The sequence below is a fragment of the Anabrus simplex genome, chromosome 1 (assembly GCF_040414725.1).
Source record: "Anabrus simplex isolate iqAnaSimp1 chromosome 1, ASM4041472v1, whole genome shotgun sequence".
NCBI classification, from domain to species: domain Eukaryota; kingdom Metazoa; phylum Arthropoda; class Insecta; order Orthoptera; family Tettigoniidae; genus Anabrus; species Anabrus simplex.
In genome coordinates, this window is record NC_090265.1 from 189832342 (window position 1) to 189904430 (window position 72089).

The following is a 72089-nucleotide window of genomic DNA, read 5'->3' on the forward strand; positions in this document are numbered from 1 at the left end:
TGTGGTCCGTCCTAATGACTACTGGATACCCATACACTATTTTCCTCCACTGTTGTAATACGTAAACAATGGCCAACATCTCAAGTTCAGTAGTCGTGTACTTAAGCTCATGGTTCCTCAATTTTCTATTAACGAAGGCCAAATAGTTTATATCATTTTCCCCATTATTCTCTTGATACAGAACAGCTCCAACTCCAACTGCTGAGGCATCGGATTGAATAATAAACTCACGATCAAAGTCCGGATATCCAAGTTTTATACTGTTAGCTAGTAATTCCTTCGCATTAACAAAAGCCTGATCATGACTCTCATTCCACCGCCAGCGATTATTGGTCTTCAGTAAATCTTGCAGGGGAGCTGGTATCTCTGTATATCTTGGACAGTGGCTAGCGAAAAATCTCGTCATTCCCAAGAACTGTCGGATATGCTTAATCCTTCTGGGCTTCGGAAAGTTACATATGGCCTGGATCTTAACTGGGTTTGGTCTTATACCAGTTCCGTCAATTACATGTCCAACAAACAAGATTTCGGATTGGCAGAATTTCGACTTGGACAGATTGATTTTGAATCCGGCCTCATCCAAATTACTTAGCAACTGCTCCAACTTGACTACATGCTCCTCGAAAGTTGCTGTCGCCAGTACGATGTCATCAACATAAATGGTTATAAATTCTTTTACTTCCGGCTTCAAGTTCCTGTCTAGAGCTCGTATAAGCGCGGCCGCAGAGTTAGAAATGCCAAATGGGAGTCTTTCAAAGATATACGTTTGATTATCAAACATGAAACCAGTAAATAATCTGGATTTACTCTCCAAGATTATGTGGAAGTATGAGGAAGTCAAATCTAATATCGTGAAAAATCTCTTGTTCCGAAATCTCCTTATTATCTCCTTTATTACTGGAGCTTTGTCATACTCAGGAATTAACTTCGCGTTGACCTGTCTCGCATCAATACACACACGGATCGACCCGTTGCCTTTTCTTACCACTACCAGAGGGCTAACGAATGGTGAATGTGCTTTAGATATTATGCCATTATCAATCATTTCCTGTATTACCTTCCTAGCCTCGGGCATAAATTTATCTGGTATCGGGTACGGTTTGATCTTAAACGGCCTCCAATCCTTCACCAATAACTTGTACTCAAAGTTCTATATTGCTCCAGGCTGGTTCATCAAAGCATTGCTATACCTTTTCAACAGATTCTCAATTAGCCCTTGCAGTTCAGGACTTCCTCCTATTCCACTGTCGACTGTGTGTCCACATATAGCATCTTCTGTGTCATATCTTTCCATTATCCTCTCGGCAACATGTGTAGCTTCATTTATTGAAATGTTCATGGTTTTCTGTACCTCACTCGTCTCCTTGTTCTCTATTCTTGCTGTAATATCCTGTCCTCCTTCACCGTCACATCTAATCCTTATTTCTTCTCTATTTAAATCAATTATTATATTGTTTTCCCTGATGAAGTCGGATCCGATAATTAAGTTGTATTGGATTTTATCCATGACTACAAATGGGTGTTCCATTAAATTTCCTCCAATCTCTATTGGCAAATATGTTTGTATCTTGCATTTCGTAACCTTGTCTGGAATTATCCCCTTGATTTTCATATTGGCTATCGGAATTACAGGTAAGTGTGTTTTATCTTGTAGCTCTGAGAATAACAGCTTGGGGATGATACTAATACTTGCTCCAGTGTCTAATAATGACAACACTCGAATACCCAATATTGTGACATAAATAACGGGTATTTCTCTCTTCAATTTCGTTCCTTCAGGTTGACCATCTGCGTGCAGCAATTCCTCAGGTTCGAATTCCCACGATTCGATTCCAGCTATAACCCATTCGTGTTGCTTATAATTTAGATTTAATTTACTAATTCTATCATCTATTGCTGATTCCAGAATGAAGTTTTTTCACCCCGTCATTGCCTTGATTATTCTTGTCAAATGGTGCGGCTGCAGGATTTAACGTTTTATCGGCGCTTTCTTTTCCTTGCTCCTGCTGATACAACAGACTAGTCGCGCCCACGCAATCAGCATTCATATCTTGATTTAATATTGATCGCTCCCATTGTTTGCCTTCCTGCTGTTTTCTTAATTCGCTAAGGTACCTTTCCCTTTCTTTGTTTATCTCCTCGTCCTGTCGAATATCTGACTGTCTCGAATTTTCTCGATACCTGTTTCTGCGATACGGCCATTTGTCTCTGTTCCGATTCCACTTTGTATTTCTGTAGTACCTAGGATATCTTCGTTCTTCGTTTCGAAACGGTGTCCATTTCTGGCGCGTCTTATCACTCTTCTCATCCCTATGTTCCATTCTTCTGTAGCCTTCATTCGCCACAGGTCTATCTCCTTGACTATGACTGTTGTATCTCTCGTTCCTTTCTACACCTTCGTCTCCTGCTGGTGTTACAACATTTACCGTCGGATCGACGTGTCTTACTATGCGGCTACTAGTATGCGTTGTCGTACTGTCAATTTGTCGAAGTATTGACTCCGCTTGCACGGCCGATTGAATGTTCGCCGCCGTCAGTAATCTCTGTATATCCGAGGGGAATTGTTTGACTATTGCCCGTACCATTTCTGTCTCTGTAGGTGGGGAATCAAGTTCTTTCAACCGATGAAATTGCATCGTGAAGTACTCTGCAAATCTACTCGGTCCCGATAAAGAATATTTCTTTGAGTACAGTTCGAGTCTGATTCCTTGTTGAACGTCGACCCCCCAGAATTTGTCCAAAAAAGCTTGTTTGAAGCCTGCATAGTCTTCAAAAACATATCGGAAAGCCTTAAACCAAATAAGTGGTGCTCCTTCTAGGTGTTTCTCCACTGTCTTTAACTGTCGCTCCGTGGATATTTTCGCTTCCCTAAAGTACTCTTCTATCTCTCTGAGGAAACCACGAGGAGTCATACTGGATCCTACGTTCCCGTTAAATTTCTTAGGCCTATCCTCATAAGTACGTATAATGTTAACAATCTGGGTTCCGCTTCCTGTATGAACTGTCCCATTGTCGTTAATATCTACGCTAAGCTGCGGTATCTCAAATTGACTGTTTACTTCGGTCTTCCTTCCATCCTCAATTATTGTCTGCCGGTCGGTCAAAGATGATACCAAATTTCTGTTTGTTTCATTTTCAATCCTCAAGTTCTGTACGTCCTTTTGGATAGCGTTCAAATCGTCCTTTAATCCTTTTATTTGCTGATTCATCGAAGCTTTATTCTCGTCCGATTCTTCCGCTATCAAATTGAATCTGTCATTGATTTGTTCTCTTGCTTGGGCTATCTCCTTCCGTATATTCTCATTGGTGATATTAACTTCATCCGTTACTTTCTTGAATTTTCCGTCCCAATTATTATCAGACTCTCTCACCTTCTCTTGCATCACGTCTACTTCTTCTTTGAGCTCCTTAAGATCATGGTCAACTTGGACTCGCAACTCTTGAATGCTCGACTTAAAATCAACCTTCAATTCTTCGAATTTTTCTTGAAAATTTCTCTTATTCTCATTCATTGCCGCATTCACTTCCTCTTTTAAATTTAATACTTCTCCTTCTACTTCAGCGACTTTCGATCCCAACGATACAATTTCCTCTTGCATTACCTTCATGTTTTCTTGTACCATGTCAGTGATTCTATCAAAAGTTCCTTGCATTTTCTCTTGTGATTCGTGGATTTCTGCTCTAGTAGTATCCTGTGACTCCTGGATTTTCTTCTCCGTACTTTCCTGTGCTTCCTGAATCGTTTTCTCAGTATTTTCTTGTGACTCGCGTACTTCTTGAATTCTCTTTTCTGTACTTTCTTGCGATTCTCGTACTTCTTGAATTCTCTTTTCTGTACTTTCTTGCGATTCTTGCATTTTATTCATTTTCCCAGCGAGCTCCTCCAATAATAACTTTACTTGTGCAAGAGACGCCATCCTAACTTCCTACATTATTCCTTATTAAGAATATATAACTCTCAATCTCTCTATACAGTCCTTATCCAGTGTTCCCACAACACTTATACTTGCCTAACACCTCACGAAATTAAATTCAATAAATTGAACGTATGGGTCTCTCCGGATCTGACCCGTAATATGACGGACATCCAACAATAAGTGACACGGAACAACATATCGTGCTATCCAAGTTAAATGACTCACTATCCCGATTAACAAGAGCTGAAGTTTTACCTCACATGCGCTATCTTGGAGGGCTTAACCGAACTTTTTATGCATAAGAGAGCTAACCTATCCTCACGGAAGTGCCTAACCTCAGTTTTACGGCCAGATGCCCTGCCTGACGCCTAAGAGAGTGAGCTTAATATTACATATGTTATCTTGGAGGGGCTTAACCTAACTTTCGACGCACAAGACAGCAAACCTAACCTCATAGAAGGGCCTAAACTCAGTTTTACGGCTGGATGCCCTTTCCGACGCCAATTGTACAAAATAGCGGGTATACATGGCTCCTTATGAGACACCGCCTAACTTCACATCCGCTATCTTAGAGGGGCTTAACCTAACTTTTAACGCATAAGACAGCAAGCCTAACATCATGGAAGGGCCTAACCTCCGTTTTACGGCCGTATGCCCTTCCCGATGCCAATTGCACAAGATGACTGCTATACATGACTCCTTATGAGACGCCTTAAGTGTGCTTGCTCAAGAACTTTTGACACGCAAGACACCAAGGCTAACCTTAGAGAAGGACCTAACCTCAGTTTTACGACCGGATGTCCTTCTCGACGCCAATTGCACAAGATGGCGGCTATGCATGACTCATTATGAGACGATTAAGGGTGCTTGCGCAAGAACTTTTGACACGCAAGACACCAAGCCTAACCTCATAGAAGGACCTAACCTCAGTTTTACGACCGGATGCCCTTCTCGACGTCAATTGCACAAGATGGCGGCTATACATGACTCCTTATGAGACGATTAAGGGTGCTTACGCAAGATGATGGCAACAAGATGGCTGCTATACATAGGCTCTTATGAGACACCATTGGGATTCTTGCGCAAGATGGCGGCTATACATGGCTCCTTATGAGACGCCTTAAGGGTGCTTGCGCTAGACGGTGGCTACTCTTATGAGACGGCTTAAGGGTGCTTGTACAAGATGGCTGCTGCTCTCATGAGACTCCCTAAGGATGCTTGCGCAAGATGGCGGATACAAGATGGCGGCTAAACACGGCTCCTTCTGAGACACTTTAAGGGTGCTTGCGCAAGATGGCTGCTGCTCTTATCAAGAAAGCTAGCTTAGAAGTTAACGTGTCGTGCTGGTTCGATTCATTAAATTTGGGGCTTAAATGCAAAATGTTAAATATCTCGAAAACGGTGCGCCGTAGAGCAAAACGGACAAAAATTTCCTGCCCAATATCCTGGTTCGCAGTATTAGGAACATGAAAGCATGAGAAGAAATTGTCTAACTATGAGATCAACGGTACGGTTCCTACTTAGGTCCTTTGGCATTTGGTCTGTTTTAGCTTGTATCGAAGCTAGTTTTCGTAACTTGATTAGGTCTTGCTATGGTAGAGATTAAAACATGCTGTGCTGGTTCGATTTATTAAATTTGGGGCTTAAATGCAAAATGAGATGCCTAGGGGTGCTCACACATGATGGCGGCGGCTCTTATGAAGAAAGCTAATTAAGAGGCTACTGCGCAAGATGGTGGCTGCTGTTATGCATGCGGTGGAGGGAAATTTGAAATTCTACGTGCTCTTCAAAGCTACGTCCTTTTTGACAGCGGCCATCTTTAATCAACAGAGCATCGTGCAGCCATCTTTAGCTACTACCATTGAAATGTGGTGGCGGCAATGTCCACGTGACAGCTGTCATCCACCATCTTTAATTAACAGAGCACCATGCTGCCACCTTTAGCTACTGCATTTGAAATGTGGTAGCGGCAATTTGAATAATTCTACGTGGTTTTGATAGCTGTCAGCCGCCATCGTTAAACAACAATGCATCGTGCAGCTATCTTTACGGCACTAAACCTCATCCTTATACATGTTGTAGAGGGCAATTTGAAATTCCACGTGCTCTTGTTTGTAAACAAAGCTACTTTATTCTTGACAGCTCCCCTCTTTAATCAACAGAGCATCGTACTGCTATCTTTACAGCACATATCCTCATATCTTTGAAATGTGGTGGCGGGTAATTTAAATAATACTACGTGCTTTTTGACAGCTGTCATCTTTAAACAATGGTGGAAATACATAGGCTGTTAAGGCCTCATACTTCTCCTCCTCCTCCGCCTCCTATGTTAAGGCATGGCTTTATATCTCTATCGAACAAGTTGAAATTTGCATCGCGAAGGCAAGAGTGGGCAGCGATAACATCATTGCGCATGTTTAGACTTGCAGATCACAAAAGAAACATAATAAGACTCGATACAACATACGTTCAGAACATTGTTTGACGTGTTTAGATCACTAAATAAGTGATTAAGACTAGAATCGAACACTGTACTCGATACAATATGTGTTCAAGTCTAGAATCGAACACTGCACTCGATGCCGTTAACTTCAACATGTGATTAGAACATTGATTGATGTGTTCAGAACACTAAATAAGTGATTAAGACTAGAATAGAACACTGTACTCGATACAACATGTGTTCAGAACATGTCAGCGGATACCTTTGTTCTAAGAAGATGCATTCGAACAGAGAAAAATAATAAGAATTCTGTAAAGCTTGTGCAAGATAGCGGCTGTTATAACGTCCTCCTCCTCTTCACGCTCGTTTAAGGCATAGCTTAATCGAACATACAACGCGATCTTATACATAAGGCAGTGCACATACTGCGTAGCCAACTCGCTCGGTAAACGATAATATGAATAAAACAAAAGTACAACTTCAAATGAATTCCTTTCTTGTGCGAAACTCAAAAACTACAGAAAAATCTATACTGCGTAGCCAACTCGCTCGGTAAACGATAATCTGACTTAGTTACAATAGAAAAAACATAGATTCAAACACTGTTCTATATTTTCAAACACGGAAAGTGAAATTAAACAGGACGATTGGTGCTATAAGAAATACATTGGTGACATTTAAGCCCCTAGCAGTCGAACAAGTTATCGCATAAACATGTAACATGAAATATCAGTCAATCTGTTGGCATGGGTTACAAGCATGTAGGTTATGTGGCAAGTAAAATTAAACAGAGCGCTAATGCTATAAGAAATACTCTGCTTACATTTAAGTCCCTAGCTGTTGAACAAGTTATCACATAGACATGTAACATGAAATATCGGTTCGGAAACATATTGTTTCAATCTTTTGGGATGAAATGAAATGTCGTATGGCTTTTAGTGCCGGGATATCCCAGGACGGGTTCGGCTCGCCAGGTGCAGGTCTTTCTATTTGACACCCGTAGGTGACCTGCGCGTCGTGATGAGGATGAAATGATGATGAAAACAACACATACACCCAGCCCTCGTGCCATTGGAATTAACCAATTAAGGTTAAAATCCCCGACCCGGCCGGGAATCGAACCCGGGACCCTCTGAACCGAAGGCCAGTACTCTGACCGTTCAGCCAACGAGTCGGACATCTTTTGGGATGGGTTACAAGCATGTAACTTATACGGAAAGTAAAAATTAAACAGAACGCCTAGTGCTATAAGAAATACGCTGCTTACATTTAACAAGTTATCGCATAAATATGTGACATGAAATATCGGTTCGGAAACATATTATTTCAATCTGTTGGCATGGATTACAAGCATGTAGCTTGTGCAGGAGAGGACTACTATGTAAAATGCTAACCGAAAATATAATCGTGCTACACACGTGATAGGGAATGGAACCCAGGGGTTACGTCTTATCATAAGGGCAAAAGGATGAAAGGACTCTTCCTCCACCTCTTCCTCGTGACTCCGTCCTCCTCCTCCTTGACTATCGTACTAAGCTTATTCCACTAGAGCGTGCGACCTTCGCTTGTGCGTGCTGCTATCTTAACGTAACGTATGTGCACGCACTTAAAGCTTAAAGAATAACTATGTGTAAGAATCTTGTAAACATAGCAAAGTTCTAACCACTTAGGCGAGGATTTCGAACTTCGCGTGCTGATGTACCATATCAGGTGACCGTAACGTCACGACCACGTGCAATTGTTGGTAAACAAAGCCACGTGCTTTTTTGACAGCTGGCATCTTGACGGAACCTAACCTCACTTTAAAGGACAATAGAGCATCGCTAACTTCACTGCTGCCATCTTTACGGCGCTAAACCTCAAAGCTGCCACCTTATTCATGTTGTAGCGCGGAATTTCAAAGCTAACACAGAACATCGCTAAATTCACTACTGCCATCTTCAATAGTTCAGTGTTCCAAACACTTAAAACAATCAAGCAGATACTGATTTCTGTTAGGAAAACGCAACTCATCGCACCACTAATAGGTCGGGGATTTTATTCTTTATTAGGTAATTCTGATAAGACGTGACCCTTAGGTTCCATTCCCTGTTATGCGTGGTATGAATGTCTTCGGTTCTGAACACAAAACCATTTACCAATAGAGATTAATTTGCTGCACTTAACAAAGTAGAAGCGTTCTTGCTGATAACAATCGATGAGGGTGTTACTGCTGTTAAAAATGTACCAACTTCAGCTAACTCCTTCCGGTAGGAGGAGTGCGTGGTGAGGAGGTGGTGGAGCCCTTTGGCCCTTTACCCCTTTAGCCCTAGGAGGAGGAGGAGGAGGAGGTGGAGGAAAAGTGCTTTCATCCTTTTGCCCTTATGATAAGACGTAACCTCTGGGTTCCATTCCCTATCATGTGTGTTGTACGATTATATTTTCGGTTCAGCATTTTACATAGTAGTCCTCTCCTGCACAAGCTAAATGCTTGTAACCCATGCCAGCAGATTGAAACAACATGTTTCCGAACCGATATTTTAAGTCTCATATTTATGCGATAACTTGTTAAATGTAAGCAGGGTATTTCTTATAGCACTAGGCGTTCTGTTTAATTTTTACTTTCCGTATAAGTTACATGCTTGTAACCCATCCCAACAGATTGAAACAATCTGTTTCCGAACCGATATTTCATGTTACATGTTTATGTGATAACTTGTTCAACAGCTAGGAACTTAAATGTAAGCAGTGTACTTCTTATAGCACTAGCGCTCTGTTTAATTTTACTTGCCGCATAAGCTACATGCTTGTAACCCATGCCAACAGATTGACTGATATTTCATGTTACATGTTTATGCGATAACTTGTTCGACTGCTAGGGGCTTAAATGTCACCAATGTATTTCTTATAGCACCAATCGTCCTGTTTAATTTCACTTTCCGTGTTTGAAAAAATAGAACAGGGTTTGGATCTATTTGTTTCTATTGTAACTAAATCAGTTTATCATTTACCGAGCGAGTTGGCTACGCAGTAAATTTTTTTCTGTAGTTTTTGATTTTCGCACAAAAAGGGAATTCATTTGAAGTTGTACTTTTGTTGTATTCATATTATCGTTTACCGAGCGAGTTGGCTACGCAGTATGTGCACTGCCTTATGTATAAGATCGCGTTGTATGTTCGATTAAGCTATGCCTTAAACGAGCGGGAATAGGAGGAGGACGTTATAACAGCCGCTATCTTGCACAAGCTTTACAAAATTCTTATTATTTTTTCTCTGTTCGAATGCATCTTCTTACAACAAAGGTATCCCCTGACATGTTCTGAACACATGTTGTATCGAGTACAATGTTCTATTCTAGTCTTAATCACTTATTTAATGTTCTGAACACATCAATCAATGTTCTAATCACATGTTGAAGTTAACGGCATCGAGTACAGTGTTCGATTCTAGCCTTGAACACATATTGTATCGAGTACAGTGTTCGATTCTAGTCTTAATCACTTATTTAGTGATTTGAACACGTCAAACAATGTCCTGAACGCATGTTGTATCGAGTACAGTGTTTGATTCTAGTCTTATTATGTTTCTTTTGTGATCTGCAAGTCTAAACATGCGCAATGATGCTATCGCTGCACACTCTTGCCTTCTCGATGCAGGTTTAAACTTGTTCGATAGAGATATAAAGCTATGCCTTAACATAGGAGGCAGAAGAGGAGGAGGAGGATGAGGCTTTAACAGCCCATGTACAATATATCCGCCATTGTTTAAAGATGACAGCTGTCAAAAAAGCACGTAGAATTTTTTAAATTACCCGCCACCACATTTCAAAGGTATCGCGTACTTTCGAAGAGGTATAGCACGATAGTATTTGCACGACAATGGGCAGTATGAACAAGGAAATTCCCAATAGTTGGTCGTAGCAACCCGTGGAAAATACTAGGACCCACCAAGGTCAGGTGGATAAAGAATAAATAAATTACTACTAAGATACTACTGACTAAAATAAAAACAACGATTTTAAGGAAATTAGGAATTTAATTGGAAATGAATTTTTTTAAAGTCCTTCACTAGTATAATACTTTTGGAATAATAAAAGGTAAAATATGCAAGATCTCAGTTTAAAAAGTAAAGAAAACCCTTATTCAGACCTTGGAATCCCAGAACTACACCTAGCAAATTACAGTAAGTTAATGAATCAGAAAGTAAACTTGACTGTAGCACAAGAGGAGAAAACGGTTTCTTACGAGACTATCTCTGGTTACTTAAAGAGATAACTCCAAACAATAATAAGTTCCATAAATGGTAATACTCAGAAATTAAATTCATTCAGAAATTAAGAATCAGCAAGAACGAAACATTTAAGGGAATAAACATTAAACCCTTAACACATATCTTTCGGTTGACTCAACAGTTTTCCTATTCGCATAACAAGTCCGCATCATATCCTTGACAGCCCCAAATAATACTCACAACACAGAGAACGCCCGTCAGCTGTTAGCTTATAACAGAGAGCTCCCATCACAGCAATATTTACAAGTGCAGTCATAGTAACGGGGTCACATGGCCGAGAAAGAAAATGGCTGCGCATCAACAACCGAGGTAGTCAAAGAAACCGCTTTCTACTCACTCACTAACTAACTTTTCCCCAGGAAGAACCATAGACACACTCAAAAAATCAAAAGACATTAAGAATAAACCCACCCATACTATAATGATTAAAAATTGCCGTTTAGATGCCACAGTCAATGAATGACATCATTTTTTGCAGTTACATCTAATTTTAACTTTAAGATGAAAAGCACAACGTAACATGTTTGGAATTAATTAATAGGCATAAACATTGCCGAAAACTTACATTTAAGAAACCCCAATAACTTAAATCTTATCGTTATTACGAAGTGATAATCTGCAACAATATGTCGAAACATATTCAAATGTAAATCTTTTGATTAGAGAAAGATCATTAACAATATAATTTAGAATGTTTCCGCTTCGAAGGATCAAAAACAGTTCCACTTTCAGTTAGCATGCATTTCTTCATGTTAATCCAGCCCCAAATCAAAATTTTGGGTTATCAGTACTTACAGACTCGCTGAACGTACAATAAGGAAAACAAAAAAGAATACCAAGACATTTTGGCTCTCACCGGTTGGCGAGTAATTCATCCAGTGTCGAAGACCATGACTCCTGCTTCTTCTTTACTTAATTTTCAGTATATTTTTCAACAGTAGCGATGAGGACGAATCTTTTCACGCCGACGACCTTCGACAATCACAATAATCAAAACAAAAACGGTCGGCGTATATACATATGCACGGAGATCATGAGAACAGGTTGAGTACTGGGAATGCCTCTAGATGGCAGTCCAATGCCGATAGCGAATTTCACACAAGGCTAGGGCTTGCGTGAATCATGCAAACAACTAGGAGTTTGTGGGTAAACGCTAAATCTTAAGTGGTAATACAATCAACAGCTTTTGTTGTTGGAAAGTAGACTTTGATTAGCTGAGACAATCTCCAGGTACTCAGATACCTTTAAACTCTTCAAATATTATCAGAAAGGTGTGAGGTTTAGTGCTGTAAAGATAGCAGTACGATGCTCTGTTGATTAAAGGTGGGAGCTGTCAAAAAGGAAGTAGCTCTGTTTACAAACAAGAGCATGTGGAATTTCAAATTGCCCTCTACAACATGTATAAGGATGAGGTTTAGTGCCGTAAAGATAGCTGCACGATGCGTTGTTGTTTAACGATGGTGGCTGACAGCTATCAAAAACCACGTGGAATTTTTCAAATTGCCGCCAGCACATTTCAAATGTAGTAGCTAAAGGTGGCAGCATGGTGCTCTGTTAATTAAAGATGGTGGATGACAGCTGTCACGTGGATATTGTCGCCACCACATTTCAAAAGTAGTGGCCAAAGATGTCAGCACGATGCTCTGTTGATTAAAGATGGCCGCTGTCAAAAAGAACGTAGCTTTGAAGAGCACGTGAAATTTCAAATTTCCCTCCACCGCATGCATAACAGCAACCAACATCTTGCGCAGTAGCCTCTAAGCTAGCTTTCTTCATAAGAGCCGCCGTCATCTTGTGTGAGCACCCCTCATAAGGAGCTGTGCATAACAGCCATTTTGTCGCTGCCATCTTGCGCAAGCATCCCAAGGGAGTCTCATAAGAGCAGCAGTCATCTTGTGCAAGCACCCTTAAGCAGTCTCATAAGAAGCTATGTATAGCCCCCATCTTGCGGAAACACCCCCAGGGCGTCTCATAAAAGCAGCAGTCATCTTGTGCAAGCACCCTTAAGCAGTCTCATAAGAAGCTATGTATAGCCGCCATATTGTAGAATTAGATAGCTGTCAATGCCAAAGGGCCTAAGTAGGAACCGAACCGTTGATCATCATTAGACTATTTTTCTTATGCCATCATGTTCCTGATACTGCGAACCTGGGTGTATGGCAGAAAAAATTTGTCCGTTTTGCACTACGACGCACCGTTTTCGAGTTATTTAACATTTTGCATTTAAGCCCCAAATTTAATAAATCGAACCAGCACAGCATGTTATAATCTCTACCATAGCAAGACCTAATCAAGTTACGAAAACTTGCTTCAATACAAGGTAAAACAAACCTAATGCCAAAGGGCCTAATTAGGAACCGAACCGTTGATCTCATCGTTAGACTATTTTTTCTTATGCTATCATGTTCCTTATACTGCGAACTTCGGTAGTGGGCAGAAACATTTTGTCCGTTTTGCTCTACGGCGCACCGTTTTCGAGATATTTAACATTTTGCAATTCAGCCCCAAATTTAATGAATCGAACCAGCACAACATGTTAGCTTCTAAGCTAGCTTTCTTGACAAGAGCAGCAGCCATCTTGCGCAAACACCCTTAAGGCGTCTCATAAGGAGCCGTGTATAGCCGCCATCTTGTAGCCGCCATCTTGCGCAAGCATGGCAATGGAGTCTCATAAGAGCCTATGTATAGCAGCCATCTTGCAGCCACCATCTTGCGTAAGCACCCTTAATCGTCTCATAAGGAGTCATGTATAGCCACCATCTTGTGCAATTGACGTCGAGAAGGGCATACGGTCGTAAAACTGAGGTTATGTCCTTCTATAAGGTTAGGCTTGGTGTCTTGCGTGTCAAAAGTTCTTGCGCAAGCACCCTTAATCGTCTCATAAGGAGTCATGTATAGCCGCCATCTTGTGCAATTGGCGTCGAGAAGGACATCCGGTCGTAAAACTGAGGTTAGGCCCCCGACCTCTCCGCTTATACTACTGAGGCTGACATATTTGAATACCTTCAAATACCACCGGACTGGCCCAGTATCGTACCTGCCATGTTGGTGCCAGAAGGCCAACGCCACTCAGCCCAGGAGTTTGCAAGTATCTCACTTTATATAATTGAATAACGTCTTTACCACAAATCCTGAGATGTATGTATGTTCAATCTTCTGCCCTAAGGCTGGTTGGATTCTCAACAGCTCTGCCACCAGCTGTCATACATGGCCTAGGCATCACTGAAGAGGCATATTAGGGCAATGAGGTATGAGGTAGTTTCCCGTTGCTTTCCTCACCGAGCCGGAAGTTGCTATTACATGTCAGTCTGCCAAGCCCATTGAAATGCATGCACCAACCGACCCTATGAGCAACATTTTCACACCATTCATAGCAGGGACTCGCTGCAGAGGGAATGGCATTACTAGCATCGCTCATACCTCAGTCATTTTCATAGTGCCAAAGCCAAGGATAAGACAGAGGCAGATCAAAGAAAGTAACCTATACCAGAAGACATAGTGCACTGTAAACACTAGGTCCTGGCAATAATATTCTGTGATAATATACGTAACACCTATTCCCATTGATAAAAGCTTACCAATCCTTCCACTCTAATTTTAACAGTAATTTTGACATCCTTACAATATATCTTCAAAGAATAGAAGGGATCAAGACCACTATTATTCAATTGCTAACACCACTGAAACAAAAACTTGACTTATAACCAAATGTTGTATTGTTATTAGTCCCTAGCCACACTCCATCCCAAGGAGGTTAACGCCGACAAATGTACACCGGAAGGAAGTGAATTAGGCAACTTTAATAGTAAATTTAATTGCATCAATAAGTAGGCAAAAGGTGTGCATGAGCACATGTACGCCTCTTACCGGTGTATTGAAACTCCTATTCTTTCCTTATATTTTCTTCGTAAATAGGAAAAACCACGCCCAACACTACGCAGATATTCGCTATTCTGCCACACAGTAGTTTGCCGAAACTTTAATGTGAAAACTGCATAAAAACATAAAACAAAACTGCACGTAAGGCAGTAACATGCATGTTTATAGTGGCCATCTAGTGACGTAAGATGGCGGCCGAAAGTTTCCGGCTTCACTAGCACCAATGCTACAAGATAGGGCGCTGCCAGTCTATTTACTATATATCTGTGATTTAAGCTTATCTGCATATGTATGTCACATGATTATCTGTAGCATGGTATTGGTTAGAAATGAACGAGAGTCGATATGACGAGGTAGTCCTTTCTCTCTGTGTTGGCTCTCTCTAATGAGTCATTCAAAAGAGTCAGTTCGTTCATGAACGACCCATCACTACGTCCGAACGATTTTGACTTCAGCTGTGTAATGGCGGTAAGGGGCGTGTTTTTGAACAACTGTTTTCTGTAGTGATGGGTCGCGACTGGAATCGAGAAGAGTCAATTCCATATGCTGGGGAATCGGGTACCCGATTCCGGAATCGATTCCGAGGAACTAGTAGCGTCATCTATGATGCAGATACTTAAACACGTGCAGCACGAATGTATGAGATTTGTTCCAACAAGCTGTTTGCGTAGGGAGGCCTAAGATTCACCGCCATCTAGCACTCCGCTCCGACCACAAACAGTATCTTACTCCAGCACCCGATAAAAGCCAGCGGTTGCGCGCGCAATGGGACTCGCATTAATGTCATAATTTAAGAAAATACTGAAATATACACTTTCACTGTAGTACGCATGATGACATGAGACCATCCCCAGTAGTAATAATCATTGAAAACTGTTGAAAATAAATTGAAGTATATTTTAAAATTCGAAGTTCTATTTCTTTACAAAGTGCACAATAAATTAAATATCACTTTGTCAGAAACATAATTCTGAACTTCAGCGGGATAGAAATATACCATAAAATAATTTTATTCAGAACTGTTCTGTTAGATTTGTGTCTTCAGACAGAATCCTTGGAAAACTCTCTGTAAATAAAGAATATTTATTCACTGTTACAAAAATATTTTCATGAGAGCAAACGATATATTTGAAATGCGGTGTAACTTTATTATTGAAGAAAAACGCCTAGGCACATGCTGGGGCTGTACCTTAATTAAGGCCACGGCTGCTTCCTTCCCAGTCCTAACCATTTCCTGTCCCATCGTCGCCATAAGACATATCTGTGTCGGTGCGACGTAAAGCCAATAGCAAAAAAAAAAAAAGAAAAGAAAAACGAAGATTCGGTTAGTTACCCGTTCTCAATAAATAATAAAATTGTACAAAGAAAATATACACACTTTTTATTCGTGAATAGCTAGTTATCTCCCTAGAAATTATGTCTTTAGTTAATCTCCGTTTCAAACCAAACCTCGTAATTATCTCTAAATCTGTTTTTATCTCCATGACAGGGAGAAGGTGGTAGTAAGTATTGCCTTAGGAGAAAATACAACTGGGCAACCATCAATGCATAACACTGATCACAGGAAGAGGTCCGACACTTCGACAAATGAAGGTATGAGCCAAAGAAAGACAAGGGTCACAAAGGGTCTGGAAATGAAAGACTCCGTACCATTCGCAGATCTAATACCGCCGGGGTCGGAAATGAACAACAGTTGACCAAAAGAGACTGGACAGGACTGATGAAAGTGTGGAGCCTGGCACTACTAAGTGGAAGCAATGCTAGGGCTCAGCTAAGGGCCTCGTGGTCGCCAATTCAAGCTTCCAAGCTGAAAGCCCCTGGGACCCATTCTAGCCGATTATTACGGCAAGCAGGGGATACCGTGGATATTATATTCTCCAGACTCCGCAACCACAGAGGGCCCCATGAAAGCCGTTATATATTACAAACAATAAGCCTATATAGTATTTCAGTGAAACTTTAATATTAAAGATTTCTAAATTGGATACTAATTCTGAATATGGCCGATGACCTAGCTGTTAGGCCCCTTTAAACAACAAACAAACAATTCTGAATTTTTAAAAATAATGTGCACAGCTATAACACATGCATAGGAAAGCAACAGTGCCATGGAATTTTCGTATTCTCCTTCCGTTTTTCCCAGATCCTTGTGAAATCGGGTGCCAACTGTGCAGCACATGTGGACTGGAGCCTGCTTTACGGCCGGATGCCCTTCTTAACGCCAAATATAGTGGAGGGATGTATTCAATATTACAAGTACAGACTTAGTTGGCCATGTGGTTAGGGTCGCCCAGCTGTTAGCTTGCATGCGGCAGATTATGGGTTTGAATCCCACCGTCGGCAGCCCTGAAAATGCGTTAATGCGACGTTCAACCACTAGCGAGAAAAGAAAAGACCCAGTCCCCGAGTTAAATTAACTAGACGCAGTTAAAAAGCGACCCGGCCGGGAATCGAACCTATGACGCTCTGAAATGGAGGTCTTCGCGCTGGCCATAATCTGCGGAGCTAATAGCAGCGTAGAGTAATATGTGATTTAAATAAACATTTGTATTTGTTATAGCTATGCACATTATTTTTAAAAATTCAGAATTAGTATTGTGCCCTTTTAAGCCACCCGATGTGGTATTCTTCTTACTTGTTTGGTGCGCCGACTGCTCCTGTAAAGAATGACATAAAAAATAATACCTACCGCTCGCGTATACGCTTCTCTCCTCAGGCGTGGTAACGTCCTTCAGCTCTCCTCGGGGTTGACAGGCCACACAACATCGGGGGTGAGGAAATGAAAGATGGGGTCAGCTAACTAGTAAATGACGGTACCCATAGACTGAATTTAAGTGTAAATTATAAAATGATTTATTAACAAAAATTGGCAAAATGTGAAAAATGAAATTTAAACTGAGTGAAATCCATTAAAATAAAATAGAATTATTGAAAATAAAACAATTTTAAAAAATGTTCTTTACGCCAATTTATTATCCGCCTTAATGATTTCGACTGAAGGTCGATAAAATTTAATAATGGTGATCACCATCGAACTAAAGCCTCTCGTGTACATGACACAACCACAACAGACTGCTGGTCTAACAAATATACAGCCTTATTTGAATAGCCACTTCTGAATACACACTTGAATCATCTTTACAGTCAACTGTATTTGTATAAATTATTAATTGATTAACCAATTAATCACACTGATCTTTTAATTTAAGGACTTCCTAAGTTTGTTAAATCAAGTTCATATCAAACTGGCAACCACCTAACTGTCAAGTAATACTGGTGTACAGTAACCATGTAAATAAAGGCAATACCATGAACACGGTATCCCTTACCGTTTTATATAACTTTGCCACACATTAAATACTTCGTGGCTGAACCAAGAAAATTATCCCACCAAACACTGAGTACTAACAATCACTTATTTAGTTGATTTATATATTATTAGCTGTGACAGTCTGGACACTTTAAATAAATAAAATTAATTAGGCTAAGTGCCAAAAATTTATCTTATTAAATGAGTTCGACCCTTTTACAAATTAGTCTTTTATTTTTATCTAGTCTGCCGCCACCTGTTTTTCCATTAGGAATGAATAAATTATGATCTCTACTTTGATGGAGGCGGATTCCATCTTGTTTAATTAATTAATTTGCGGCACTCCTGACAGAACTCATCATTAAAGGTCGATTAATTTACCTAACTAACTTTGTAGTGGATTTCAAAAGCTTGTTAGTTACAATTGTCTTACTGCTTGAGCATACCTACTACATTGATTTTTGACTATGAACCATCAGTGATCTATTAACCTAACACATGAAATATTTATTTACAAAATAACATGACAAATGAAGAAACAAAAGCTCCAGAAGAAAATAAATAAATTCAAAAATAACCTGACTATCCTACCTATTTACATCATTTAACCATCACAATATTCACGTACCATCAGACGCTATAAAAATACGGTGACAAAATATCCACCAAGGAAAAGAAAAACATCACAACAAATAAAAAAGTCTCAAAATACACGTGATCACTGCCTATCAAATTTAAAATACAACACGCAAAATCGTGATGTGGAGATAACTCCCAACTGATTCAAATAACAACTAAGTGAATTTGACGGCAACCTCTTAATATCAGACGTAACTAGGCATGACATTACTCAACCTTTTACGGATAATAACTCTGAATATTATGTCATCAATGACCACCAATGACCATCAAAACTACCCATTGTTCGGTCGCTCTGTTCATGACTTTACTCGGACTCCAATTCGTCTGTTTCCGAGTAACATGTTGTCCCTGGAAAATATCTGAAATACGCAGGCTTTCCGCCTACAACTATCACACATGTCGTCGAAACTTAACTTTGGCAGTTAAATTGTTTATCTCTCAATTCTATTTATTCATCACATTATTCTTATCGTAGCGCTTCTCAACATAGCCTCGCTCATATCACGCGGGCGAAATAACTTCAATAACACATTGTGTCGTTCACATACTCGTTATTACGACACTATTATACGACATGGTCTTCCAATCCCACATTTTTCATTTCACAACTATCGTCATCAGGGACATTACTATCTCTTTATTCATGTTCTTGATCTTATTTCACTCACATGTCATGCGTTATCAGAGCTGACTGTCCATGGTTTCCCTGTCTTTATCTATCGACTGTAATAACAAGATTGCCTGCCAAATACTGTGCCCTACTGGACTCTAAAGTTCCGGCCAGGCGAAAGTCGGTCTCGAACCCAGAGTACAGTAGTGAAAGAACTCTCACAGACGTGAGCTGGTGCACATAGTCTTACCTGAACACAGTCCTCTTCACTCAGCCGGATAAGCGCTCTTCTCAGGGATAACATGGGGATAACGGGGCAACATAAAGATAAAACACTAGGACATGTGCCTACTCAGGTAAGAATTCGCTAAATCTAACAGAAAACATCGCTGCATTCAAAGTTTAACAAATAGGGATTTATTACATAAAATTGAATTATTTACAAATGATAGAGCTTTTCATTATGACAGGGTAAAATAACGCTGAGCCGATGACAACCAGTTCACTGCCTTCACGAAAACAGTTGAGCTGCAACAAGCATGTTACAATAGTGTAAGTAACGAAGTTTAGAAAGATGGATATCCGCTTAACTACTCATAAACAGTAATTCCCATAAAAATTTTACAATGCCTCGCGCCGTCGAACCCCGGTGCAAACAAAAATCACCACAAAATGTACAATGACCTGACTCGGTCACGAACCCTAGTCCCATGACGAGTAAGGCGTCAAAGATACCTATGCAAACAAAATAAAAAGGACACACCCAACATATACACGGGTGTCAATATCAAACGGGCCAGTGTTAAAATAAGCGTAGAACAAATAGGACATAAAAAGATCTCTCCCTGTTTCAAAACATGAAGGTCGTTTCTTCCCCCCTGGCACACTTGACAAACTGCAGACGACAATAACCAATTCTCAAGACTGTGACGTCCGGCGCAGCACCCTCACCCCTGTAACCACTTCACCAGCGACAGTCCACATAATTGATGGGCTCAGCTGACTGCCAGAAAAACATCTCGCCTCTCAAAATACCTCACGTAACCTGGCTGCTAAAAAGTACTTTTTTAAATACACCTGGGCGATCTGCCCTCATCTCAATATCCCCAGCGATATAACTCATCTTATTTCCGCCTCCCATGGGCTCAACCTTGATACGACAAAGACACAAATCAATATGCGATAAACACATGGCCATACTAGGCCTCTCCAATACATACTCTCAACTGCGCTGGGCTCTCTCATATCACTCGCAAATCTTATTTCTGCCTCTCATGGGCTCATATCTCTCAAATATTCGGACTCGCTCGCTCTATTAGTGAATCTGGGTGAATTACTGGTTACGTCTTGGTCACAACTATACACATCTACGTCTGCAGAAACAAATGCCTAAATGCGATATAAAAAACCTATCTGTAAGACTAACCTCCTATGACCACAGGAGTTCGATCAGACCCATAAAATCACACATACATTAAAATAACACAAGCAAAGTGAAATATGAACACGCTAACAAGGACTCTACAAATAACATCTACCTTAATGTACGGGGTTCGAGCTTGAGGCCTAGCTCTAAATTACAAGGAAAAATTGTCCTACCATAACTAATCTGACTGACGGCCCCCATATTCCTATCTAAATTTAAATTACATGCTTGAAACAGAATTGGAAAGCTCTGACCTTATGTTATCGATGACATGACGGAGCGGCCATCCCTGTGGACCACTGAATCTACCACCTCATGATAGACTGCGGGGCTGGCATCAGATACTGTTGACCACTTGGAGACATTTTTTCTTGTGTTGCGTCTTCGTACAGCTCCCTCTGTAGTTGGAAGGTGTCCCCTTCGACGTTGTGCTGATCAGGTGCTCCCAACGTTCCTGGATCGATGCCCGTTGTCGTGTTGGCTTCAGCTCCTGGTTGTGGCTTCCTTGCAATGGTGATGTCAAACACTCGTTCTGACTTGATGCTGGGGTAACTGAAAATAAATTCATATATTACAGACTGTCCAAACTCGATGCCGGTCTCCACTACTATCGTGTCTCACACGTCACATTAACCAAGTCTCGTTCAGAGTTTTAACCTGGTACACAATAGTTTCTTCACTCCTCTCAGTCACTGTTCTTTCACCCTATCACACGGACAACATATAGTTTCAGAATTCCTAACCTGAGCCAATCTTAATTCTAGCCTTTCGTCCGTAATAACTTGACCTCATAGAAATATGAAGCTACTAGTTCATTAGTCTTTTATAAGCAGTCCCTCATCTCCCCATAACATATTCTCACAGGTAAAATCTTAAATTCAGCTGAATATTCAAGTTGATTACTTACTTCCTCGCAGAAATAGCAGTACGGGTAGTAGGTGTAGCTCGAAGACAAAGCGTTGTTCTCAGTACCAACACGCAGTATGACGACTCGTTCAAGCAGCCTTTTGGTCCAAGAATGACTCTGATATGCCCGGCGGCCTTATTTTATAATCCCGGATAGCGTCATCAAGCCGCTGGACTGCGTGCAATCTTAGCGCGCCCGGGAAGTTTTCCCGCATTAATTATATCATGAGCTCTAATTAGCGAATGCATTAATGAATGCAGCCCTAATGCATATCAAAATAAAGCAGAAATTATACAGGTTGCAATTCTTGTCTCAAATCCAATGCAACTCTTCCGTAACCAAAGATATTAATTTAATTCTTTCTTCCCTCTTAATATAAGTTTTGCCGGGATCTGGGAAGTGTCCCCAATCTTCATCAAGAGGCTTGGCTTGGGACATAACTCCTTTTAATGAGTTCTGGAGATTTCTGATAATGACGCTCGCGCTCACTTCACACAAGAACGCTTCTTCTGGACTCCTTTATGACATATACTGTAAGACACTGGCTTCGTGGGTGGCCTTGTGTGATTCCAATATCCAATACTCAAATTAATACAATTGTCCCAATGAACAGGATGGTTCATAGCCCCCCGTGAACGACAAAATAAAATTTTGTCAAGAATTTTATTTTCCTAAATGCCGAGATCATCTTCTCATTGCAATCATATATGCTGTCAATATTCAAAACTTCATGGCACGGGACTATCTTCAGCTACAGACATGATAGCCTCCCTATCCTTCCTAACCTGGTAATATGCATCAAGCAGAGCTGGAAATCTCCGGTGGTTACTCTCGCAGTCTTGACACTCCGTTTCTTCGCGCTGCTCAGATAGCTGTGTATGGTTTCCTGGAGAAATCATATTTACTTCTTCTTCTTCTTCTTCTTCTTCACCCCTGGGTACCTCTGGTTGTTCTTCTTCGCCGTCATGTTCATCTTCTTCCGGAATGACAACCTCCTCTCTGGCAATATCTTCGGTGTCTTCCTCCTCACGTTCTTCTTCCTCTTCTTCGCCTCCTTCTTCTTCTTCTTCCTGATTGTCTAATTGATATTGGCCTGGTTGGAAAAAGGGCTTAAGATTTGATGAGTTAAAGACCTTAGTCACTGTAGCGTCCAAGCTTTGTACCTTGTATGAGTTATTTTCATAACTATGAATTATTCTATACGGTCCAGTATATAGCTCAGCGAACTTATGGTAGTATCTCTCCGTAGGGTTAGAGACAGTGGGTGTCTTAACTAACACCAACTCGCCCACTTGTAGGGGTCTATGAAATCATTTGTTCCTAGTTCTTCGCAGCCGCTTCTCAGCCTGTGCTTTTAAGTGTTCCGCAACGTTACTAACACATATCTCTCGAGCTAGTTGAGGATCCCTAGGGCACGGAATTACATTTTCCCAAGGACGTTTAGGCAGCTCATTATTGTGAATCCATGCTGGAATCATACCGGTCGATTCGTGTCTAGTTGTGTTAATACACTCTGTAATAATGGGCACTACAGTGTTCCACTTATAATGTTCTCTCGGGCAGTATATCCTACAATACTTGGATATCTCCCTCATGATACGTTCACTCGGGTTAGCTTGCGGATGTCTGATGCTGGATAATACATGCTTGATTCCTAGTCTTTCTAGTTCACGCTTAAACCCTGCAGCAGTGAATTGGCTCCCATGATCACTTAAGATGCTCTCAGGCTTACCCATAATGGTATTATCTTCCTTTTAATCTGCGATAGCGTCGAACGAGTATTCGCCTTTTGAATAGGGCATAATGTAACAAATTTACTGAAGACGTCCATACAGACAAGGATGTACTTTAAGCCCCTAGTAGCAGAGGGTAACGGACCGAAGAAGTCTATTGCATATAATTTATGTGGTCCTGTAGGTATCAGTGGTCGTGGCGGTTGCTTCAGAAGGTACGGATTTGGTTTCGCCCTCTGACAGATGTCACAGGTACGCAGGATTTTCTGTACCATCGACCTCATTTTAGGCCACACGAACGTTTCCTGCAGTATTGCTACCACTTTATCAATTCCTGAATGTCCTGTCGAGTGATGAGCTATCCACACCAAGTCAATCTGTAATCGAGGAGGTACCACAATTCTAAATTTCGTATGATTCTCATCCACAAATTTATGCAAAATGTTGTTAAAGTAGTGATAATTTGCCGCTTTGCGCTCCGCTTCAGCGTACTGTGGAGTCTCGGGTTGTAGTTCTTTCCGAAAGTACTGGATCAGCCGTCCGGTCTCTGGGTAATTCTCCTGTTCCTCATGAATATTCCGAAATCTCTCCACTATATTCTGATCCTCTTGGTCTAACATAGTTAAGTGTATTGTAAGTTCCTCCGGATTAGGATTTCTACTCAACGCGTCAGCTAGTATGTTCAATTTCTCTGGGCAATGTTCTACCGTGAGGTCGAACTGCTGGACGTAAAGTACCCATCTACTGACCCGTGCATTAGCCATGTCCGTCTTAAGAATGAAGGTAAGTGCTTTGTGATCTGTTCTAATCACTACTGGGAATCCGTACACATACTTTCTCCAGTGAGCTAAGGCAGTAACTATGGCTAACATCTCCAACTCGGTGGTCGTGTATTTCAACTCGTGTCCTCGTAATTTTCTACTCATGAAAGCCAAATATGATATTTTATGCTCCCTCTCGGGTGTTTCCTGGTAAAGCACTGCTCCGACTCCTACTGCAGAAGCGTCCGTCTGCATGATGAACTTCCTATCGAAGCTAGGGTACCCCAATTTTACAGAATTTTCTAAAAGTACCTTAGTGTTTACGAAAGCTTTTTCTTGCTCTTCTCCCCATTTCCATCTATTATTGGTCTTCAACATATCTTGAAGAGGCGCCACTGTATCCGTGTAACCGGGACAATGATTGGAGAAAAAGTTCGTTAGGCCCAAGAACTGCCTAACGTGTTTAATCTTGATCGGCCTAGGAAAATTTTGTATCGCTGCAATTTTAGCTGGGTTGGGCCGAATGCCTTGACCGTCGACAACATGTCGCAGGAACAATACCCTGCGCTGACAGAAGTGTGATTTTTCAAAATTAACCTTGAAATTGCATCTCTCGAGGTCCTGAAAGAGTAAATTCAATTTTTCCATGTGTTCTTCTAGGGTTTTAGTGCAGATTAAAATATCGTCGATATACCGAATCGTAAACTCTTTTACCTCGGGACTGAGGTTCGATTCCAGTGCCCGTATCAAAGCGGCACAACTTGAGACCAGGCCAAAGGGCAGACGTAGGAAGATATACGTCTGGTTATCAAATAAAAATCCGGTTAGCATATTTGTACTTGGATCCAAGACGATATGGTGAAAGCTTGAGGTCATGTCTACCGTACTGAAAAATTCCATATCTCCGAACTTCTTAAGAATATCCTTAAGGTTTGGAGGTCTCTCATACTCGGAGACTAGGCGTTGGTTCAAAGATCGTGCGTCTAGGCACACGCGCACAGTTCCATTTGCCTTGGGCACTGCACATAACGGATTTAAAAACGGACTCGGGGACTTGGCGATTATCCCGTTCCTCTCCATGTCTTCGATTACCTCCCGGACCTGGGGTAGCATCTTCTCTGGAATCGGATATGGTCTCTGTTTGAAAGGCTCCCAGTTATTTACACATAATTTGTATTGGTAATTCGGGGTCTTTCCAGGCCTCGAACCAAAGACCGTCTCATGCCTCATCAATAACTCCTGCAGCCGCCCCTTGTCTTCCGGACTAATCTTTGCTTCTTCGATTTTACTCGGCAACAGTTCCAAAAAAAATTCTTTCTCCCGCTGTTCTTCCAATTCGGATACCATAATTTCGAACTCCGGAATAATTTCTTCGTGATCCTGTAGCCACCTTTCTGAATCAAGTTCTTCCGTCTGCATGTCCATTGTCCAAATACGTTCCCCGGGTTGGTAATCCTGGTTCTTGTTTAATTCTACTCGTTCCTGGTTACCATTTAATTTCAACTGGATAGAGTTCGTACCCATGTCAATAACAGCTTCGTATTCTCTTAAGAAATCGGCTCCTAATATAAGATTGTATTCCATTTTAGGAAGCACAATACATGGATGGGACACCAGTAAATCTCCAATCTGGATGTCAAGTAATACCTGCTCCTTACAGGACGTTACTTTGTCAGGTATAATCCCTTTAATTTTGACCTTTGAAATGGGTATGGACGGGATACGAACTCTGCTTTGAATTTCCGAAACTAAGGCCTGTGATACGACACTGACCGTGGCTCCAGTGTCCGCCAGACAGCGTACGTTTAAACCGTGAATTCTCGTATAAATTACAGGTAATTCTTTAGGTCGGGGCAAGTTACTTTTATTAGGATCCTCTAGTAGATCATCTGGAGTGATAACCCAATTATGAATAGCTATAGTCATCCAACCGGCATCCTCGCGAAATCTCCTGGCACTAAATTTCTCGTTTTTTTTATCCTCCCTTTCGATCTCAGCAAAGCTGGGTGCATTTGGGTTGAGGCTCTTCTGCCTGGCTCCGTTGTGAAATTCTTGGTATGCCAAGCTCGTAGCTCCAGGAGAGTTGGCAGCACTGTGATTTCGTATTGCTTCCTGCCATGTGTCGTGTGTTGACATATCCCCCGATTCTCTTACTCTTGAGTGGTAGGCGCCTTCTTGTCTCTCACCATTTCTCGGGCGCAGTGAACTCTCTCTAGGCCTGTCATATCTCGCTCGGTTCCCATTCCACCGCTGGCTGTTACTTCTGGGGTTGTAACGCTCACCGTCTCGTCTCCAGTACGGCCGGTCATTCCTCCGCTGTTCGAATGAATTCCTTCGGCGTTCTTGCCCTCTCCATCGATCCGGTTCCTCCTGCCATGTGCTCCATCTTCGAGGTCGCCAGTTCGTATCTCCTCTGGGTTTAGGATTTTCTTCATCCCGTTCCCTACGGGTAGGCGTTTGAGTGCCGGAGTTTTGACACTCCTTGTGGCTTCTTTCTTCCATCTGCTCTTCCGCCTGTATGTTCACATTATGGACAGTCTCTATGGCCCGTATACGTGGCTGATGCAGTGCAGACGTTTGGTCCCAGAGCCTAAGCATTTCTTCCGCTGCCACCGCCGTCGTAACATTCGCCGCAATCAGAGCCCTCTGTACCTCTACAGGCAGCTGTCTGATAATGGTTGTGACGATTTCCATCTCTTCGGGCTGATGATCTAGCTCTTGCAACCGTAAATATTGGGAAATAAAGAACTCGCTTAGTCTTGTGGGAGTACTATTCGCATATCTACGAGCGTAGAGCTCCATTCTAAGCGCCAGCTGATGTCCCTGATTCCAGAATTTATTCAGGAATGCCCGTTTAAACTCATCATAATTCTTAAATGATTGCCCAAACGCCTTGAACCAGGCTCCAGCAATCCCTCCAAGATACTTTTCTGCCGTGCGTAGTCTGCGCTCGGGTGGTATCTGGCCTTCGTCCATGTAGATCTCTAACTCTTTAAGGAATGAACGGGGCGTGACCTCTCCATTTCCCTCGAATTTCTTCGGTTTCTCCTCGGGTACCCTAATCCAATGGTAACCCGGGATAACACTGTCCTGACAGAATAGGGTTGAATTTCCTATTCTTGGCTTAGCCCTAAATGATTCTCCTAGTCTCTCATGTCCCTCATCCTGACTTTCATTCAGGCTGTCATCTCCATACTGGCGTTCCATCGGGCTATGAGTCCTACTCAGCTTCCGCTTCTTTACTCCGTTGTCTTCCTCAATTTTTAATTGGTCCAACTTTTCACGCATATTCTCCATTTCATGTTCTATCCCTTGTATCCGCTTCTCAGTTGTCCGTTGTTCCTGCTCTCGGCACTTCTTCAAGCCCTGGACCTCTGCATTGACTTCCTTCCTAGTCTGTCGTAAATCCAGTTCTAGTCCAGCAATTTTAGCCTTATTTTTCTCGGTCGTCCTTTCATATTTGTCTACCACTTCTTGAGTCCTAGCCTCTAGTTTTTCTTCTATTCTGACTAGTTCTTCTTGAGTATGATCCATGCGGACTACTACGGCCACCAGGTTTTCTCTAAATGTTCCTAGTTCGGACTGAGTCTCCTTATCTTTTTCTTCCATGCGCTGTTCTATTCCCTCGATACTATTCTTTACTTCCCGAATTTGCTTCCCTACCGTTCTGTGCGATTCTTCAACCTGTTGACTCAACTTCTCGGTCGTGGTAACACAGCACAGCCGTACATTCTCTATTTTGGTATCTAATTCTGCTATGGTTTCCCTAGTCGCTTCATTTTCAGAGGCCAATTGCTCCAAACGAATGCTAGTGTGTTCCTTTAGCTCAGTGATTTGGGTCGCTACCCGCATTTCTGTGAGTACTAATTGTTCGGTCAAGTGTTCCTTAAGTTCTTTTACTTGTTCCGAGTTCCTAATTTCCTGTTCTTTAAATTGTGCACTGACTTGGTCGTTCAAACGCTCACCGTTCTGAACCAATAGCTCACTATTCCTAGTCACTTGTTCGTTCAAACGTTCACCTATATCCTCCCTAAGTTCCCCTTTAAGCGCCACAAACTGTTCATTGAATCGCTCACTATCCCTGGTCTGTTGTCCTTTAATAACTCCTACATCCTCTCTAAGCGTAGTCTGTTGTCCTTTAATAATTCCTATATCCTCTTTAAGCCCCACAAGCTGTTCGCTCAGGTGCCTCAGCACCTCTCCCATGTCTACCGACATTCAACTCACTTGTCATAAGGTCCGGCGGAAAAACCGCTCCGTATGTCATCGATTAAATTTCAACTACTATCAATTTCCTACACTTTCTAATTTATCAAAATGTTCCTACTGCTAAACTCTCGAACTTCCAAAGCCTCAATTGGCTACATCAATCTAACATCATGTCATTCAAACATAGGGTAACCGTCAGTACAGCACTATGATACAAAATATATACCACAAACACCAAATTCTCCAACAAAATGTCATAAAAACAGCAAAAACTACAACATGCAAAAATCAAAGCTATACGATTATACTCCTGTAAAACACAACACCCTGCAGGTCAAATCCCCGCACGAATATCATCCATCACTCAACAGAAACCACAAAATCAGCACATCCTCGCTAAACACCATCAACCGCAATATCCATAATCGAATGGTAAGACCAAAGACATAACATCACAAAATACCTCTCTGAACTGGCAGTCATTCAACCTCACAAGTTTTAACAACATACTCCTAATATATCACCAAGCTAACAGTACAGCTCAGAGACCAAACTTGGTATACCTGCACAACACATAATTGAATGCAGCTGTCATAACATATGCCTGATATCAAGCCTTGCACGACCTTTATTTACCGAAATATCAGGTTCTGCATTTTTAGACACACGTTGTGACCTATAGCCCTATTCTATGGGGGAAAATCAGCAAAATACCCCTCGGTTGTGTGAGCTCGTTTACACAAATATCAAGCATCACCTGACGGCATAAAAAAAACAAGCTGTATGACCCTCATTACTGCAATCTCGGGTCCTCAGTCAGCCACACCAAGTTCACAATGTAGACAATGGCGCAATGGTCCCTTTTACTGAAATACCGGGCCATTCGTTACTTAGGTGATACAAATACTATGTCGCTATGGTTAGCCCTTTACGGAAATTCGACCAACACATTGCTCGGCGACAAAATACTATGGCGCTATGTCATAATGACAAAATGGGCCCCTTTTTACAAAGTTATCGAGCCCCATCGTTGCTTGGCGCCATAAATACTATGTGCCCTACTGGACTCTAAAGTTCCGGCCAGGCGAAAGCCGGTCTCGAACCCAGAGTACAGTAGTGAAAGAACTCTCACAGACGTGAGCTGGTGCACATAGTCTTACCTGAACACAGTCCTCTTCACTCAGCCGGATAAGCGCTCTTCTCAGGGATAACATGGGGATAACGGGGCAACATAAAGATAAAACACTAGGACATGTGCCTACTCAGGTAAGAATTCGCTAAATCTAACAGAAAACATCGCTGCATTCAAAGTTTAACAAATAGGGATTTATTACATAAAATTGAATTATTTACAAATGATAGAGCTTTTCATTATGACAGGGTAAAATAACGCTGAGCCGATGACAACCAGTTCACTGCCTTCACGAAAACAGTTGAGCTGCAACAAGCATGTTACAATAGTGTAAGTAACGAAGTTTAGAAAGATGGATATCCGCTTAACTACTCATAAACAGTAATTCCCATAAAAATTTTACAATGCCTCGCGCCGTCGAACCCCGGTGCAAACAAAAATCACCACAAAATGTACAATGACCTGACTCGGTCACGAACCCTAGTCCCATGACGAGTAAGGCGTCAAAGATACCTATGCAAACAAAATAAAAAGGACACACCCAACATATACACGGGTGTCAATATCAAACGGGCCAGTGTTAAAATAAGCGTAGAACAAATAGGACATAAAAAGATCTCTCCCTGTTTCAAAACATGAAGGTCGTTTCTTCCCCCCTGGCACACTTGACAAACTGCAGACGACAATAACCAATTCTCAAGACTGTGACGTCCGGCGCAGCACCCTCACCCCTGTAACCACTTCACCAGCGACAGTCCACATAATTGATGGGCTCAGCTGACTGCCAGAAAAACATCTCGCCTCTCAAAATACCTCACGTAACCTGGCTGCTAAAAAGTACTTTTTTAAATACACCTGGGCGATCTGCCCTCATCTCAATATCCCCAGCGATATAACTCATCTTATTTCCGCCTCCCATGGGCTCAACCTTGATACGACAAAGACACAAATCAATATGCGATAAACACATGGCCATACTAGGCCTCTCCAATACATACTCTCAACTGCGCTGGGCTCTCTCATATCACTCGCAAATCTTATTTCTGCCTCTCATGGGCTCATATCTCTCAAATATTCGGACTCGCTCGCTCTATTAGTGAATCTGGGTGAATTACTGGTTACGTCTTGGTCACAACTATACACATCTACGTCTGCAGAAACAAATGCCTAAATGCGATATAAAAAAACCTATCTGTAAGACTAACCTCCTATGACCACAGGAGTTCGATCAGACCCATAAAATCACACATACATTAAAATAACACAAGCAAAGTGAAATATGAACACGCTAACAAGGACTCTACAAATAACATCTACCTTAATGTACGGGGTTCGAGCTTGAGGCCTAGCTCTAAATTACAAGGAAAAATTGTCCTACCATAACTAATCTGACTGACGGCCCCCATATTCCTATCTAAATTTAAATTACATGCTTGAAACAGAATTGGAAAGCTCTGACCTTATGTTATCGATGACATGACGGAGCGGCCATCCCTGTGGACCACTGAATCTACCACCTCATGATAGACTGCGGGGCTGGCATCAGATACTGCTGACCATTTGGAGACATTCTTTCTTGTGTTGCGTTTTCGTACAGCTCCCTCTGTAGTTGGAAGGTGTCCCCTTCGACGTTGTGCTGATCAGGTGCTCCCAACGTTCCTGGATCGATGCCCGTTGTCGTGTTGGCTTCAGCTCCTGGTTGTGGCTTCCTTGCAATGGTGATGTCAAACACTCGTTCTGACTTGATGCTGGGGTAACTGAAAATAAATTCATATATTACAGACTGTCCAAACTCGATGCCGGTCTCCACTACTATCGTGTCTCCCACGTCACATTAACCAAGTCTCGTTCAGAGTTTTAACCTGGTACACAATAGTTTCTTCACTCCTCTCAGTCACTGTTCTTTCACCCTATCACACGGACAACATATAGTTTCAGAATTCCTAACCTGAGCCAATCTTAATTCTAGCCTTTCGTCCGTAATAACTTGACCTCATAGAAATATGAAGCTACTAGTTCATTAGTCTTTTATAAGCAGTCCCTCATCTCCCCATAATATATTCTCACAGGTACAATCTTAAATTCAGCTGAATATTCAAGTTGATTACTTACTTCCTCGCAGAAATAGCAGTACGGGTAGTAGGTGTAGCTCGAAGACAAAGCGTTGTTCTCAGTACCAACACGCAGTATGACGACTCGTTCAAGCAGCATTTTGGTCCAAGAATGACTCTGATATGCCCGGCGGCCTTATTTTATAATCCCGGATAGCGTCATCAAGCCGCTTGACTGCGTGCAATCTTAGCGCGCCCGGGAAGTTTTCCCGCCTTAATTATATCATGAGCTCTAATTAGCGAATGCATTAATGAATGCAGCCCTAATGCATATCAAAATAAAGCAGAAATTATACAGGTTGCAATTCTTGTCTCAAATCCAATGCAACTCTTCCGTAACCAAAGATATTAATTTAATTCTTTCTTCCCTCTTAATATAAGTTTTGCCGGGATCTGGGAAGCGTCCCCAATCTTCATCAAGAGGCTTGGCTTGGGACATAACTCCTTTTAATGAGTTCTGGAGATTTCTGATAATGACGCTCGCGCTCACTTCACACAAGAACGCTTCTTCTGGACTCCTTTATGACATATACTGTAAGACACTGGCTTCGTGGGTGGCCTTGTGTGATTCCAATATCCAATACTCAAATTAATACAATTGTCCCAATGAACAGGATGGTTCAATACACAGCTATCAAAAATATGAATCCAAAGTACTCGTAAAGAAAAGCGAGTTTCGGGTTAAACGCTACGTCACTGCAATAAAAAGTATCAGACATACCGCAAACAGTCCTCTAACACGTGATCACGCAACATGAAATACTAAATTGGATGCGCCATAACTACCGCTAATTAAACATTAAAATAACACGGCAGCGTCCATGAAATCAAATGTCATCAAATAAAATTCCCAATTATTATTATTATTATTATTATTATTATTATTATTATTATTATTATTATTATTATTATTATTATTATTATTATTATTATTATTATTATTACGTTAAAATCCGCAATTACAATAGACATGAATTATATAATAAATATTAGGATTCCCATATGTCAAACAATAGTTCACGCTAAAAAATGATTCAAAATATATGATAAAACTCCTGAGAAAAGTACGAAAGTTTATCTGACTATCATATTTATTATATTATTATTATTATTATTATTATTATTATTATTATTATTATTATTATTATTATTATTATTATATCATTATTACTATAATTATATTACTGTAACACCATGGCATTTATGTCCCGAATCGTTAGATATAATTGTCTTGGCCTCACTCCTAACTCTAAATGCAAATGATATCAAAATCTAACTATATCCTCTGGTACGTGTAATTATTATTTACAAGCCTACCTAAATTGCTAACCTACATTTGATCACTGATTGTTCATAGTCCTCAATTATTTTACATTTTCAAATAATGCTCATTGCTTTACCTTTGTGCTGGGAGGCAGGCAGGGTCATCTGCCGGCCTCCGTTACATGGGTTTAGTTCTCCTTCTTCATCTCGATGAGGATATCCAATACTTTATACACACGCACTGGATCCATTTTTATATTGGCGTTGCACACGATAAAAATTTTATACCAACACACGCATTTTATACACTCATGTGAAGAAATACAAATTACAGCGTGTAGCACCTGACGTGTGGACGTTGAAAGTCTGGAACAAGTTACCGGTACCTGCCTGGTCACCTCTGCGGTCTCTGCTCTCAGCCCTCACAGTTTGTTTGTATAAGGGATTACTGGTCGTTCACCCTACTGGTCGTTCACCCTACTCTGACAATAACACTGGACCCCAGTCCTTGTACCGTTGCATTCCACTAGTAAACAAGGTCACCCTCGCGTAATTAGCTGAACTAATATTCTGCTCCCAAGGTCTCAATTTGAATGGCAGTTCTATGAGACTGTGGAAATTAAATACAACGTTCCCAGTGAAATATGGAGAAATCTTATAAGAAGAATACTGTCCTCCAAAACTATAATTTCTCCACTAGAGAATTAGCATATGAGTTACATGTGACTACGGGTACATGTTGTTAAATTTTCAATGTTCGTCTCTGCTCCCGCCGGTCACATGACGTTATGAGTTTATGAAAGTGTCAAAAAGAAGTAACTATCATTGTCATTTTAACTGAAATGATTGTCTGATTATCTTCCTATACTCCGGTGTTGAATAAAAGTTCTGCCTAAATGTTCATCTTCTGACCAAAGACTTTACTCACTTAAATAAAGACTTTACTCACTCGACTGCCAAAGCCGTCTCTTAGCGCCTTCTGAAGAGTCACCTCTGTACACTGAAATTTCAAGTGAAACTGAACACTCATCACTCTGCTGCTAGCGGTTTTGTAAACACTCACACCCCCACATCAAAAATAGTTCCACTGGAAGGGATGTGGCGGATTACTACGGCACCTTGGATCATTTACCACTTGTCCGTATGTCAAATGTTCAGGAGATGTATTCTAAATATTACAACTTTTGGTCCGATTGACGTGTTGAACTGCGTTGTCATAAATGATCGTAGGTTATTAAATAAAATGAAGTGCGTCATCCGACCTATTTACTGTCAGCGTACAGCGCTTTCCCGCCATGACAGTTTGCTTCCTGGACGAAACTACTCTTCTAAACAAAGTTGAAACTTAAATATTTAAGAGATAATTAACCACGCATTTGCTTGAATAATTCCTCAAATATTATTCTCAGATCAGGACACCGTATTTCACTGCTATTTCTGTCACCAAATCGCGAAATACTGAATACTGATTCCCGCTATGGTAAGGCGGCAAATTTTGTAATTTTCTGATTGGTTGAGATCTTCCCGCGCCTCGCGGCTTGGGCACAACCACTTGGCTATTGAGGGGTGATAGGTATTATCGCTTTCTCCCTTCCACGCTAGGGTTGGGCACATTCCAACGTGCCGGTTCCCGTGAGAAATCCAGATAGAAAGTCTGCATTCTTCGGTGTAATAAAACTCTACGGATATATTTCCAGCCAGTACGTCTCCTTGGGTGGCGCTTTGTAAAATTGCAAGCTTTTCCTTGTCTTCTGTAGTCTTCACATATGCGAATTTCAATCATTTAATTTATGCATCTAATATGCCCATTCGATTATGAGTGCAGTATCAAATCTAGAAATCTTCAAAAGTTTCACTGAAGTACTGTGTAGGCTTATTGTTCGTAATATATAACGGCTTTCTTGGAGCCCTCTGAGGTTTGTTTACAACTTGCTTTACGCCACACCGACATAAATAGGTCTTATCGCGACGATGGTAAGGAAGCCGCCGTGGTCTTAATTAAGGTACAGCCCCAGCATTTGCCTGGTGTGAAAATGGGAAACCGCGGAAAACCATCTTCAGGGCTGCCGACAGTGGGGTTCGAACCCACTATCTCCCGGATGCAAGCTCACAGGCGCGCGCCCCTTCCCGCACGGCCAACTCGCCCGATACCCTCTGAGGTTGCGGGGTCTGTAGGATATATCCACGGTATCCCCTGCTTGTCGTAAGAGGCGACTAAAAGGGGTCTCTGGGGCTTTCAATTTGGGAGCGTGGGTTGGTCTGGTCTTTAGCTGAGTCCTGGCATCGCTTCCACTTAGTTGTGCCAGGCTCCACGCTTTCTTCAGTCCTATTCAACCTATCTTGGTCAACTCTTGTTCATTTCCGACCCCGGCGGTGTTAGATCTGCGAATGGAGTCTTTCATTTTCACGCCCTATGTGACCCTTGTCTTTCTTTGGCCGATTCATTCATTTGTCCAAGTGTCGGACCTCTTCTTGTGATCAGTTTGTTAAGCGTTGGTGGTTGCCCAGTTGTATTTTCTCTTAAAACAATAATGACCACCACCTTCTCGCTCTCATGGAGATATAAACAGAAAAATATATAATTACGAAGTTTGGGTTGAAACGGAGATTAACTAAATACATAATTCCTAGGTAGATAATTAGCTATTCATGAATAAAATTGTGTATAATATTATCTTTGTACAGTTGTATTACTTATTGAGAACTGGTATCTAAACGAATCTCCGTTTTACTTCAATCATAAAGTTACACCGAATATTAAACATATCGTTTGCTGTCATATTTTTTTTGTAACGGTGAATATTCTTTATTTTCAGGGAATTTTTCAGGGGTTCTGATTGAAGGCACAACACTAAAAGAACAGTCCTGAATAAAATTATTTCATGATATATTCTTATCTCGCTGAAGTTCAGCATCATGTTCCTGACAAAGTAATATTTAATTTATTGTGTACTTTGTATTTATATTTCTGAAAAGAAATAGAACTTCGAATTTAAAAATATACTTCATTTTACTTTTAATAATTACAACTGCGGATGATCTGATTCATCATGAGTACTACAATGAAAGTGTATATTTAAGTGTTTTCTTGAAATTATTATATTTATGCGAGTCCCAATGAAATTATTACATTAATGAGCCCCAGTGCGCGCGAAGCCGCTGGCCTCTGTCGGGTGCTACAGTAAGAGACTGTTCCGGGTCGGAGCGGTGTCGGCTCTGTTCGGCTTTCCGTGACGTCACGCGTGGTGCTAGATGACGGTGAATCTTAGGCCTCCCGTTTGCGTACGGTTTGGTATCGATTCATGAACTGATGTAAGCGCATGCGCGAGCTATGCACTCGTTGGGAACCGTCACTAAACAGCAGTCTGTTGGAACGGTTCGTGAACGGTCAAGAAAAACTACAATGCGCATGCGTTCACAATTACGCGGGAGATTCCTGTTTGAGGATAAACAAACAGATGTTCTTGTTCATCTCTGCTAAACAACTTGTTAGGCCTACTCAATGGAAGGTAATCGGCAATGAAATGACTCAACTAATAAAATTATAGACTAATGGACCTGTTTCTAAAATAATAATTACTTTATTCCAGAATTACGTGAATTGATAATTCTACCACGAATACTGGCAGCGTAAAAACCGACGATGTAGACGGTTCTATTCAGGGCATAACCATGTCACCTAAAAGAAAATACTGATCACATTTATTTCTTCTAAATTATTGCCAAGAGGTGAACTACTAATTACTCTGCTAGTCCAGCCCCGCGGTGAAGGAGACAATGCGTCCGCCTGTCATCCGGCGGCCCCGGGTTCGATTCCCGGCCGACTCAGAGTTTTTAAATTGTAATGACATCCTTTGTGGCGTCCTTAATATTCCTTTCCTCACACATAACATTCCACACTACCACCATTCCAATTACACGCAGGTTCATACAATATGGTGCCAGTAGTGGCAAAAGATCCATATGGGTCGACGCCCCGAACAAATAGCATTAAAAGATACTCAGAAACACATCCAAATTATTTCGCCTGTTATCACAAACAGCTTGCATTTATTTAATAATAAGACATATGTTGATAAATAAAATATACCTGTATGGAATAGTCCCCTTTTCTGTTTACGTAAGAGTCGGTATCATTTGCAGGCTTATCAATTTCAATATGACAGCCACCTATGGCACCAATGACACCTGGAAATCCACTTTCCCTAAAATGTTGCTCAATACTTACTTCCTCATCTTCTGTAGGCCAAGTGATCACTTTTGGAGATAAGTTGCTAATGAAGACAGTCAATCGTTTGACAATTCTATGTAGAGAGCTCAAAGAAATGTCAAACCGATCTGCAACATCCCGGAAACTTGTAGTCTGATGCCCAATAAACCACAGGAAAATTTGAACATTTATTGGAAAAGCAATACTTAACGATTATTAAAATTATTATTACTGTCATTATTATTATTATTATTATTATTATTATTATTATTATTATTATTATTACCACCGAGATCGATAGCTGCAGTCGCTTAAGTGCGGCCAGTATCCAGTATTCGGGAGACAGTGGGTTCGAATCCCACTGTCGGCAGCCCTGAAAATGGTTTTCTGTAGTTTCCCATTTTCACACCAGGCAAATGCTGGGGCTGTAACTTAATTAAGGCCACAGCCGCCTCCTTCCCACTCCTAAGCCTTTTCTATCCCATCGTCGCCATAAAACCTGTGTCGGTGCGACGTAAGGCAAATTGTAAAAATTTACATTATTATTATTATTATTATTATTATTATTATTATTATTATTATTATTATTATTATTATTATTATTATTATTATTATTATTATTATTATTATTATTATTATTATTATTATTATTATTATTGTAGCAGCTGCAGACCAACCTGACTCAGTGCAGAAAGTTTTCCATATTGGCCGGACTGATGTTTGTAAATATTTTCCATTATGTCCCTACTGACGCGAAAATGCTCCTTGAACGTTTTATTTTCATAGCGAGGTACTGTTTCTTCTATAGGCGGAGAGCGAGAGAGAAAGAGAATTTTGGTTACTAAATTATGAGTTACTCGTACATGTTGTGAAAATAAATATAATTTAAACATAATTGCAAACAAGTAAAAAAAGTATAGGCCTAACAACTTTCCTAAATAATCTTCATTTTTCGCTTTTGGGATATTGTAATATATCCCTAGATCATCTTCACTGGAGTCCGACTTCATAAGATCATCATAAGAATGTATTTTATTTTATTTATTTATTTATTTATTTATTTATTTATTTATTTATTTATTTATTTATTTATTTATTTATCAGTTATAGAATGTCCCAGTGAGCTAGTTGCTCAAGGAACCGCCTTCAAAATCATCATGCATCATTCTGGTTTTTATCTCGTGCCTCTTAATTTATTAGTGTGTAGTCAAATATGACTTCTTAACTATCACTGTATAATTGTATAACAACGCCGTATTTCTATTTAATTGTACGTGTAACGTGTCGTCTGCTCGCGCCAGATGATACCTGGAAGATACCGATCAGCTGTTCACGATTCACCAAGTGAAAGCTATGGACCACAATGCACAGCTCACACTTATTTTGGTGTACTGCACATGTCTCTGACGAACAGTACTTGTTCTGGAACACGAACTGCTTTGCCAGTCTGCAAACTGGTTCAGGAACGGTCCATAGTCTGTTGGAACAACCGACTCCGAGTCCGCGTTTGAGTTTGAAGTTTGTTGGAACGCTCTTTCCGTACTGCGCATGCGTCTGCCAGTTTGCAAACTCAATCAATCTATCAATCAATCAATCAATCAATCAATCAATCAATCAATCAATCAATCAATCAATCAATCAATCAATCAATCAATACTGATCTGCATTTAGGGCAGCCGCCCAGGTGGCAGATTCCCTATCTGTTGCTTTGCTAGCCTTTTCCTAAATGATTTCAAAGAAATTGGAAATTTATTGAACATCTCCCTTGGTAAGTTATCCCGTTCTTGTTGGAACAAACCTATGACGTAACGGGAGTTCTTTTTGGTTTAACACCTGATCACTTTACAAGCCATTGTAGTGTTCTGCACGTTCTGGAATTACATACTATAATGCGACTGCAATTTGATCAGAAAATATGATTCTTTGTTTGAAAGTAATCAAATTGTATGGATTGTACACAAATCAAAACCTGTACATGGATTATGGCATAATATAACACAACTATTTCAACAAAATACAATTTTACTAAAGAGACAACCTTCAATCAATCAATCAATCAATCAATCAATCAATCAATCAATCAATACTGATCTGCATTCAGGGCAGTCGCCCGGGTGGCAGATTTCCTATCTGTTGCTTTCCTAGCCTTTTCCTAAATTATTTCAAAGAAATTGGAAATTTATTGAACATCTCCCTTGGTAAGTTATTCTAATCCCTAACTCCCCTTCCTATAAATGAATATTTGCCCCAGTTTGTCCTCTTGAATTCCAACTTTATCTTCATATTGTGATCTTTCCTACTTTTATACACGCCATTTAAACTTATTCGTCTACTAATGTCATTCCACGCCATCTCTCCGCTGACAGCTCGGAACATACCATTTAGTCGAGCAGCTCTTCTTCTTTCTCTCAATTCTTCCCAACCCAAACATTACAACATTTTTGTAACGCTACTCTTTTGTCGGAAATCACCCAGAACAAATCGGGCTGCTTTTCTTTGGATTTTCCAGTTCTTGAATCAGGTAATCCTGGTGAGGGTCCCATACACTGGAACCGTACTCTAGTTGGGGTCTTACCAGAGACTTATATGCCCTCTCCTTTACATCCTTACTACAACCCCTAAACACCCTCATAACCATGTGCAGAGATCTGTACCCTTTATTTACAATCCCATTTATGTGATTACCCCAATGAAGATCTTTCCTTATATTAACACCTAGATACTTACAATGATCCCCAAAAGGAACTTTCACCCCATCAATGCAGTAATTAAAACTGAGAGGACTTTTCCTATTTGTGAAACTCACAACCTGACTTTTAACCCCGTTTATCAACATACCATTGCCTGCTGTCCATCTCACAACATTTTCGAAGTCACGTTGCAGTTGCTCACAATCTTGTAACTTATTTCACTCAATAGAGAATAACATCATCCGCAAAAAGCTTTACCTCCGATTCCACTCCTTTACTCATATCATTTACATATATAAGAAAACATAAAGGTCCGATAATACTGCCTTGAGGAATTCCCCTCTTAATTATTACAGGGTCAGATAAAGCTTCACCTACTCTTATTCTCTGAGATCTATTTTCTAGAAATATAGCAACCCATTCAGTCACTCTTTTGTCTAGTCCAATTGCACTCATTTTTGCCAGTAGTCTCCCATGATCCACCCTATCAAGTGCTTTAGACAGGTCAATCGCGATACAGTCCATTTGACCTCCAGAATCCAAGATATCTGCTATATCTTGCCGGAATCCTGCAAGTTGAGCTTCAGTGGAATAACCTTTCCTAAAACCGAATTGCCTTCTATCGAACCAGTTATTAATTTCACAAACATGTCTAATATAATCAGAAAGAATGCCTTCCCAAAGCTTACATACAATGCATGTCAAACTTACTGGCCTGTAATTTTCGACGTGTGAAATGTGACTTCCCGACAACCAGGATAAATTGTTATTTCATTATTATGTGGCATAATTCATTCATGACAACCAAGAAGACATTTCACTGTATACAAAATAAATAGTAAATATTGCATGTTCGAATTTACCCCACTTATATTTACCTTAACTAATGTTAACTCTCTTGGAGCCAGGCGGTACTGCGAGCGTCCGCCCTTTAAATTGCCAGAGCCGATGAGATCGGCCTTTAAATATCCGTGCGGAAGTTGCCAGAGCCGATTACATCGGCCGGCTGGAAATTCTGTGATATACATACTTTTTGGCAGTCTATAGTGACGTGCATACTTTTGTGACAACCTGTAGTAAAGGGGCTACAAGGTATTATGTGCCTGACCTTGCTTTGGAATTTCTAAGAGGGTGTTCTAGCTTTCACAAGAGTTGTTTCCTGTGTTTAGAAATACCGCTAACCGGTCAGTACAAGATTGCTCCTTGCAGTGAGTGTATTCTTGACAGCAGAATGGCAAGTGGATCACGTGATATATTTTCAGCAGGTATTGATGACGATAAATTAATGGAATATTTGGAACAATGCGAAGTGAACGCGGATGATTTATCGGATAGCGGTAGTGAATTTAGTTCAGAGAGTAGTGATGAAATTATACCAGACACGCCCCCGGGATCACCACAGCTAAAGAAGAGGCGTTTATTTGTTTCTAATGGCAGTAAAGCTACTGTGAATACTGTTGTTGATGAAACTAGTGATGACGATGATGATGATGATGATGATGATGATGATGATGATGATGATGATGATGATGATGTCTCTGGAGAACATTTTGTGGAAATTTCTCCCAATGAACCTGACAACGTTCCTCAGCCTGCTGTTTCGTTCATGGATATCTTAGACTATAATCGTTATATGGGTGGCATTGATACAAATGACATGATGGTGTATTTTTATTTAGATGAACGTAGAACTTTGAAATTCTGGAAAAAAGTTGCATTCAATATAATTTCGAGAATGGTCTTAAATGCTTATTTGATGTATTTAGAAAACTGTAACGGAAAGAAAATGACTAGGATCCAGTTCTACTCCAGTATAATTGAATCTCTGAGTACTGAATGGTTTGAGAATAGACAAAAGATTATCACGAATATTCCCGTGTGTGGCGTAAAACTTTTGTCAGGTACATTAGAAAGACGGTGCGTTGTATGTAGCTCTCCGCAACGGAGAAAGAGGTCGCGAACTGTGTGCATCAAGTGCGATAAAGGCCTGCATACTAAATGTGCAGCTCTTCATAAGTGCCCTAAATAAACAAAATATATTTGAAGTTCTACTTGAACAAAAAATAGAGATTTTATATGACGTTGCGTTAAGCTTTTTATTGTTCCTATTAGTGTTAGTGATAAGTGATTAGTGTTAGTGATAAGTGATTAGTGTTAGTGTAAATAACCTTAAGTGCTTCAACAGTGGTCTCAAACTTTGAACAACATTATATAGCGGTGACGGGTCTTCTTCTCAAAAATGTTCGGTAAGTAAATTTATTTTGTCATTTTCCTTCTTTTTTACTAGTGACATAGTAAATTTGTGTTTGCATTTTTTGTTTTTCTTTTTCTCGTTCAGAGCAATTATTCTGTTCATAAATTAATTCTGTATCATTACGTAAATGCCGGTCCCCACGGGTCAAGTGTACTGTGCCTGCCTCTCACTCGGAGGTCATGGGTTCGATTCCCGGACAGGTGAGCTATTTTTACCTGGGTCTGAGTGTTGGTTCGTGGTCCACTCAAACTAAGTAACCCTAAGTGATGACAATCGAGGAGAGATCTTAGGCTAAGAGAGCTACCTTGGTCTAGAAAACCATGAATAATGAACGAGAGAATTCGTCCCACTGACCATGCGTCACCTCGTAAACTGCAGGTCTTCGGACTGAGCAGCGCTCGCTTAGTAGACCAAGGCCCATCAGGGCTTTAGTGCCATAGATGATTTAATTACGCATATTGTATTGTATTGTAAGATGTTTTTAAAAATAGATACTGAAACAGAAAACTAGAAAAGGGGATTTCCGATAAAATAAAAACTATAATCTCAACTATTATTTTTTACTTTTTAATAACTCAGAACTATTTTTATACAATCTACACCACATATATAAAATTTATCTTAAGTGTTTGCCATACATCGATATATACATGAATTTTATCGGTGAGTAAAATTGTCTTATTTTCATTAGGGACATGCATTTGAATTTTAATTTTTTATATTTTTATTTTTCGCGTTCAAAATAATAATTTTATAGAATTATATTTAGAAATAAATTCTGCATTTAGACGTATATTCTTTTGTATCGTAGATGTTATTTTCAAAGTAGATATTGAGAAAGAAAGTGCAAAAATGTTTTTCTCTTCCTAAAAGTAAAAGTTTTCGACAACCATAATATCAACAATAATACTTTTTAATTATTTATATCACTCTAAATCAGTTGTTTATTTTATGTAGTCGACGTATAGAAAATTTCTTGCCGGTATTTGACATACACCGGTAGATATACGCGAATGTTAAAATGCACGTAATTCTACTAAAAACGGCCTGGCACTTTACAGTAGTAGAGTGCAGGCGGAGCTCTGGCCTCTTCCAGCTGCTATAGAGCATCCAGAGTTAAGAAAAGACTACAGGCCTTATGGGCCTGCTGCCTTCCACTGTTGCCATACTCGCTCACTCAGCGCGGCTCGGACACTGCTTGCGAAATACAGTCATGACATAAAATTATACAACGCTTGGTACAGCTGTTGCAAGACTAATAATAATATAAATGCCAGATTATCTCCAGTCATTAATGAAATTTCGTTTTGCCAAAACGTTTCTAAGGATAATAGCCCACTGACTGTATCATTCGAAATAGAGGAAGAGTTTGAACATGCAGGGATGCGAACTAAATAATAATAATAATAATAATAATAATAATAATAATAATAATAATAATAATAATAATATGCAAACATCCAGGGATGCGAACTAAATAATAATAATAATAATAATAATAATAATAATAATAATAATAATAATAATAATAATAATAATAATAATATGCATATCCAGAAACCGAAATGATTGTCTTGTTTCTTATATCTGAGAAAGTTTCATGATCGTTGTTGCTTTAAGGGAGCGCAGTGCTGAGTCTATTAGCCCCCAGAAACATTTCATTATTTCATTAACCCATATACTGTGTGGTTACAACACAGGAAGCTGACGGCGAGATATCTCTGTCTCGGTGATGTATCCTTCAGCCCATTTCAGATAAATTTACTCGTAAGTGACAACAGATGCAAGGGCTTCATGTTTATCACAAAATACGATAACTTAAATATTCTTCCGCAACATAAAATACGGAATGCTGAATGACCTATTCGTATGATTTCTTAAAATCAGGTAGTTCGGAGTTGCTGTTTTTCGGAAGTGAGGATTGTGTTCAGAGTTGGCGGTTCATCTCTAAAATAGAATTCATGAACAGTGCGCCGTATTCCACTTCTGACAAAATCATGGTTTTTAATGAGTCTGGAATTACTGCGAATTAACTGTTTCCTTTCCCGCTTCTTGCTGGGACTCTGGAGTGCCCTTCGCTGGCTTCCTTCCTTATTTTGAAGACGGAAGTCTTCGAAATTCCTAAAAACTTTGCGGCTTTATCTACTACCCAGTTTACACTTCGTCCTGGATGCTTTGTTTTCAAATATGAAAATGAATTAAGCACAATTTGCCGTTCCTTTCTCCTGACAACTTTACTACTTATCCTTTTCACATGTTCAGCTATAATTTAAATGTATTACTCGCTGACTGATCATATAAAAAATACTAAACAGACAAAACTATACACGATACACACAACCAAAAGCAATGCAATACACGAAAAATGAAACACAATAAATTATACTGTATTTATAACAAAACACTATGCGCCGCAGGAAGACGATCACTTCACTCTGCCGAATATCTCCCAATCATTGTAATGAGTGACACACACAAAAAGGGAAACATGCCGCACTGACCTCACCAATGATGATTCGCAGTGGTTAAGCTGAGTTATTACACGTGTTGTCTACTGTACACACTTCCGCACTACACGCTGAAATGTGGCGCGCAATGCGACAAACATGGCCGGCTGTTCCGTGTACTGAACCGCATATACGATATTTAAAAGGATAAACTCAAAGATATCAAAATGATTTTACGTCTTATTTAGTATTGTATGGCACAACCAATCCTTGTTTCATAAGAAAAAGTATACCTTTTGATAGGAATTCATTATAATGTTTATATACATGTAGAACTAAAGTGGGTAACACCAACAGAAGTAAAAGCCCATAAGGCCTGTAGTCTTTTCTTAACGCTGGATGCTCTATAGTGAGCGGCCGATCAGATCGGCTCCTGGCTCCAAGAGGGTTAAGCAGTGATGTAAACAAAAATAGTAATTAGGATAGTTTCTCATCATAATATATAGGAGTAGTATGAAATGTTGTTCTTCTTCATTTTCTACCTATTTTACCACACCTGTGGTGTCGCGGGTGCGAATTGTATCACACATGTTGATTTTCCCTGTTTTAAAACCGGATGCCCTTCCTGACTCAACCGTATGTGGAGGGATATAAGCACAATTGCGTGTTCCTGCGGTGGTTGGTAGTGTAGTGTGTTGTCTGAATATGAAGAGAAAAATGTTGGGACAAAAACAAATACCAAGTCACCGGGCCATAAGAACTAATCGGAGGTGATTAAAATACCCCAGCCGGCCGGGAATCGAAACCACCACCCTCTGAACCGAAGGCCTCAACGCTGACCACTCAGCCAATGAGTGGGACAGTAGCACGGAATGTTCATTGCAAATTAAATGTAATGGATGACAGGTACGCTACGAAATAAGTTGTGTACCTACTTATATAAATGTGACTTAATTCCACAGACTTTAATCGTTGATACTAGATATATTTGAAAACCTCGTTAGAAAAATACAGTATAATCGTAAATAACAATTTCGATTGCTTCAACCAGTCTCGAAGTGACTTCCAGACAACCAGGATAAATTGTTATTTCATTATTAAGTGGCATAATTCATTCATGACAACCAATAAGACATTTCACTGTATACAAAATAAATAGTAAATATTGCACGTTCGAATTTACCCCACTTATATACGGAAGACTCACTCTAGTGAGTACGCCCGGCACACTCTGGTGACGTTTTTGGGAACCGATTCCTCGCATGGGACATTGAGTGTGACCTCAGAGTCGTAGGAACCAAAGAGGATATAATAGAGATGAAAGTCAATAATAAATTTTGGTTCAAAGACAGATAGCTACTTAAACATGGGACTACTTGGGACGTTGGGGTAACTTGGGACATTACAGCATCTCATGTTTTAGTTCTCCTTATTGGCAACGCTGTTTTAGTTCGCCTTGACTGTTAAGCCCCATTCACAATGCAAACGTAACGTAACGTAAACTTAAAATTAACGTTAACTTAGAAGTTAGCGGCCATCTTATCTAATGGATCCATTCACAATGCGCCGACGTAAACTTAACTGCGAGTCCGTAAAATTAAGGGATTGCAAACTCCAAGCTCTTGCGGTTAATTTTACGTTAACTTTAAGAACCAGCCAATCAGAGCAGAGGTAAACATTGTGTGTTGTGCACGATATAATGACTTCTTTCGACGAAACACTTGTAATTCTCTTTCAAAATAATCCTTGTGTATAGGCTATGTATGATAGAAGGACAAAGAATTACAAATACGCTGTACCGAAAAATAATAGGTGGAAATTAATATCCTGTAGTAATGAAATCTGACAATAAATGGCGGGAGACAAGCTCGCAGCGCTGGCAAACGGACGAGAGAATATCCCTGTAATAAATAAAACAGTGTCCCTGTATATTTCTTAATATTATGACGGACTACCGGTACTAGTTTACGAAAACGATATCATCCAAACAAATAGATCCAAATATCTCATCGGGGTGTGATAGATAGGGTCATAGATGTCGGTAAAGGAGACCTTTTACATTTCTTTTTATTAGAAAAGGGGAAGCAAATCGTAAGAAAGGCAAACAGTTCAGGTTTCATCCGCATGTCTAAAACGAACTGATGAGGGTCATTTCTTACAGTAGATTACCGAAATCGCCCTGAGATAACCATCTTTGATTCAAGGGATGAACCCATTTTCTGCACCGTTGTTTAGATCGCCTTTTCAGGTACCGTAGGCCTACACAGCTCCCAGGAGCAAAGCAATAGATGTTTGAAGTAATATGGATTCCGCTACCACGTTGTTTGATTCCATCGAGTTATTGAAATATAAAACTGCGAGATAGCCCAAAACCTGACTTCCGTACTAAATAACATGGCAGTGTTTTGATTGGCTGCTGTGTACTCTTTACGTTAATGTTACGTTCCTCCATTGTGAATACCACAAATTTTACGTTAATTTTACGGTTACGTTACGTCGTTAAGTTTACGGTTACGTTTGCATTGTGAATGGGGCCTTACTGTGAGGAAATTCATATCTTCTGCGACTTGAAGGTAAGTTTGCAATACACGTTTTAATGTTTTACATATTTATCTAAAAATATCTGTATGAAATAACTTTGTCTCTACACAAGAATCTCTTAAGGCTGAATAAGTTTTAGCGCCTTCATGCACAACCTCATACTGTTCTAAACAGCCTGTAACAGTGACAAGATCGTATTACCAACTGTAATTTAGTAGAGAACGAAATTTCCCAACAGTGTAGAAGTTAGGGTAACTTGGGACAGAAGCATACTACCTAAACTGCGCATTATCTAAGCTTCACATTATTTAAACTTCATATTATGCAAGTGTCAGAATGTTTAATGTTTGTTTTTTTTCTTTCGGCTTCAAATATGGTACGTGATTATAAACGAGTGTGTGGCGCACATACATATAAGGACTATTCTGCAAACCAGCTAGAAAAAGCAGTTGACGCTGTGAAGAAAAGGACATCTCTCCATAAAACAGCTGAAGAATTTGGGGTATCAGAGTCCACCTTGAATGGGAAACTTAATGGAAAAAGTTGGGAGGCCATACGTACTTTCAGTGGAAGACCAAGAAGGGCTGGTGCAATGTTTGATCTTGGCCGGTGACTGGGGATTTCCACTAACAGTGTATGATATTCGACTTATTGTCAAATCATACCTTGATAGGTTGGGTAAAAGTGAGAAAAGGTTTAAAGGCAATTTACCTGGTGTGGATTTTGTGCGGTCTTTCCTAGGAAGATACAAAAAGGAACTCTCAAACAAAATGTGCCAAAATATAAAGAGGAGCCGAGCCAGTGTAGATGATATCATTATTAATGAGTACTTTGATGAATTGAGTGTGACGTTAGATGGTGTACCGCCCGAACAAATAATCAACAATGATGAAACTAACATGACAGATGACCCTGGAAAACACAGAAATGTTGTTAGAAGAAGTAGCCGTCATCCTGAGAGAATTATTGATTCAACCAAATCAAGTACCTCCATCATGTTTACTGCTGCCGCTGATGGCACTTTACTGCCTCCCTATATTATGTATAAGGCTGAGCACCTGTACAACACATGGACAGAGGGAGGTCTTATGGGAACAGTGTACAATCGATCAAAAAGTGGATGGTTTACTATCAAAATATTTGAAGATTGGTTCAGAACAATTGCCTTGCCATATTTTCGAAGATTTGACAAAAATGAAGCCAAAGTAATGATTGGTGATAACCTGGCAAGTCACATATCACCTTGGATTATAAACGAGTGTAAGAGCAACAACATTAAGTTTGTTCTTCTGCCCCCCAACAGCAATGGACTCACTCAACCTTTGGAGGTCGCTGTTTTCCGACCATTAAAAATCAAATGGTGTCAAGTGCTAACACAGTGGAAAAACAAGAGCCGAGGAACTGTTCCCAAAGACCAATTTACACGTCTCTTGAAGCAAACGATAGAGGAAATGGGAACTGATGCAATATCCAAAGACATCCAGAGTGGATGTAAAGCATCAGGAATTGCCCCTGTTGACAGAGACCTAGTGCTGAAAAGGCTTCCCCACAAAAGGACACGATCTATTGATCAAGGACCATCGATATCTACATCTGCTGATAATTCTAGCAGTGCACGGGCCCTTACATTTGAAACGTATTTGGAAGAATCCAGGAAAAAAGAAACTGAGCCTTTGAAGAAGTTGTAAAGGAAAAAGTTAAATGTTCCACCAGGAAGAGGAATACTGGTAGAATATCTTTCAGTGAGCCCTGATGCTCCAGAAATACCGGAACATGATACACCAATGCTGCAAAAAAGAAAAAGAAATAGGCCTAAAAGGAAATTTGATGAGACCTCTTAGTGATGATACAGACTCTTATTCTGTCCACAACTCAGCCTCCGATCTTGACCTAAGTGACTATGATGAGGAAACATCCGTGCCGGTACCAGAAAACTTAGGAGTGAACATACCGTAAATAAACTGTCTGTTGGTGAATTTGTGCTTGTGAACTTGATTTTTAATGAGAAAACAAAGAAAGAAGTGATGAAACAATATTACGGACAGATCACACAATTAGATGTTAAAAACGATAAAGTGACTGAAGTTTCTAAGAAAAAGTTCGAAATCTTTCGGAAATGTGTATATTTTTCCAATTGTTGATGATATTATGGAAACTGATGTAAATGTAATTCTAACTAGTGTGCAGCCAGTCAATATGAGGAGGGACAAATTTACATTCCCCTTTGAAATTAAAAACTAAGTTTATGGTAGGGTCTGTGTCTAGTATCAAATATGTTCAATTATTGTAAAATATATCATTATAAATAAATGATGTTATTAATTTTTCACTTATATGATCTCTTTATATATTTGAAGTGTCCCTAGTTATCCTACAATAGGCTAACTTGAGAATATCAGCTGTTTTAAATCAGTGTCCCAAGAAACCCCAAACTTGGGGTATAGCTTGGGACACCCATTAAATTCAAATTTTTCCATTTCTGTATAACTGTAGAAATGATACTACCTCACGTTTAGGAAGTATAACTGTAAACCAAAGTTTTCAAAAAGTTACTTTATCACAAATAACATTTTTATGAAAATGGCAAGTGTAACCTTCAGTTTTGAGATATAAGTTTCTCGACAAAAACTCAATTTGTTTTAATATCCTTTCACACTCCCCACTCAAGTGAATTTTCCAAAAACAAACAGTACCTGTTTCTTTAACAGAGATTCCGAATACCAGTTATGATGACTGTAACATCTTCAGTTTTTGAGACAGATATATATATATATATATATCCTCGTGAGAGGGATTCATATCAGTTTTCATCCCCGCTACCAAGTTGATTTCCAGACCAAATGCGTGTTTCTTTACTTTTAAAGGAGTTTCCAAATACCAGTTTTCACGTTTGTAACATCTTTAGATTTTTGGTGTATATGTACATTCTCAAACAAATAATTCAGCTAATCTTTCAATTCTTTCAAACACCCCCTCCCCCGCTAAGGTTTTTTCCGATAACCAAAGAATACGTGTTTCCTTATTTTTAAAGGAGATACCAAATACCGATTTTAACGTTTTGAGATATACTGTGGACACGCTAATTTTAAAAATTCACCCCCTTTTTCAGTTCTCCTTAAGTGGATTTTCCGAAAAAATATCTATGTTTCTTTACTTTTACAGGAAATTCCAAACACCAGTTTTCAAATCTGTAATATGTTACGTGTCTGAGATAATTTGCAGATATATTGTTTTTAGAAATTCACTCCGTTTATCACTCGTGTTCACCCCCTATTCGTCGGATTATCAAAAAACACAAAATTAAGTGTTTCTTTATTTTCAAAGGAGATACCAAATTTCAATTTTCACGTCTGTAACATTTTCAGTTTTTGAGATATAAGTCTCCTCATAAAACGTGTTCAACCCCCTTTCCCCACCCCCTCCCCCTTAATGGGATTTTCCAAAAACAAAAAAATATGTATTTCTTTATTTTTAATGGAGATTCCAAATACCAATTTTTACGTCTGTAAACTTTTAAGTTTTTGAGATATAAATATCTCCATTTTAAAAATTTACCCCCCTTTTCACCCCCTTAGTGACAGAATATCTAAAAATCCTTCCTTAGCGAGCACCTACATGTTAATAAGAATGTATCACCAAAATTTCATTTCTTTCAGTCCAGTAATTTTGGCTCGGCGATGTTGAATCAGTCAGTTAGTCAGTCAGGACAAGTTATTTTATATATATAGATTTTTACCATACAGACAGCATGATGACGTCTGAATGGATGAATTCTGACTATGAACGCGGTATACCAGGACACGCTTCTTATTAAATGTTCGTAAAACCATTGAAAATGGCAGGCAAAACAATATCACTACGACAGGCATATCAAGAGGTGTTGACCTATCTCTAATGAATGCTGCGGTGCAGCACAGGTCCTCTAGTTTGTAATTAACTTTGTAGCCATTATGACCAAATTATGTTGCTACAACTGAACAGTACATCTTTCAAAAGTAATATCTTACAAGTATACGCACCAACAGCAGACAAGAAGTATGATGCCAAAGTGGAAGCATTGTATGAGCAATTTGATACCATACTTAAAAATCTGAATAGGGATGAAATTACAATCCTTATGGGAGACTTCAATGCAAAATTTGGTGGAGGATGATGAGGTGATTTGGTTGGTGAATTTGGTCTTGGTAAATGTAATAATTGCGGTGAACAAGCACACGGGAGCAAAACGCTGGCAACCAGGAATTTTTAGCTGGAAAATTTATACTGTCCAATAACGGACCATTTATATTGGTATTAACTATAGAGGAATCGCACACTTATCCCAAGTGACAAAAATACTGGAAAGGATACTAAAGAAGAGAATGAGAAGAAAGATAGGAGAGTTGCAAGAAGAATAGCATGGCTTTAAAAGTGGGAAGATCTACAGTAGACCCAATCTTCAGCATGAGGCAATTAATGGAAAAGAATTGGGATATGGAAAGGTTCTTGTTATGATATTCATACATCAAACAAAGGAATACAATAGTGTTCCCACAGAGAAGGTTTGAGAAAACATGGTCGAAAAGAGACTAGATACACAAACTAACTTACCTAAGAAGTGTGATTGGAAAGACAGAGTGAGAACTGAAGATGTGAGAAAGGAAGTCGGAATGGAAAAAACCTAGATGAGAGAATTGGAGTAAACTTAAGATGGTTTGGACATGTAAAAAAGGATGGAGTAGAAACGAATACCAAAACAGACGATGGAGATGAAGATTGAGGGAAAGAGAGCGAAAGGGAGACCTAGAACAACATGGATCAATTAAAATAGAGAGGGTTGCAAGAAGAATAAAACCTGAACTGGGACAAAATGATGGAAGAGGAACAGTGGAAGGAAAGAGGAAAGTGGAGAAGTGCCATAAATGTCCTGACACAGCAGTCGCCAGATAAGGGGGAAGGAGGAGTAAGATGATAGCAGAAGATTTCTATTGCATTTAGAAGTTTCCTCATATCAGAGGCACTGTTGATAGAAAACATATTTGCCATGATCCTAAGGACTGGACTGGCTGGGGACTTGGGTTCGATTCTAAGAGCAATACACAACAAATTGGATTGACCTATCACCAATAATTTCACCATTCTTATTAATACTACATACACTTTTCTTATTTACAAAATATACAAAACTATACTTTTCTGGTTGTTACTGAGGGAGTTCTCTATTCACAAATCAATTATTTAAAAGTATTTTCATTTCCTTTTGAAAATATCTTGAAGTACACTCTCACTTTTTAGTCTCTTAAATACTGTTAATACTTAGCTCGGTTGGATGTCTTCTTTCTTGCAGATGTCGATACAGCTTCAGACGCCTAGTTGACTACTCGAATGGAAATTCAGATCCATGGACTCAAACTCTCGGCCTTCTAAGTGAAGAGGCAGTCCACCTCAAAGTCTAAGTCTTCCCTTTTTATTACACTCCTGTTCATTCAAATTTCCTCACTGGAGGTCACTGTCTCTACTGTCCTTTTCAGTTCTGCTAACTCCAACAACCCAGTGTTAAAAGAACTGTTTTCTAGCACTTCTATCTACCTTTGTGCCCAGTCTTCTCTTAACTACCGAGTTCTTCCCTGTATGGACTTCTTTCTGATACTTCAGTTGGTGCTTCTCCCTGACCTGAACTCAACCACGGCTACCAGGTTTCCTTTCCCTGATAGGAACTTGATCACGGTTACAGAGATTCCTAATACACTCTAAAACTCCAGCTTATAATATCCAGTCTACGTTTCTAGAAGTTACCAGTGTTCTTCCCAAATATCAACCCTTAGTACTTCATAACTCTGATGTGTTGTGAGCTGATTGGTTCTCATGATTTTCCTACCACTTTAAGGGTGTTGTCTATGCAACCTGCTGGAACTATATATTTTTCTACAGCATCATTGGGCTGCGTTTTTTCATTCACAGTTTATGTGACGTATACGGCTCTACCTAAAGTTTGGTGATACAATATTTCGCCACATTGCACTCACTTCTATTTCCACTAAGCTTTACTTTATACTGAATTTTATGCATAAATATGTGAATTACACTCAAATAGAATTATCACTTACTTGCTCACATCACTCAATGTTTCAAGCACTGTTATTTCTTGATGCTGGGATACACTCTTAATTTTTTAATATATTTTTCAAGATCCCTCTCTCTTGGGCAGATTCGACACTTGCTCAAGTCCGTTTGCTCCATAATAAAAGATGGAAGGGTGCATGACATCTCTGCATGGTACTGGTATGCCCAAAAATACTCAAGCTCTTTGTTTTTTTATTCAGTTGCACCACAGGGCATTACAGATGCAAATTACAAATGTACTGTAAAACAGTAGATATTGGGGATGAGACAAGCAGAGAGACGAGGTACCTTCAGAACTTCCAATCTTTACCAGTACTTCACAATAAACAACTAAAAAGTCCTGAACCAAACAGTTTACTTAATGCCAATGTAAAGTCTCCTTTCATGCTAATATAGGTGATGAAGCATGCTCACTGCTTCAAAAATATGTTGAAACCTATTGGTGGAAACAGTTTCACGCTTGAACAACAATACTTCAATCATAGTTTATCACAACCAGAAAAACTGTTGAATGTGTCATCAAAATTTTGTATTCCAAATTACAGCTGCTTTAATTACAAGTGTATAGCAATGGATGTAACTAGAGCAGATAATATTGCAAAGCGTGTTTCTATTCTGCATACCGTAATATCATCAATAAAGAAGGATTTGAGTGTCATCTGTCATATGTAATGGAGGTAACAGTCAGAGACAAGCTATAGGGTGACCCTCTTACAGCTGAATTAGGTGAGATATTTATGTTTGAATAACATATTTTTCAAGTAATTGTGCTTGTGATGATGATTCTTGTTGTTTAAAGGGGCCTAACATCTAGGTCATCGGCCCTTTCAAGGAATCCACTGTATTGTAATGCATAGTGGAATTTGAGAAAAATAAGAATGTAATGATGGCATGATGAAAATATTCAGTAGTACCATTATTATTACTGCTTTTCCTTTTATTAACATCATCACTATGAAGCTCCATGCTTGAGTGGTCAGCGTCCGGGCCTTCGGTCTGTGGGGTCCTGGGTTCAATCCCCAGCCAGGCCAAGGGATTTTAACTATAAACAGTTATTTCGTTTGGGTGAGGGACTGGGTGTTTGTGCTGTCCATAATATTTCTGCAACTCTCACACAACATGTAACACTATCCTCCACCACACTAACACACAGTTTCCCATACATGTCAGGGAGTCTGTCTGCACGAGGCTAGCAATAGCCACATATTATTATTATTCATACACTTCTCCACAGGAAATATGGGTAGTAATGGGGCACGGAATGCACCATGTGCCTTACAATAATTAAAGTATTTACACATTATGATACAAATATTGATGTACAGGTATATACAAAACTCTAGATCACAGGATCTTCATTCTTGTGAGAGGAACGATCGCACTATGTTGCATGTTGACAGGGGGACAGAATGTTGCAAAATTTGTAGAGATGTTTGGTGAAAGACCCAGTTATTGCAGACTCTTGTGAAATGTGTGTGGAATGAGGCCATTGACTGACAGAATCACAGGGACTATCCATACCAGTTTCATCTTCCAGATCCTCTTGATCTCTTCTGCAAGTTCTTTGCACTTGCAGATTTTTTTTATTGTACTTCCTGTCAATGTTGGTGTCATTGGGGATTGTGATAACAATAATGGAAGTTGTCCCAGTTTTCTTGTTTACCAGGATGATGTCTGGTCTGTTATGGTTGACTGTTTTGTGTGTCACTAGAGCAGTGTCCCAATAAAGCTTAATCGACTTGTTCTCCAGGAGTGGTGTGGAATGGTACTTGTAATAAGGGATACTAAGGGATAAGGGATAATTGGTTTTCCTGAGCAAGTGCCTGGTGTATAATTCCCGAGACATGATTGTGCCGTCTCGTGTACCCTACGGAGGCAAGTATTGGGTAGCCCGCAGTGATATGGTCAATGGTCTCGAGATGAACGGAGCATTGTCTGCATTTGTCGGCGAGTATGCTGATGTCTTTGATTATGTACACTTTGTCATTGTTTGTAGCTATTACTTGGGCTTGTATAGCAACTGCAAATCCCTCTGTCTCCCCAAATAAGCACCCACTTTGTAACCACATGCATGACGCATTCTTGTCTGTGCTCTGTTGGTTTAGATTGATGTAGTATTTTCCATGGAGTGTCTTCTCTCCCCAGGTGCTTTCTTTCTCCTGCAGGGATACTTGTTGATTTGTATGAGGGTCTGAGGCATTATATGAATACAGTATAGTGTACTTGTTAGCAAGTACTACAACTTTATGGAGAAGGTTGTTTTCTTGCTTTTTATGGAAGTATCTTCATAGGTAATTTATCTGATTCAGGAGAATGGCTTGAAGATCCAGTACTCCTTGGCCTGAAGCATCATCCTTTCCATGCATGAATTTGGATGGTGTAATCTATAGGTGGTGAGCAAAGTTCTCGTTTTTCTATGTATGCTGTTTATTTCTGTAGCAGACCATTTCAGAATTTTGAATGAATTAACAAGAGTTGAAATAGTGCATATGTTTATTGCTTTAATTTTGATTTTGGCATTTAGGTAGCTATGCATAATCTGATGCAACCTCGATGTATATTTGTCAATGAGTTCTTGTTTGATTTTCCTGGTGCTCCAGAGTTGTATTCTGAGCAAATCCAAGGTACTTGCAGGTCTCTGTTTGTGTCATTCCCTCAATTAAAGATCCGGTATGAAGCTCATATGGTTGGGAGTTTGCGTACCAACCACATTCAATTGTTAGCAGCTTACACTTCTTTACTCCCAACATCAGATGAGTAGGAGGAGTCTATTATATTATTATCATATTATTATTACTATTATATTAGTGTATTATTAATCTTTGCACAAAAAGAGAGAGTAAATAATTCTTTTAAACGATACTCAGAACTTTCAGATAAAAATATCAATTAATGATCTATTATTGTCTGAACACTATCAGTTTACAGTTCCAGTTTCCTGGATACTGTTGATAAGTCTCTTCCACTCTCCTCTATTCGTAAATATCTTCATGACATTATCCATTGTCCTTCCCCTAGCTGGAATGTCAGTCTTCATTTCCATCCAGCAGGTTCTACGTCTTCCAACCTGGGATTTTTCTTCTAAGTATCTCTCTTTCCAGTGCACTCGGGTTGTTCTCATAGTATCCATCCGCATTGCATGTCTGAACTACCAACATTGGGGTGTCATGACTCTGTATTGTAAAGCTATCTCAAGCTTCCTGCCTCACCTCATTTTTTACTTACCTATTCTGGTCTTCTGTATAGTGGTTTTCGGAAATTTCATCTCAGATGTCTGCAGTCTTGACAGGTTAGAGGGCATTCGACCAGTGCAGGTTATTGTAAATAAAAAATGTGAGTGAAAAAAAAATTAATTCCATCCCCTGGTCCATGGAGTTTAGACAGCCAAAGTAGGGGACTGCCTGTAGGGGTGAAGTACAGTGGGGACTTCGAGGGCCCTGGGAGCGCTACGGTAGCTGTGAAGGCCCTTCAGGAACTCTGAAAAGTGGTGGTAAAAGGGGGCTCTGGTTAAGACGCAACAGGTCGTTATGCTACTTAGGATCCAAAATGGGTATTAAAAAAAAAAAAAGTAAATAAATGCAATGTAAATCTTAATCTTATACCAGTTGCATAGTATTATTTGAAGTAATTCTACATAATGTATATGAGTTGACTATGTTTGTAAGTATAGGAGATATAATAAGTAGAATTTTGTAAACAATATAAATTTTTTAAGGATGATCTGTTTGTTTAATAGAAATAAATTGTTAGCATAAATTGTATATTATTGTATTCTAGAAAAATTTTCTTCTTCTCTTGTTAATTTAAAATTTAGTGCTTGACAATAATGTATTTTAGTGTACCATTTGCCACCGAGGTAGACACCTCATTTGCAAATAAAGATATTTTGATTTGATTTTTGATTCATGAGGGCACATGTTTCAATATCGGTAGGTCAAAATTGGTATGAGATAGCTGTTGAACATTGCTACTTTTGCTTTCTTTAGAATCTTCATATCCAAAAGAAGAATCCTTACTTGTTGGTAGAAGGAAATCTTTTTCATCCTGTTGGTGACCTTTCTTGGGCTACGCTGTCTCTGGAGGCTATACTGCCGAGGTAGGCAAAACTGTCCACTCTCTCCCATTGGTGTTCTGTTAATCTGATGCTTGCTGGTGGACCATCACTGTTTACCACCATCACCACAGTCTCAGATGCCTGTCTGACCTTCAAGGTTGAACTCCAGAAATTTGGCCTATTGCACATCAAGTCTTGAATGCACCTCATCTTCTGTTTATTCCCAAATCATGACTTCATCAGCAAAGGCAACTAAGATGAGTTCACCCAACATTTTCTTAATGTTCTTGACTATTACTGCAAACACTATGAAGACATAAATAAAATTGTATCTAATTTTGATAGGAGTGAACCGTATTCCATAAACATGTTCTAAGAACTGATTTTGAATCATATGTTGGGGAATTTAGTCTCCATGATGTCATTGTGGAGGCCTAACATAAGCAATTTCATGCTTTGATGCAATTGGTTTAAAACTGTATGAATGTTTGGGGATAGTGAAAAGTGTGGAAGCTAAGATAGGGCTAGCAGAGGTCAATATAGCTGTTTTGATGAAGAACGAACTTGACATCAAACAATGCACTAAATTAGTGACATTTTACATGGCGGTAAAGCTGTTTTGAATGAAGATGATCCTCAGTTACATTTCAGTGACTTGACTATTAAAGTAAGCTTCTGTGACATCTTGCGATGTAGACTGGAGCTTTTCATGATACAAGACAGTGCTAAGTGATGAGAAAGAGTTTCCTCTTTGAGAACTTGATGTACATCATGATATACTGCAATTCTGGCATCAATTGAGAATAAACACTGGTAAATACACTAAATGAACAATTTTATAGCAAAACCACTAGTAGTGACTTATTTAAAATTTAAACCTAATGTAGTTATTCTTTTACAGCAACAAAAAAAAATCAATTTAAGAGCAAATATAACTAAATACTGATGGAGATAATGCATTAAAGCAAAATATATAATCTAAATAAGGGGTTCCCAAATTGTGGTACATGCACCAGACGCAAGCCTTCAGATACTGGTACAGAAGTTTGGTAGGGAAATATTGTACAATCTGCTGTGCTTACAAATCTGCATTTTTCTTTGTTATTTCAGAATTCACTCCCACTTTATTATTAGTATTATCCCATTTCCTGAAGAATGGAACTACATCTATGCACTTCAAGCTTGAGGAAATTTCTCAAACGATCGAACAGGGATGGCATCACTAGCTGACCTCATAACCACACAAAAGAGTTCTGTGCTGTAAAGGAATTAAAAAGTGGAACAAGGAACAGTCTCGTAATTTCCATTCTTGCACAACTTATCTATGTGAGAGTAAATACAAGCTAATTTAAAAAAAAGTGACTGGTGACAGTATTAATTATTTAATTACAAAAGCATTGTTTTATTGAAATAATTCTTCGACTGTATTCTTCTTCTGTTGTTTACTATTAACAGTTATTATGTTACTTTTGCTTTTAATTAGTATTAAGAACTGACGAAACTATCATATAGGCAAGCAAATAAATCAATAATTTATTTCATAAACGTTATTTTGTACTAACCATTCTCTTTCATTTCTGCACTTATCTCTTTCCAACACTTTTCCACCATATTTATTTTCCTATGGTATCGTACTTGCCTTTGTCCCCATATTGAAGGTTTGTTATAGACAGCAGATCTCACTGTCCATTTTTAATTATATATCTGCATACAACTTGCACTGACAACCAGCAAGCAAGAACTAAATGATTTATTCTGGTAACACGTTGGAAGCATTGTAACTTTAGCGCTGACAAGTATGAATCTGCTTCTTACCTGTGCATGTTTTATTTATTAACATTCATAAATTCTTGGGGCTGGTCAACCCTGGCTACCTGAAAGCAGGACCTGCTTTCTTTGCGTATATACTCACACACAGGAAAAAACAGGCTACCGTAAGCTCAACCAATAGTTAGTAAAAGTAAAAGCAAAGTCATCTCCATACAGGCCATGAAGGTCCTTGGAGGGGTGGAAGGTAAAGGCTTCCACTATCCGTAACCTCGGCACTAGATGGGGTAGAGTGGTTAGCCCTACACCCGGCCGCCTTTGCCCCCAGGAATTAACATGGTACTCATTTTTTATGTAGGCTGAGTGAACCTCAGGGTCATATGCACCTCTGGAGGTGGATATCTCATTTCTTAAATTTTTATGACTTCCTGACGGGGATTCGAACCCACGTCCTTCCGGGCAAACCGAGCACGCCTTTACCGCCTCAGTCAGGCAGCCCCTAGGCAATAGTAGTACCCTCTGAATTGTTCAGCACTTATCATTTAGTTGACTATTTTAAGATGTAGGTCTATGGTGCAAGTTATGTGGAGATGAAAGAGAGGCAGAAGAGTTTAGGGTGGCATCAGATAAATCCAGAGTTGGGAAGTAACTGAGTGAAAGTAATTGGATTACTTGTAATGATTACATTCTCAGTAATCTTTAATTGTAATAGTTACTTTTTACAAAAAGTCATTTTTACTCGTAATTTACTTCTTGAAAAAAATGTAATTGTTACATTCTAGTAACTGTTACTTTCTAGTAATTTATATACATTGCACAGAAGCAGAAATAAGAAAAAATAATGATGAAGATAACAGTTCTATTTATCAGAACAAGTAGCTTCACCAGTGCTGAATGAGGTACATTCTTACCTCTCCAGTACTTCCAAATACATCATACTTATTCGAACAATGTTCTTAAAATTAAATACAGGTATTCCTTTGTGTGTTCCTGTAGGGCGTCTTTTCAGTAAATGCTAAGGTGTATTGCCTCAAAGTAGTCGAGGCTTAGAGATGAGAATTTTAAGAAACAAGTACTTTATTTTTAAAGTAAATGGCAAATTATTTCAAATGCTACAAGTTGTTAACTAAAATGAAAATGATGGGAAAAGATCATGTTGAAAGTTTCAGGCTATCATGTTTAGTCTTGCCTAGCATTGACAGCTACTTAATATCTCTGTGCTAAACAAAAGACCACACAACTGTATAATATATTTTCCTTGCAAACTTTGATATTGCTACGAGCCCCATGTGAAAAAAAGTCAGCGATTTCCTTAAGACTAGCATTCTTTTGTGAAGTAATTGTAATTTTACTGATTACTCATTGAAGTACAGCCCCAGCATTTGCCAGGTGTAAAAATAGGAAACCATGGTAAACCATCTTCAGGGTTGCCGACAGTGGGGTTCGAAACCACTATCTCCCGGATGCAAGCTCACAGTTGCCGCACGGCCAACTTGCCCGGTAAAAAACGTAATTTGTAATTAAGTAAAATATTTCTCAGGCAACTGTAATTCAGTCCAATTACTTTTTTCTTGTACTCTTCCCATCACTTGGTAAGTCTAGACTAGCTGAATAGTGAAGCTGGTTAAGTGCCTGCCTCCTATGATCAACATTGAGAGAGTAAATCCTGCATAAATGTTCAGGTAAAGTCCAGAGAAGCACCCGGGCTTAACATTAGATACCTGCTCCTTTTTTCCATTATTTTCTTTGTCTGTCTCCTCACTCCCCTCACCTCACACAATGTCTACTTGCCAACAAGACCTTTATTATTCTATCCTCCCATGACAAAGGCTGCAGCTGAAAATTCTGGACCTATGTTTTTCTTTTATGTGTACTCTATCTATGCGGGCTTACATGGTAAGTCGCTGCTCTCCATCTATTTCCTAGACTTGTAAATAAATCCTGGCCAAGTTAGATTAGCATTTAAGAGTGCTTAAAAGTCCACCATATTTCAAGACAGACACTAGTTGAAGGAAAGTTAATTACAAAATGTTGATGACCACCCTCCTGATGAAGCTAGGAAGCAGGGAAAAGCTCATTGGGGACTGAGAAGAAATGAATGTAGAAAAACTGGGATTGGTGAGGAGAGAGCCAACCTATCTGAAGACGGCAATGTATGAAGATGTGGAGATTGTCATTATCTTATTGCGTTTTCTTTCTACTTCCCACACTGACCTGTCATTGTGTTTTTCCTACTATGTGCTCCTTTCGATGTTCCTATCTATCTTCAAGTTTTGCACAGTGGCACATGGACCAGCCAGTCAAGCTGGGTAATTATGCTGGCAGGCACATAACGCCTTGCATATATCATAACAGTGGCAGACAACCATCTCGCTGAAGCCACTGTCAAGGTCATTTTGTTCATGCTCTGTACTTATAAAGTAACAAGTTTTATCAAGGCTTATAAAGTTATGAGTGTTATTGGTGTCTGTGCAGTTTTCAGAATGCCTTGATACATTACCACAAATAATTTTTAGGTACGTTTCACATGTGATAGCAATTTCTTGCAGAGAAATTAGAAAATTATTTTTAAGGCAATTTCCAGGTGTGCATGTCCCCCACAAAGAAAGCTTGTAAACAAATTTAGGATGGTGGTGATTACTGTTTTAACTAAGCAACTATCCTCTACATAACACTAATCAGGGAGAAAAAATGGAAGGGATCTGATACTTCGAGAAACGACGGCATCGGCCAAAGGAAGACAAGGGCCACAAAGGGCGTGAAAATGAAAGACTCCCTAGCCCTCGGAAACCTTATAGTGTCGGGGTCAGAAAAGAACAAGACTTGAGCAAGAAAGGTTGGATAGGATAGATGGAAGTGAGGAGCCTGGTACAAGTAAGTGGAAGCAATGCCAGGACTCAGCTAAGGGCCCCATAGTTGCCAACCCACACTCCCAAGTTAAAACAAATTTAGGGAAATGGAGTATTCTTCTGGATAAAAGGTGACGGGTAAAAAAGTATTTGCTTAATGAGGAGAAGTTAGATGAAGTTGTAGAATGTCTCTCTATGGCGGCTTTCACAGGAAACTACCGGGCGAGTTGGCCATGCGGTTAGGGTCGCGCAGCTTTGAGCTTGCATCCAAGAGATAGTGGGTTCGAACCCCACTGTCGGCAGCCCTGAAGATGGTTTTCCATGGTTTCCCATTTTCACACCAGGCAAATGCTGGGCTGTACCTTAATTAAGGCCACGGCTGCTTCCTTCCCACTTCTAAGCCTTTCCTATCTCATCGTCACCATAAGACCTATCTGTGTCAGTGCGACGTGAAGCAAGATAGCAAAAAAATAGCACAGGAAACTAAAATACCGATGAACTCAGCTTGGTGAACATCCAAACTCTTGAAATTGAAACCATACAAAATCACTGCGGTCCAGGACTTTGGTATGGGAGAATAGTGATATATAAAGAGCCTTGAGACCATAAAGCCATAAATCTGACCTAAGGCTAACTGGCTCCTGCCCACAATTAATGAAAGGAAGGAACAAACGTCAATACGTCGGTAGTTGTTGCAAGAGAAAATCCCTCATAAACCTGCAACTGCAGGGGTTTTGGTGCCAGATGTTAGGCCTATTGTATTATTTTAACAGATCTATCCATTTCAATTCATTGGGTGTATTTTGTATATCCACTCAGGGCTCTAATAATGGAGCACAGAAAAAGTCGATTTTACATGTAAAATTCCCTTGCATGTCCAGAAAGTGTGTCTATGTTGTGCAGTAAATGCGTACAGAGTAATAGGTTCTATAGGTTTTGAACAATCAATGCAGAGAGATACAGGAATAACTTACACTATTTTTTGAACAACTGACCGATATTGAAGGTCAGTCTGGATTTTTCCAACAAGACTCTACACTACTGCACCTACAGCTGATGAGTCAAATTTCATTCAGGAAATTTTCAAACATAGGGTTATTAGCAAAGGATTATGGTTCCCATGATCCCCCAATCTAACTGTATGTGATTTTTATATATGGAGGAAACTTGAAGAATAAAGTGTATGCAACAAGCCTCTATACACTTGAAGAACTGAAAGAAAATATCAGGTAAGAAATTGACTCAATTTTGGAAGATGAATACATGCATGTGAATAAACATTTTCTGAAAAAAGGCCAGAAATGTGTGAACAGAGGAGGACAACATCGTGCATGTGTGTATCGAATTACTGGAATGTTGAACAGGTCTGGTATTATGTAAATATGCCTATGTAAATACGGTAAATGTCTGTAACGCTATGTAGAATGCAACTACATATCTGAATATTGTAATTTTAAGTGGCGACGGAAGCATTTTCGTGTATGTGGGGCTATGCCCTTTCTCCATTCACCATCCCTAATTTGTACCTACAATTAGTGGAAAATAAATAAATAATAATAATAATAATAATCTCCTGTCATAAGGTACATGCTTATTATAATTTTTAATTGTAACTATTGGACCAAGAATCAGTTGTGGTGATATATCTAGTCCCAAGGCTTTGCCCACCTACCAGTGGGATTACCTGGATCGACTAGCTGGTCTGCATGCCACTGTGTGATGGACACAACATGTTGGATAGGCACTGTGCATCCTTATTTAAACTCTTAACTCATTAATTTAGCCTACAGCTTTAAAGAACTTATTTTTTACTATTTGTTTTACTTATCACCAATTTGGACAGTCTTATAGTGAATTGATCAGATAGGACTCTGACTGAGACAGAGGCAACCACGCCCTTGGGTACAACCCCAGCATTTTCTTGGTGTGAAAGTGGGAAAATGCAGAAAACCATTTTCAGGGTTACTGACAGTTATGTTCAAACTTACTATTTCCCGAATGCAAGCTAAGAGCTACACAGCCTGAATGCAAAGTCAGCTTGTTTGGTATCCAGATTCAAGGACTAGCAGAGTATTGTGGAGCACACTTTCTTATCCTCTTAAGCATAGGCCACCTTTGGGAAATTTTTTATGAAATTGTTCATTAAATACAATACCTGGAGAAGATCCTTGTAATTCCACATCATTCCATACATACGACGATAATCCCAAAAATAAGGTCTCCTATTTTTTTTATAAATACAGAACTCTGTTTGTGTGGCTGTTGGTCACAATATTGTGAAGAGTGTTTCCCCGCGCTTGCATATAAACATGCACACTCCGCGCTGAGGCACTCAGTCTTGGCTTGGCAGCCACTGAGAATGGAGCACTCGTTGGATGTTACCGCCAAGTGCGAAGTGCGCACAGTTATGCCGTTTTTGAATGCAAATGGTACTGAACTGATTGAAATCCATTGCCAATTGACGGAAGGATATGGTGAGTAGTGCATGGATGTCAAAAATGTTCGTAAGTGGTGTAGAGAGTTTGCAGCCGGTCGGACTGAAATTCATGACGAACAAAGGAGCAGGAGACCGTAAAGTTCTGTCGAGACAGTCGTGAAGGTTGAGCAAATCATGCGTGAAGATCAGCAGATCACCCTGGATGATCTCTGCACTTTGGTTCCTGAGGTTTCCTGAAGCACAGCTCACAGAATTTTAACGGAAAAGTTGAAATACCGGAAGGTGTGTGCAAGATGGGTGCCACGGATGCTGACTGAAGACCACATGCGGCAATGAGTTGATTCTTTCCGTGCATTTCTTCAACGCTTTGCAGCCAAACAGGACAACTTTTTGGACTCAGTTGTCATGGGTGACAAAACCTAGGCATTCTACTTTACACCTGAGACCAAGCAACAATCGCGCCAGTGGCAGCATCCCTCTTCGCCAAAGCCATGGAAATTCAAGCAAACACAGTCTGCCGGTAAAGTCATGACAACTGTGTTCTGGAATCGAAAAGGGGTATTGTTGGTCGACTTTATGCCTGCTGGGACCACAATTAATGCCAACAGATACTGTGAGACCCTGAAAAAACTCAGACGGGCAATTCAGAACTGGAGAAAAGGAATGTTGAGCAAGGGCGTACACATTCTCCACCACAACGCTCGCCCACACGTCGCCCGGCAAACCGTTGCTCTCCTGCAACAGTTTCAGTGGAACACCATCACCCACCCACCCTATAGTCCCGATCTGACGGCCAGTGACCATCACTTGTTCTCTAAGTTGAAAGAACATTTGGCTGGAAGCGATTCAGCGCCGACGAGGTGAAAGATGAGGTTCACAACTTCCTGAACAGCACGGCGGTGAGCTGGTATGACATGGGCATACAAAAACTGTCACAGCGTATACAAAAATGCATCGACCAAAATGGTGATTATGTAGAAAAATAGTTAAATGTTCAAGCTGTAAAATGATGTAAACCATTGTAGAAATAAACAGGTCTATGTATTTTAAAAAAAATAGGAGATTTCTGGGATTACCTTCGTAGTCAGTGTCCTCCCCAGGACCTTTTTAATGGGTCACCGCCCTTCTATTTTTACAGACTGCCCGGCTAATATAATAGTTACATACTATTACTATATATTTGAGTCACTGGGTGCTCCAAATTAATACAAACACTGTAAAACTGTGAATTTAAATGATAAATCATTATTGTCAGCATAATTGCATCAATTACATTGGAGTCCAAATGTTTAGCTTGACTACCACATAGAGTCATGCGCAAGCGGTGTCTGGATTAGTGTGGAATGACATGCGAGCACTCTATTCCGCATGATGTCGCAAACACATGTGGCAGGCCACATGTCCACAGCACCCGAGTGGTAGGCCTAAGCTTGCTGTTACATGATTATGAAGAAGCAGTAGGAACACTAGAAATTTAAAATATTTGGTTATATCTTGTTTGTGATAATAACACCAATATAGTTTAATTTTGCAGTTAATGTTTACCTGTCTGATATTATTGTTAATGCCCTGAGGGGAATAGATTGAAATTTTTTTGATATTCAATTTTTATGTAGTATTCCTTGCCCAGCTGCTCACATCTGCCACCAGGGTGACAAAAATTTCTGGGGAGAACACTACATAGTTCAGCAGTTCTTTTGACTCAAATTCTATTACCAAAACCAGTTCAACTAACAATACACTGGATGTGTCTATTTTGGTAAGTTCTGTGGAAAAAAAGGTGTGAGCACAAGAGAAATATAGATCAATAGAAAAGGAATCTTCTGAAAAATCCTGAAATAGTGGAGAAGCATATGAAACACATTTAAAGAACAACAAGATAAGGGAAAAAAGGAAAATGAAACCATCCTGTGGACAACACTGCAAATTCAAATGATCAACGAAGTTCAAGAATGAAGAAAGACTGCAGTTATTTTCAACATACTGGGCACTGAAATGAAATGGCGTATGGCTTTTAGTGCCGGGAGTGTCCAAGGACATGTTCGGCTCGCCATGTGCAGGTATTTTGATTTGACGCCCGTAGGCTACCTGCGCGTCATGATGAGGATGAAATGATGATGAAGACGACACATACACCCAGCCCCCGTGCCAGCGAAATTAACCAATCATGGTTAAAATTCCCGACCCTGCCGGGAATCGAACCCGGGACCCCTGTGGCCAAAGGCCAGCACGCTAACCATTCAGCCATGGAGCCGGACATACTGGGCACTAGGAGACAGGAACAAACAGAGGAAATATATATTAAAAATTCCATGAAGGCTATTGTGACGTGATATCTTAACATGGTACTCGGGTTTGGGGTACTAGACAAAAGCAAAATAATAATACTTTCTATTTTGGAGCATATAACCAGACTGTCAGTGTGTAAGGTATTTTTCAAAAATAACCTAGACATTAACGACCACCCGATTCAAACAGTTCAGAAGAAACTAAAGAAGGTAGCAGTGCAGTAAATGAGCTGAAGGTGAGGGGAAATGTTAGAAGCACATAACTCTCAATCCACCTATATGTGAAGGAGTTGGAAAATATATAGGCTCCATTCCAAAAAAAATAGACAGTCCTTATATCTGTGCTAATACAAGAAGGAAATTCATTGATGGAAATAAATCAATCACTGACATTTACAGTGATTACAAAGCTATCTGTTAAGAGAATAAAGAGCCATTCATAAGCTATGCAATATTTCAACCATTCTTTACAGAAGACTACAACATTTTGTTTCTTACACCCAAAGAGGATAAGTACGTGTAACTATTGTTGCCTACAAAAATGCAAGTGGGGGGAGAAAAAAGAGCTATTGAAACTGAAATACCAACATTTAGAGGATAAAAAAACTGTCTAGAACTGAGAAATATGACAGAGAGAGTTTTTAACCTATTGTGGCAGTGTATGATCTACAGGCCATTCTACAAATGTACGTATCCAACCCTTATCCTGTTTCTCTAAGGGGTTGGGTACAAAGTGAGATGAACCTTTGTAGTGAAGTTTTACAACCAGATGCCCTTCCTGACATCAACCTCATAAGAGGAGTTATTGAGATGAAATGAGTGATGTGATATAACATGATAGTATGAAGGGAGAGGGCGAAACCCAGTACTGGAATATATTCTACTCCTGTTGAACATCACCATGGGGTCTGCTCAAGGCCTACAATTTCCATTCGATGGATGAATCGACATCAACAGCATCGTATGCCCTCACTCCATATGAACACTGTGGAGAGATTTGGAATGAAATCCAGGCTTTTGGCACACAATCTAATGATTAGAAATTGTATACCACCATTTCTCCTATCCTGGCGGCCAACATTCTGATGGTGAAATTTTTTCAACCACCCGGACTCTAACCAACTAACCAGAGCATATAGACTTGATGCCTTAATGATCATGGCCACAGGGCAGGCTACAGGCTGTAATGTAAATAATAAAAGGAAATGCTTCTATTTTGTATTACAAATCAAAGCTAAATATACTTTAAGTTCACAATTTATGATCTAGAAAACAATTCTTGTGAACTTTTTGTATGGGATGAAACAAATGGATACTGAGGAGTTCCATTTGAAATAAACTGTAATTTAAAACTGACTCTGAAACAACAACTGTAATTAAAAGAAAGAAACTTCCTGACAATCTTATCTTAAAACTAGCATTTCATTCAAACTACAAAGAAAAGGGATTTACCTTATGGCAGTGTTGAAAAATAATTATATCCCCGAATTCCATTCAACCTTTCGTGCCAATTGGTAATAGGTCCTTAACATGAAAAGGAGAGGGCATAGAAGTCTCTGATAAGACCCCAAATAGAGTATGGCTCCAATGTATGGGACCCTCAGCAGGATTACTTGATTCAAGAACTGGGAAAAGTCCAAAGAAAAGCAGCTCGTTTTGTTCTGGGTGATTTCCGACAAAAGAGTACCGTTACAAAAATGTTGCAAAGTTTGGGCTGGGAAGACTTGGGAGAAAGAAGACGAGCTGCTCGACTAAGTGGTATGTCCGGCATTTTAGTGGACATCTACTGGACAATCTAGAATACAACAAAATAGTAAAAAACATTAACACGCTCAGTTTATGGCTCTGTTACATCGACAACACATTAGCAATTATCGAAAAACAACTTAACAATAGTGATAACATCCTAACGTTTCTAAATAATTTAGAAGATAATATAAAGTTCACAAAGGAAAATAAAAACAACAATCCAATCAATTTTCTAGACATCAAAATCACACGAGCTGCAGACAAACTTGATTTCCAAATTTACCACAAGCCTTCATTTACTCCAATAACTATAAAAAAATGAATCACTGCACCCAAATTCCCATAAAGAAGCCACTTATTACAGTTTAGTATACAGGGCATTAAAAATCCCGCTTTCACCGAATAATCTAAAAACTGAATTAGATTTCATAAAAGACATAGCCAGATTCAACAGGTTCAATCCAGATATGATCAACAAAATTATTATTATTATTATTATTATTATCGTATGGCATTTACAAGCATAATGTGTAAAAATATACAATTAACATACATATTAAAATATAGAGGTAATTAAACTAGAATGTCCAGCTTCGACAACCAGTCCACTGCACTTGGTGTCAATTCATGCAGAGTCCATAAACCGTCCTTAAATGCTGACAGTGGACAGCTCTCAACAACATGAAACAATGTCTGCTTCTCAGCAGTACACTCACATGCACCACTTTCACAATATCCCCACTTTTCATCATACATCGGCACCTGCCGTGGCCTGTTCTGAAACGGTTGAGTTTTGACCACTCATATCGAGCAAGATCGAAACCTGGAACTTTCTTCATTGGGTCTTTAATCAGAAAGGCGTTGGTGGGTGGACATTGTTCCCATCTCTGTCTCCATTCTGCTGTTACACTGAACTTTTCATAGGAGTGTAGATCAGTCCAGAGTGGATTCCTGGATTTTAACCTCATCAAAGGTGGATCTTGTAAGGCATTGAACAACAGTGAATTCCTGTGTGCAAAGGTCTTCTTGAGAAACTGTACTTTTGCTGCTTTTCTCCTCAGATCTGGGGGAGCAATGTTTGCTAAAACAGGCAGCCACTGAGTAGGAGTGGACCTCACTGTACCAGTAACAACTCTCATGGTTTCATTGAGCTGTATGTCAATCTTGCTCGAATGTACGCTGTTTTCCCACACAGGAGCGCAGTACTCACCAGCCAAGTATGCTAGAGAAAGTGAAGCAGTGTGAAGAGTGTTTGCATCTGCACCCCAGTTGTTGCCCGCTAGTTTATGCAGTAGATTTACTCTTGTACTCAGCTTCTTTGACAGATTCGAGCAATGCTGTTTGAACGACAAGGATCGATCCAGTGTGACACCCAGATATTTTGGGAAGAAGTTGTGGGAGACTTCTGTTCCGTTAAAAAACACATGTAGCTTCTGATTCGCTTCCATGTTATACAAGTGGAATGGTGATACTTCTGTTTTACTAGGATTTGGCTGGAGTCTTCATTTGTGAAAATAGTCACACATGGTAGCTAGGTCCTCTGTAAGTACATCTTCACAGTGTGCCAAATCTGTACTCTGAGTAATTAAAGCTAGATCGTCTGCAAACTGCATCTTCTTTGAAGTTGTTCTTGGCAAGTTATGGATGTTAGACTAAAATTCACCACAAACCTTTCTCCAATAAAACCCAACAAACCAAAATTCGCAAACTTTGCATTTACCAACCCAAAAATCCATCAAATTACCAATCCTTTAAAAAGAGGTAAAAATTGCTTTCACAACGCAGAATACAAATCGAAATTTATTTTTTAATCATAACTCAGTCAATTCTACTAATAATAAATATGCAAGCTCAGGTATATGTAGACTCAGATGCTCAGTACGTAATTTTTCGTATGTTGGCCAAACTGGCTGCTGTTTTTCAACTAGATATGCAGAACATTATAACGCCCAAAAACATAATTTTTCTGCAATGAGTAACCACATGAAGGGAACAGGTCACAAATTTACTACAATAGATCGGGATATACAAATCTTAAAAAAGAATTGAAAAAGGTAAGCTCATGACGGAATATGAAAACTTATACATCTTCCTAGATCAACACCTTAACAAAGACAAAAACTTAAATGACATAATAGATAACAAAAGGTCCTCTTTATGAACAGATTCCAATTCTATTACAAAAATCATTCCTTCAGAATAGCAATTTAAAAAAAATATTTAACACCAAATCAGTAAACACTCCCACCATTCTAATACACGCTCCCCCCCCCCCACCTCTTTCCATTCTCCCGCTGCCAGCAACTCCCCCTCATGCGCAGCGAATGGGCCCTTAGCCACGCCTTCTCAAGCTCAACTCCCTCCACCAAGACTTCACAAATACAACACGCGAAGTAAGAGCTCGGCGAATGCTAGTTGCTCTAAAGCTCTGAACATGAGTTAACATCTCAGTGGTCGAAAGGGTAAGTGTCAACACTTTTCTTTTAACTTCCACTATTCAGCCCCTCAATTCCAATTATGGTCCTTCATTAAAATTTTCTAAAATATCTCCTTAATCACAGAATTTCATCACACACTGGGCTACCCACCGATTGACAACAACTTTTACTACAACAACGTTCCTTTTCGACTAATACACTCACTAATGGTTATGAATTTCATGTTTTTGGTCCGTATTGAACTGAGAATAATATATAAGTAATAATAATAACAACGTAAATGTTTCCACCTTTTCAATACTAAAATATATTCACAAAATTATAAATTACACGGTACTAGTTTCGACCAATCTAGGGGTCATCATCAGCCGTATTGGAGCAAAAATCACTTTTGGCGAAATCCTCCAATACGGCTGATGATGGGTCAAAACTAGTACCGTGTAATTTATAATTTTGTGAATATATTTTAGTATTGAAAAGGTGGAAACGTTTACGTTGTTATTATTATTACTTATATATAATACGCTCACCTCAACACGACCAACAATAAAAATCCACACCTATCAGAAACTCTTCCCGCAAATACTACACCAAAGAAGATGGCCTAATGATGTCTTCACAGACTTCAATATAGCCTACGGCACCAGAATTCCAACTAATATTATCTCAAAAAAAGAACCACGCCATATGAAAGTGTTTCAAAATTTATAAGCATATAAATGAAAATCAACAGTCAACTTCAAGAACCAACGACCATTACCAATGTTCAACTTTCCTCAAGTTTTTAACAACACGCCATTTGACAATTAAATGGAATGTGCTTTCTGATTTTATCTTTTATGTAATATCTTTCAATATCAAGAATCAACCACTTATGTCATAATCCTCAAATAATTGTCATGTTTTAGACTCAAATATTAAGACAAATATTATTAAGTAATAGTATACCACATTTTATATTGTAATAGTTGTTTAATGATCTCTAATCCATTTTACAAGACATAGTTAGTTTTTAACAGTCTTTATAAGTCATTTCCAATCAGGTACCTGATCTATTCCTAAGGTAAAAAATATGGCTGATGATGCCTACTTTTGATAGGCGAAACATGTACCATGTTAACAATTTTGATAAGGACAAAGTCCTAATTTTTAAGATTGTATTGTACTGAATAGGTGGGTGAACAAAACACAACAACAAAAAAAAAAAAAGGTGTTATTAATACAAATACTTTCAATACGGACCCAAAATGAATTTTATCACATGTAATAAGTGGTATGTTCCGTGCTGTCAGTGGAGAGACTAATAAATTTGGGTGGTGTCTTTAAAAGTAGGAAAGTTCACAATATGAAGATAAAGTTTGAATTCAAGAGAACAAACTGGGGCAAATATTCATTTATAGGAAGGGGAGTTAGGGATTGGAGTAACTTACCAAGGGAGATGCTCAATAAATTTCCAATTTCTTTGAAACCATTCAAGAAAAGGCTAGGAAAACAACAGATAGGGAATCTGCCACCAGGGCGACTGCCCTAAATGCAAATCAGTAGTGACTAATTGATTGATAGATTAATGAGTTGGCACATGTGTATATTTGTACTTTTAAAAAATAAGAAAGCTTGCATAAACAATATACAAATGTGAACTCTTATTCTG